The sequence below is a fragment of the Pinus tabuliformis genome, chromosome 5_1, assembly GCF_031772625.1.
Source record: "Pinus tabuliformis cultivar Carrire ecotype Pingquan chromosome 5_1, CPIR1, whole genome shotgun sequence".
Lineage (NCBI taxonomy): Eukaryota > Viridiplantae > Streptophyta > Pinopsida > Pinales > Pinaceae > Pinus > Pinus tabuliformis.
In genome coordinates this window covers 116,889,151-116,961,239 of record NC_142305.1, presented here as the reverse complement: position 1 = coordinate 116,961,239, position 72,089 = coordinate 116,889,151, and the positions used below count along the sequence as shown (strand labels likewise).

Sequence of the window (72,089 nt, the reverse complement as noted above, 5' to 3'; positions counted from 1 at the left end):
TTGGGACTTGCTCTACTACCGAATCTAGTGAAGCTGGTGGGGTGACATCTTGGTTTTGAGGCATGAGGTCAATGTCCTGATCTAACTCTAGCTGAACCACATCCATGTCCATCTGCTCTAGCATCTATTCAATCTCCTGAAAAAAATCTTGCTCCTGTGACTGCTCACCCTGTATGTTATGTGCCAGCTGGTCGGATGAATCAATCACCTATATGGGTGCAGTTTCAGCAATATTTGCATGTTACGCCTCCTGTTGTTCCTGTTCCTGTTGTGCTTCCTTCTCTCTTCTACACAATTCTTGTTATTCCTTGAGTTGCTGCTTCAACTCTTGCAACTCCTTTTTTGCTTCCTCCAGCTTCTACTTCTCCCTTTGCCTTTACGTGATCCTCCTGTCACATCTTTGCCTCAATCTCCAAAGATTCTCTTAACACAAGTGGATCTGCTTTGAACTTGCAGCTTTGCTCTGCCTCTGCGCTATCAACAATCTTCCTCTTGCCTTTGTCAAGTGTAGGTCTACTGCCCTCTCCTACTACTAATGATGCTTCTCTCTGAGATGTCGCTGCCTTCTACACTGCTAACCACTCTACGACCATCCTGAATGGTTCATTGAGCCTTGAGAATTTATAACAGTATCTCCATGGGTCTTCCTCAGGCTAATGACATGCCCCATGGATCCAAGGATGATACACTCTTGCACAATGTTCCTTCACTAAGAAATGCGGGTCATATGGATTGAAACTTCTAGTGCCGAAGGTGAATCTCTTGAATTCCTCTGTCTCAGCCTCAACATGCTTGAGATTCTGGATCTCATACAACCCAATCCGAAAAGGAAGAGTAGGCCATGTTGCCTTCTTGTTCCTATGCAGTCTTGCTGACAACCCTATCAAGATGTGGTATGCAACCTCTTGCATGACAAAATTATCAATGGGAAACTTTGGTAAAACATGCAGAGCCTTCTACATGCCGTACATTCGGATGAAGGTGACAAGTGGTGAGGAATACCAATCTGCTATGTCGATCAATGCCTCCATCACTGCCTGCGACATGCAAGTTGGATCCTACTCAAAGATTATCCTGAGCACTAGGGTAACGAAATGGTCTGATAGATGTATAATAACTCCATGGAAGCTTCATTCGGAGAATAACCTACAATAAGTGTGCATAGAGGTTTATGAAGGTATCCATGCCCAACCCAAGCCTAGGAACTGCTGACGGGAACATATTGCATCAAATATGTAAGCGAAAATGAATAGCTTCGCTTGTTGACCCTTGTGTTGGCATTATGATATAGGTGTTGTCCTTGATGGAAACTCACTCAGATGAAAGATCATAGTACAACATGTCAACAACAAATAATTACAGATCAAACTACAAAGAATGAAGAAAGAGAGGTATACACAGGTTCACCTTGACCAAGCTGCGTATACACCCAGGTTCACTGAACACAAGTGGCTTATACATACACACGCACTTTCACAGAAGGAAAAACGCGTATATCTTGGAAAACTAAGTTTTTGGTCCAAAGTATTTGGTCTGAGGTATTGACCCTAGGTATTTGGTCCAAGGTATTGGTCCTAAGTGGTTTTGGTCCATGGTATTGAGAAAGGCCTAAAACTATATAAGGAGGAGAAGATCATTAGTCCAAGTGTGCAAGTATTGAATATCTGATGAAGTGTGAGATCTAGTATGCAGGTTATTGGCTTATGGTGTTGTGCCTGATCTGAAACAAGGATGAACCTTAGCGGTTTATGAGGGATAATATCTAATGATGGATCGAGATCTTTAAGGCTTGAAATGAATTATCATTATGTGGTTTGATCATGTATAGTCTAGATCTGAATACTAACACATGTGTTATTCTGTAAATATTATGATCTGTGTATAACTGAAGTCCGGAATAGCTGCAGAATTATGAATTAATATTTGTAGATGTGTACGTTGGTTGGATTTGATAAAAGTGCATATACACGCAGGTTCGACACATGGAAGTAGCGTATACCTTATGAAGTATGTTTCAGTTGTTTCTATTTGTTGTTGTAGAGTTCTAGGTTTTGCTTTGGATTCTGGTGACTGTATTCTGGTGACAGTATTCTGAATGATCAGATTGATTGTGATGTGCTTAAGTGACAATGGGTTGTCAAAGTGATTGATTGATTTAGTTGTGGTTGATTCAGAAAGTGATGATTGAGTTTTAGTGGTTGGTTGATGCAAATGTATTTGATGATTGTATTGCAGTAATGATGTTGTTGATGGATCCAGTCTGAAAATTTATAAAACGTGGTCCTTGGAGAAAGAAAAAAGGTTGTAGCCTTCTGTAGGTCGCTGCCTATGTACTAGTAAACATATTGGATAGTACAAGAGCTAAGGGGTTGTAGCTCCCTTACAGTAGAAGTTGGAGAACGAGAGAAGGTTGTAACCTTCTGCAGGTAGAAGCCTGCGTATTAGTATGAGTCTGCACCAGTATAAGATTGTAAATATATTTTCTTATTATTAAAGAAAACAGAGACGACAACAGTAGGTGGTTTTTACCCACATTGGGTTTCCACCTTATATCTTGGTGTTCATGTGTGTTGCTTATGTGTGATGCTTTATTCTTCTTTTACTACATTGTCTAATAAATCTCTGATATACTGGTTAAAGTTCAATGCATGATAAATTGGCTAAATCAAAAGTTCTATGCATATACGCTAGTTGCTTTAAGTACAGTTGCGTGTACACGCTAGTTCACTTAGCTGAAGTAGCGTATACAAATCTGTTTTGGAAATAAAATTATTGATCTGATAATACTGATTCACCCCCCCTCTCAGTATTATTTCCAACAATTGGTATCAGAGCAGGTCCTTCAGAAGAAGCTTGATCGCTTGAAGGGAGATCCATCATCATGAGTAATCAAGAAAGCGTGGGATCCATCAGACCGCCAATCTTTGATGGGAGAAAATTTGTTTATTGGAAAATAAGAACCACGACCTATCTACAATCACTTGGAATGGATGTCTGAGAAATTGTGGAAGGAGGATATACATTTCCAATAGCAATTCCTACAGATACGGCAGGTTGTTAGAAAATTATATATTACAGAGCAATGGAACACATAAAATATTGCAGAAATATAAACACAGAAAATGCATAAAACAAGAGAGACACATATATACGTGGTTCACCTAGTTTGGGCTACGTCCATGGAAAAACAACTAGTCCTTCCTTTTATATTATCCAACGAACTGAAGAGATACAACCTACAGCAGATCCGCTGTAACACCCTCTTCACTATCAATCTCCTCTCTCTTCCTCACTTAGAATACATATCTACATATACGCAATAGAATTCCCTCATATATAGTGAGAAGTTGCCTTCTAGGTCAAAAAACCCTAAATTAAACATAACTTCTACCGTCATATCATCCGCCTAATGAACGGCCCAGATTGACTAGAAATTACTAGACTTTTACATGGCAATTTTACATCTATTTTTAGCTTTGGGGACCTTGCCCCCGAACCCCCACCGAGGGACTGTTGGCCCCCGGATCCCCCAGTTGAGGGGGATTAGCCCCCCCAACCCCCACAGGGGGGACAAGTCCCCCCCCGCATGGAGGGGTGTACAATCTTCCTGGGGTATACATCCGGCTGAAACCTTTGAATACAGAAGATAATCAGGCTTCACACCCAACAGTAGCGTATACAAATCTATTTGGGAAATAAAATTATTGATTTGATACTACTTATTCACCCCCCCTCTCAGTATTATTTCCAACAATTGGTATCAGAGCAGGTTGTTCAGAAGAAGCTTGATCGCTTGAAGGGAGATCGATCATCATGAGTAATCAAGAAAGCGTGGGATCCGTCAGACCGCCAATCTTTGATGGGAGAAAATTTGTTTATTGGAAAATAAGAACCACGGCCTATCTACAATCACTTGGAACAGATGTCTGGGAAATTGTGGAAGGAGGATATACATTTCCAATAGCAATTCCTACAGATATGGCAGGTTGTTATAAAATTATATATTACAGGGCAATGGAACACATAAAATATTGCAGAAATATAAACACAGAAAATGCATAAAACAAGAGAGACACATATATACGTGGTTCACCCAGTTTGGGCTACGTCCACGGAGAAACAACCAGTCCTTCCTTTTATATTATCCAGCAAACTGAAGATATACAACCTACAGCAGATCTGCTGTAACACCCTCTTCACTCTCAATCTCCTCTCTCTTCCTCACTCAGAATACAAATCTACATATATGCAATACAATTCCCTCATATATAGTGAGAGGTTGCCTTCTAGGGAAAAAAACCCTAAATTAAACATAACTTCTACCGTCAGATCATCTGCCTAATGAACGACCTAGATTGACTAGAAATTACTAGACTTTTCCAAGGCAATTTTACATCTATTTTTAGCTTCAGGGGCCTTGCCCCCGAACCCCCACTGGGGGACCGCTGGCCCTCGGACCCCCTAGTCAGGGGGGATTAGCCCCACCGAACCCCTGCAGGGGGGACAAGCCCCCCCCCCTACGTGGAGGAGTGTACAATCTTCCTGGGGTATACATCTGGTTGAAACCTTTGAATACAGAAGATAATCAGGCTCCACACCCAACAGTAGCATATACAAATCTGTTTGGGAAATAAAATTATTGATCTGATAATACTGATTCACCCCCCCTCTCAGTATTATTTCCAACAATTTGTATCAGAGTAGGTCCTTCAAAAGAAGCTTGATCGCTTGAAGGGAGATCCATCATCATGAGTAATCAAGAAAGCGTGGGATCTATCAGACCGCCAATCTTTGATGGGAGAAACTTTGTTTATTGGAAAATAAGAACCACAACCTATCTACAATCACTTGGAACAGATGTCTGGGAAATTGTGGAAGGAGGATATACATTTCCAACAACAATTCCTACAGATACGGCAGGTAAAAAGCAATATGAAACCAATGTTAGGGCTGTCAATATTTTATTGGGAATTCTGTCACAATCAGAGTTTGTCAAAGTCACGTAGCTCAAATCAGCCAAAGAAATATGGGACAAAATTGTTCTGAGATACGAAGGAGACTCTCAGGTAAAATGTGCTAAAATTCAAATTCTCAGAATTCAGTATGAAACTGTTGAAAATAATACTGAGAGGGGGGGTGAATCAGTATTATCTAATTCTTTTAATAAATCTTCCTTACTTGTTCTTTAAATTATTCTTGCATGTCAGTACCATAAAATAATGAGCATGAACAAAGAAAACAGATAGTCACACCAAAGAACACAAGATGTAAGGTGGAAACCCAATGTGGGTGAAAACCACCTGCTGCAATATGTCTCTATCTTCTTTCAACTTAGAAACTTCTTTTACAATGGTTTTGTACTGGTGCAGTCCTTTACCAGTACACAGGCTGCAACCTGCAGAGAGCTACAACTCTCTCTCTCTCGTTTTCCAGTCTCTCCTGGAAGGGAGCTACAACCCCCTACTTCTTTTCATAAAGCATCAATTGAACATCAAGTACATGAAAGTTACAGTCCACTACAGTTATCAGATCAGCAATAACAGAACTAACCCAGAACACCTTATCAACAGAAAAATTCAATCAACAGAACTTTTTAAGACAGGTACGCAGTTTTCCCTTCTGAGGCCTGCGTCGCTATGCAGTTCACCTTCTGCTTTCCTGTGTCTACCCGCAGAGATCCTTCTACCGCACTGCGTGCCCACGCACTGTTCCTTGAACTGCGCTGCGTACTTTTACTGCAGGGACGCACCCAAGGATACTATCGCGCCGCGTACTGTTACTGCAGGGACGCACCCAAAGATACTATCGCGCCCCGTACTGTTACTGCAGGGACGCACCTGAACCTTAGTCGCTCTGTGTACCCACGCAGCTCTTCTTCTTCTGCTTTGCGTACCGACGCAGGTATCCTTCTTCTGCTCTGCGTACCGACGCAGATCTCTTGTTACCGCACTGCGTCCCGACGCAGATCTCCTGTTTCTGCACTGCGTACCCACGCAGCTCTTCTGTTAAACACCTGCGTCCTTCTGATTAGGGCTGAATAGGAAGTCCACCAGAGTGGCACAGTTGCTCAGATCTGATCATGCGCTCGAGAGATCACCCTTCACAGATTCGCCTTCAACTTCCCTTTCATATAGATCAAGCTTTTAAGACCATAACCCAATATTTCAGATCTAAAGATATTCAATTGCAAAAGATGCTTAGCCAAATGATCTCCTTTGCTTTATATAGGCAAGCTCCTCCTAAAATCATGGAACAATACCACGAGCCGACACCATAATAACCCAATACCGTCGGCTAATTACCAAGAGTAAAACATAAGAAACCCCATGTGTGCTTTTTTCTGCCTTGAAATGTGTGCACTGGGGGGACGCACCTCCTGAACGGCTGCCCTGCGTATCTGGACGCAGTCCCTGCATGGTGTACCTGCAGGTACGCACCTTCTGAACTGATTTCCTGCGTACTTCTTTATTTTCAACAAATTGAGGGCCTTGCCACGGGAGTTGCCATCAAGTACAACATTTGTAACATATAGCCATACCAGAAACATAATGCCAACAATCTCCCCCTTTGGACTTGATGGCAACCTCACAAACCTCAGCTTCATTCTCCCCCTTTGACATCAAGGGCAAAGGGGTATGCTCCCCCTACGATCATGCTCCCCCTGAAAATGAACCAGATCTGCAGCAAGGAACCATAATCCACCATGAAAGAGATAGAGACATATTGCAGCTACTTCCAAGATCTCCTTCTGCACATCCTCCATAATGCCAACAATGCATTATATGCTCCCCCTGAACCTGTACCATCAATGAGAAGAGGTTCAGCAATAAGATGATGCATCAACAACCCCCAGCTTTTTCATGAGGTATTCAAAAGTGTCCCTGGGCAATGGTTTGGTGAGAATATCAGCAACTTGTTCCTTAGAAGGAACATACTCCAACTTGACCTTCTGTTCAAGCACTTGTTCCCGGAGAAAATGGTACTTGATTGGTATGTGCTTGGTTTTTGAATGCATAACCGGATTCTTTGAGATGTTGATTGCACTTGTGTTATCACATAAGATGGGGATAGGTGGTGTACAAGTGATTTGAAAATCCTGCAAAGTCTGCATCATCCAAAGAAGTTGAGTGCAACAAGATGCAACAGCAACATATTCCGCTTCAGCTGTAGACAAGGCAATCGAACTCTGTTTCTTGCTGAACCAAGATACCAGTCTGGAACCCATAAAGAACGCACCACCACTTTTGCTTTTCCTGTCATCCACGCTTCCGGCCCAATCTGCATCTGTATAAGCATGAAGTGTAAGATCTGTATCTCTAGGATACCATAAGCCATAATTTTGAGTCCCTTGAAGATATTTGAAAATTCTCTTCACTGCCTGAAGATGAGTCTCCTTCGGATTTGCCTGAAATCTTCCAACTATTCCAACTGCATGCATGATGTCCGGTCGGGTACCTGTCAAATAAAGTAAACTTCCAATCATAGATCTGTAGGTTGGTTGATGTACTGCTGCAGATTCATCATTTGCACTGAGGCTACATCCTGTGACCATGGGTGTACATACTGGTTTTGCATCTTCCATACCATATTTCTTCAAAATCTGTTTGAGATACTTGGTTTGAGATAAAAAGATTCCTCCTTCCTTTTGTTGGATTTGCAAACCAAGGAAATATGTCAGTTCTCCTAACAAAGACATTTCAAATTCTTTCTGCATGACCGAGGCAAAGCTTTGACTCATAGCTTCTTCATTGCTCCCAAAAATAATATCGTCTACATACACAACAAGTATTAGCAATTTGTCATTTTCAACTTTTATATAAAGATTGCTATCTGCTGATCCTTTTGAAAAACCTTGTTGATGAAGATATTTGTCCAAACGGTAGTACCAAGCCCTTGGAGCTTGTTTGAGACCATAGAGAGCCTTTTTCAATCTGCATACAAGTTTTGGATCATTTCCAAGAATGAACCCATCTGGCTGTTCAATGTATACTTCTTCTTCCAGGTCTCCATTCAGAAAGGCTGATTTCACGTCCATTTGAAATACTTTGAAGTTTTGAAAACTTGAGAGAGCAAGGAACATTCGGATGGCCTCAAGTCTTGCAACAGGAGCAAAGGTTTCTTCAAAGTCTATTCCTTCTTGCTGCGCATACCCTTTACAAACAAGTCTGGCTTTGTTTCTAATTACTTCTCCATTTTCATTCAATTTGTTTTTAAAGACCCATTTTGTTCCGATAACATTCTTATCCTTTGGTCTAGGAACCAGCTCCCAAGTGTTGTTCTTTTCGATTTGCTCAAGTTCTTCATCCATTGCTTTCACCCAACATTCATCTTTGCATGCTTCTTTCACATTTTGTGGTTCAGTAGAGGAGAGTAATGCCAAATAGCTTGAAGCTTCTGCGACTGTTCTTCTTGTTTGTACACCTGCTTCTTTCTGCCCCATAATCTGAGATTCTGGATGATTCTTCTGAACATATCTGGATGGAGTCTTTTCTTCTATTCTTGTTTGCTCTTCTGGTTCTTCTTGAGGTTCTTCTTGAGGTTCTTCTTCTTCATTATTCTGTCGTTGGGGGTAGCCTTCATCTTCTTCTTCATGATGTACTTGCCTAGGAATGTATCCCTTCTCATCAACCACTACATCAATGCTGTCAACAATTCTGCCAAGTCTTTTATTGTAGCATTTGTATGCTTTGCTATGTGGAGAGTAACCAAGAAGAATGCTTTCATCTGCTCTAGGTTCAAGTTTGCCAAGTTGCTCATCAGTATTCTTGATATAGCATTTTCTCCCAAAGATTTTGAAGTGCTTTACCGAAGGAGTCTTACCACTCCAGAGCTCATGAGGAGTTTGAGTGTTGTTCACCCGGACATTTGTTTTGTTGAGAATAACAACTGCAGCATGTGCAGCTTCACCCCAGAAAGTTGCGGGAGTTCCTGATTCATCAAGCATAGCACGAGCCATTTGTTGGACTGTTCTGTTCATTCTTTCCACAACTCCATTTTGCTGAGGAGTTCTAGCTGTAGAGAATTCTCTTCTTATCCCATGTTCTTCACAGAAATCGAAAAATTCATTTGAGGTAAACTCCCCACCTCTGTCGGATCTGAGGCACTTAATTTTGTGACCTGATTCATTTTCAACCAAGGCTTTGAAGGATTTGAATTTTTCGAATGCTTCATCTTTGTGCTTCATAAGTCCTAGCCAGACAAACCTGGAGAAATCGTTAATGAATAATATCAAGTATTCTTCTCCTCTAGGTGTTCTTTTCCTGAGAGGACCGCATGTATCTGTATGAACTAGCTCAAGAGGCATGCTAGCTGATCCTTCCTTCTCTGGAAAGTTAGTTCTGGTTTGTTTTCCAAACTGACATGATTTGCATATGGTGTTGTCAGGAATTTTGATATCTGGAAGATCACGAACTGCCTGATATTTGCATGCTTTCCTTATTTGTGAAAAGCTTAGATGCCCCAACCTCCGATGCCATAACCAGTGCTCATCATCCTTGCTCAGATAGCATTGTTGTTGTCCTTCTTCAAATATGTACAAATTATTTGGAGTTCTTTTTCCTTTGATCACTGTTTTACCTGTATCAAGATCCCGAACAAGACATCCATTTGATTTGAATATAACCTCGGTTCTTTGATCACACATCTGACTGACACTTAGAAGATTATGCTTCAATCCATCAACATACAAAACATTTCCAGCCTTGACCTTTTCTTTTAACTGAGCAATGCCTTTTCCTTTTATAGTTGCAGGAGTATCATTTCCAAAAGAGACTTTCTTTCCCTTTTCTAGAGCAGAATAAGACTCGAGTTTTTCTTTATCACCTGTCATATGCTTCGAACATCCACTGTCAATGTACCATAGATTTTCCTGTCCCTCTGCATAAAATGCTATCCCACATCTTTCTGTTTGAGGTTCCTTTATTCTCCATGTTTTGGTGCTTGAGGCTTGTTCCTTTTTCTGCTGAAACCTGCTCCTGCATTCAGAGTCTTCATGACCAAAGTTATTGCAAATAGAACATTCAACTTCATTTTCAAGAACCGAAAAGTTGTTATAGGTCCTTTTTGTAATCCCTGTCATATTTCTTTGCTTTTGAGCTTCTCTAGTCATGATCGTTTTATATGCAAAACATTGAGCTGCTTTGTGACCAAAGTTATGGCAAGAAAAACATTGTCCATTGAAGAAACTTCTGCGGTTATTGAATCTACCAGCCAACCGATTGTAGTTTCTATTTTCATCTATTCTTGAACCAAATTGAGAAGCTTTTACCTGTGGCTGGTTGTAGCTTTTGTTCACCCTTAAGATGGATTGTCCTTGATAGTTTCTGTTTGTAATTCGTTCCTGCTTTACCTGTTGATCTTCATTGTTCTTTTGCTCATTTCTTCTTGCTGCATCAAGATAACGTTTTGAGGTGGATGCTTGAGAAGTTTCTCCATTATAGCCCAGACCTGTCTTGTTTAGAGGAGACCACTGCACATTGATAATCTCATCCAAAGTTTCAGATCCTTTGACAAACTTGAGATTAATAGCTTTTGTTTTCTCAATCTCTTTTCTAAGACCAACAATTTCACCTTCTAATTTTTCAAGATGTTTTTCCTTTTCATCAATTTGAAATTGTAGAGTATCAATGATCATGTTCTTTTATTCTATACATCTCTTGAGTCTAGTAATTTCATCATAAAGGTTATCCACATCTACAGCATCCATATAATCATCATCTTCAAATGCCATTAACAACTTATATTCATTACCTTGTTCATCTTCATCACTGTTTGATAGACCATCACTATCTTCATGAGTGTAGTAGCTTTTCTTATTTGCGTTTTGTTTCTTGTTCCATCTAGCAGGTTCCTTTCCTTTATCCTTATAAGGACATTTTGCAGCATAATGACCTACTCTTCCACAAGCAAAGCATTTAAAAGGTAACTTACCTCTGAACCTTCCAGAACCCCTTTGAAGATTTCTGACAAAATTTGATTCTTCTTCCTCTTCTTCTGGGACGTGGCTTGCTTCATAATAATCTCCTTTGCCTGATGCCTTGAAAGCAGCTTCTCTTCTGTCTGATGGACCTCCCTTTCTCATTTCATAAGCAGTTAGAATTCCATGTAGCTGAGACATAGTAAGAATTCGTAGATTTTCCTTTTCTTCTATTGCAGATACTTTAGATTCAAACTTGGGGGACAATGATCTTAGGACCTTTTCAACCACAATAGCCTCTTTTATTTATTCACCCAAATTTTTCATACAATTAACAACCTCATCTACCCGAAGAAAATAGTTAGCCACACTTTCATCATTATACATTTTGAGAGTCTCATACTGAATTCTGAGAGTTTGAAGTTTAGCACGCTTTACCTGTTCGTCTCCTTCATAGCTTGTGACAATTTTGTCCCATATCTCTTTTGCGGATTTATAGTGCATTACCTTCATGAATTCTGATTGAGATATACATCCTAATAGAGTACTGACTGCTTTCGCATTTGTTTCATACTTCTTTTTCTCAGCTGCATCTGTAGGAGTAGCTAAAGGAAAAGCATAGCCTGTCTCTACAATGTCCCAAACTTCTGTACCAAGAGATTGAAGATAGGCAGTAAATCTTACCTTCCAATAGTTGAAGTTTGTCCCATCAAAAACCGGTGGCCTAATTGATGCTTCTCTCTCGTAGTTGCTCATGATGATCTACCTTCAAGCGATCAAGCTTCTCTGAAGGACCTGCTCTGATACCAATTGTTGAAAATAATACTGAGAGGGGGGGTGAATCAGTATTATCTAATTCTTTTAATAAATCTTCCTTACTTGTTCTTTAAATTATTCTTGCATGTCAGTACCATAAAATAATGAGCATGAACAAAGAAAACAGATAGTCACACCAAAGAACACAAGATGTAAGGTGGAAACCCAATGTGGGTGAAAACCACTTGCTGCAATATGTCTCTATCTTCTTTCAACTTAGAAACTTCTTTTACAATGGTTTTGTACTGGTGCAGTCCTTTACCAGTACACAGGCTGCAACCTGCAGAGAGCTACAACTCTCTCTCTCTCGTTTTCCAGTCTCTCCTGGAAGGGAGCTACAACCCCCTACTTCTTTTCATAAAGCATCAATTGAACATCAAGTACATGAAAGTTACAGTCCACTACAGTTATCAGATCAGCAATAACAGAACTAACCCAGAACACCTTATCAACAGAAAAATTCAATCAACAGAACTTTTTAAGACAGGTACGCAGTTTTCCCTTCTGAGGCCTGCGTCGCTACGCAGTTCACCTTCTGCTTTCCTGCGTCTACCCGCAGAGATCCTTCTGCTGCACTGCGTGCCCACGCACTGTTCCTTGAACTGCGCTGCGTACTTTTACTGCAGGGACGCACCCAAGGATACTATCGCGCCGCGTACTGTTACTGCAGGGACGCACCCAAAGATACTATCGCGCCGCGTACTGTTACTGCAGGGACACACCTGAACCTTAGTCGCTCTGTGCACCCACGCAGCTCTTCTTCTTCTGCTCTGCGTACCGACGCAGGTATCCTTCTTCTGCTCTGCGTACCGACGCAGATCTCTTGTTACCGCACTGCGTCCCGACGCAGATCTCCTGTTTCTGCACTGCGTACCCACGCAGCTCTTATGTTAAACACCTGCGTCCTTCTGATTAGGGCCGAATAGGCAGTCCACCAGAGTGGCACAGTTGCTCAAATCTGATCATGCGCTCGAGAGATCACCCTTCACAGATTCGCCTTCAACTTCCCTTTCATATAGATCAAGCTTTTAAGACCATAACCCAATATTTCAGATCTAAAGATATTCAATTGCAAAAGATGCTTAGCCAAATGATCTCCTTTGCTTTATATAGGCAAGCTCCTCCTAAAATCATGGAACAATACCATGAGCCGACACCATAATAACCCAATACCGTCGGCTAATTACCAAGAGTAAAACATAAGAAACCCCATGTGTGCTTTTTTCTGCCTTGAAATGTGTGCACTGGGGGGACGCACCTCCTGAACGGCTGCCCTGCGTATCTGGACGCAGTCCCTGCATGGTGTACCTGCAGGTACGCACCTTCTGAACTGATTTCCTGCGTACTTCTTTATTTTCAACAAATTGAGGGCCTTGCCACGGGAGTTGCCATCAAGTACAACATTTGTAACATATAGCCATACCAGAAACATAATGCCAACAATTATGAAGATGCACAGTGACGAAAGCATAGCTAATTACTTCTTACGTATAGATGAGGTTGTTAATTGTATGAAGAATTTGGGTGAAGATATAAAGGAATTTATCTTAGTTGAGAAAGCTTTGAGATCCTTGTCTGCTAAATTTGAATCAAAAGTGTTTGCCATAGAAGAAAACTAGGATTTGTAGACTATCACTATGACACAGCTTCACGGAATCTTCACTGCCTTTGAGATTAGAAAAGGAGGTCCATCAGATATGAGAGAAGCCGCATTTAAAGCTTCAACAAAAGGAAAGGAAGAACACAATGAATCAGGACATATTTCAGAAGAAGAATATGAGGTAAACTTTGTCAAGAAGCTTCAACGGGGTTCTAGAAGATTTAAAGGTAAGCTACCCTTCAAATGCTTTCCTTGTGGCAAGGTCGGTCATTATGCTACCAAATGTCCTCATAAAGATAAATATGAAAAAGGGAAGGAATATGCAAAATGGGATAAAAAACAAGTTGTAATAAAAGGAGTTACTATACTCATGAAGATAGCGATGGTTTATCAAATAATGATGAAGATGAAAATAATAATGACTATAGACTTCTAATGGCTTATGCTGATGATAATTTTTGGGATGATTTAGAAGAAGATGACCTTCATGAAGAAATATCTAAACTCAAAATCCATTTATAAGAAAAGAATATGATTATGGATACCTTGACATACCAACTTGCTGAAAAAGAAAAACACAATGAAAAAATAGAATGTGAAATTGTGGGTCTAAGAAAGGATCTTCAGAAAACGAAATCTCTCAATCTTAAATTTGCTAAAGGATCAGAAACCTTAAATGAAATTATCAAAGTGTAGTGTTCTACTCTGATAAAGATAGGTCTTGGATATACTGAAGAAGAATCTCAATCACAGAAGCCGTCAACCTCCACTAAAAGCTATCTTGATGCAACAAAGACCAGTGAACAGTATGACAATCATCAGCAAAGGCATGAAGCATATCACCAGGTAAATAAGACTCAATTATTCCAAGGATGAATAGAAGCCACAACCAACCTCAGGTAAATCATACTCAATTTGCTCCAAAGATGAATATCAATAGAAACTACAATCACTAGGTCAATAGATTCGATAGTCGCAGGAACTTCTTTAATGTGCAATGTTTTTCATGTCATAATTTTGGACACAAAGCTGCTCAATGTGTTGCATATAAAACCATCATGACTAGAGAAGCACGAAATCAAAGGAATGTAACAGGGGTCAAGAAAATTTCCTATAATAACTTTTCTCGTATTGAAAATGAAATAGAATGCTCAATTTGTAACAACTTTGGTCATGAAGAATCTGAATGCAGGAGAAAATTTTAGCAAACATCTCAAAAGGAGAAAACTCCATTAAATCCCAAGACATGGAGAAGGAAAGAGTCTCAAAAGAAAGATGTGGTATAGCCTTGTATGCGAAAGGACAAGAAAATCAGTGGTACATCGACAATGGATGCTCAAAACACATGACAGGTGACAAAGAAAAACTTCACTCATATAATTCCTTAGAAAAGGAAAAGAATGTCTCATTTGGAAATGACACTCTTGCTGTCATAAAAGGTAAAGGATCTATTTTCTTGAAAGAAAAGGTTAAAGATGGAAATGTTATGTATGTAGACAGTTTAAAGCATAACCTGTTGAGTGTCAGTCAAATGTGTGATCAAAGAAATGAAGTGGTGTTTCGATCAAATGGATGTGTTATTCGTGAGCTTGATACAGGGGAGACTGTGATCAAAGGTACAAGAACTCCAAACAGCTTATACATACTCAAGGGAGGACAAAAACAGTGTTATCTAAGCAAAAATGATGAAAATTGGTTGTGGCATAGAAGATTGGGACATCTAAGCTTTTCTCAAATAAGAAAAGCGTGCAAATTCAAGGTTGTTCATGATCTTCCAGATATCAGCATCCCTGAAAATACAATAGGCAAACCATGTCAATTCAGTAAGCAAGCTAGAGCTCACATCATTGAAAAATAAGGGTAAGCTTGTAAGCCTCTTGAACTTGTCCATACTGATTTATGTGGACCATCAAGGAAAAAGTCACCTCATGGAGAAGAATACTTTATTTTGTTCATTGATGATTTTTCCAGAATGTGTTGGATAGGTCTTCTAAAGCATAAAGATAAAGCATTTGAAAAGTTCCAAGCCTTCAAAGCTTTGGTTGAAAATGAATCAGATCGCAAAATCAAATGCCTCAGATCTGATCGAGGAGGGGAATTTACCTCGGATGAATTCTTTGACTTTTGTGAACAACATGGAATAAAAAGGAAGTTCTCCACTGCAAGGACTCGTTAGCAAAATGGAGTGGTAGAAAGAATGAACATAACTATTCAACAAATGGCTCGAGCTATGCTAGATGAATCTGGAACTCCTACAACCTTCTGGGGTGAAGCTGCATTCGCCGCCGTAACTATTCTCAACCAAGCAAATGTTCGAGTAAACAACACTCAAACTCCACATGAACTTTGGTATGGTAAGACTCCTACTGTAAAATACCTTAAAGTTTTTGGAAGCAAATGTTATATAAAAAATAATGATGAGAAACTTGGTAAGTTTGAGCCCAGAGAAAATGAAGGTATTCTTCTTGGTTACTCTTCCCAAAGTAAAGGATATAAATGTTATAATAAAAGACTTGGGAAAATTGTTGGAAGTATTGATGTTGTAGTTGATGAAGCATGCAAAAATCCAAAACAAATAAAAACTGAAGATTATGACAATGAAGAAGATGGGGATTATTTTCCCACATCAAATCACAATGATTCTGAAGAAAAAACCAATGAAGCACCAGAAGAAGAAATAACGGTAGAAGAAAAGACTCCGTCTAGGTATGTTCAGAAAAATCATCCAGAAACTCAATTTTTAGGGGAAAAAGAGGCAGGTGTACAGACAAGAAGAACTATTACAGAAACCTCAAGCTATCTAGCATTACTATCCTCCACCGAACCATAAAATGTAAATGAAGCATGCAAAGATGAATTTTGGGTCAAGGCCATGAATTAAGAACTTGATCACATTGAAAGAATAATACTTGGGAATTAGTTCCTAGACCTCATGATAAAAATATTATAAGAACTAAATGGATATTAAAAAACAAGCTGAATGAAAATGGAGAAGTCATTAGAAACAAGGCCAGACTTGTTTGTAAAGGGTATGCTCAACAAGAAGGTATAGATTTTGAAGAAAATTTTGCACCTGTTGCTAGACTTGAAGCCATAAGGATGTTTCTTGCTCTTTCTAGCTTTCATAAATTCAAATTATACCAAATGGATGTAAAATCTGCTTTCCTTAATGGAGATTTAGAAGAAGAAGTTTATATTGAACAACCAGAAGGATTCATTCTTGTAAATGATGCAAAACTTGTATGCAGACTCAAAAAGGCTCTCTATGGTTTGAAATAGGCTCTAAGGGCCTGGTATTACCACCTTGACAAATATCTACACCAACAGGGTTTTTCAAAAGGGTTAGCAGATAGCAATTTATATACAAAGATTGACACTGATAAATTGCTAATTATTGTTGTTTATGTTGATGATATCATTTTTGGTAGCAATGAAGAATCCATGAGTCAGAATTTTGCTTCAGTAATGCAGCAAGAATTTGAAATGTCATTTCTTGGTGAACTTACCTATTTTCTTGGTCTACAAGTTCAACAAAATAAAGATGGTATTTTTCTCTCACAAACCAAATATCTCAAACAGAACTTGAAGAGGTACGGCATGGAAGATTCTAAACCTGTATGTACCCCAATGCTAACATGATGCATTCTCAGCTCAAATGATGAATCAACAACAATACATCAACCAACTTACAGATCCATGATTGGAAGTCTTCTTTATCTAACAGGTACCCGACCTGACATCATGCATGCAATAGGAATAGTTGGAAGATTCCAAGCAAATCCAAAGGAATAACACCTTCAGGCAGTCAAAATAATTTTCAAATATCTTCAAGGAACACAGAACTTTGGTTTATGGTATCCTAGAGATACAGATCTCACTCTTCATGCATATATAGATGCAGATTGGGCAGGAAGTGTTGATGACAGAAAAAGCACTAGTGGTGGTGCATTATACATGGGTTCCAGGATAGTATCGTGGTTCAGCAAGAAACAAAGTTCAATTGCGTTATCTACAACTGAAGCAGAATATGTCGCTGCTGCATCTTTCTTCACACAACTACTTTGCATGATACAAACCTTGTAAGACATTCAGATCACATGTACTCCACCCATCTCCATTCTATGTGATAATACAAGTGCCATCAGTAATTCAAAGAATCCAGTCATGCACTCCAAGACCAAGCACATACCCATCAAATACCATTTTCTACATGAACAAGTGCTTGAACAAAAGGTCAAATTGGAGTATGTTCCCTCCAAAGAACAGGTTGCTGATATATTCACTAAACCACTTCCCAGAGAGACATTTGAATATCTCAGACAAAATCTGGGAGTAGTTACTGCATCGTCATGCTGTTAAATCCAATTTTTCATATAAATGTTATTATACGCGGGTTTCATGAAGTATAGTCATGTACCCACTCAGGTGTTGTCCTTGATGGCAACTCACTCAGATGAAATATCACAGTACAACATGTCAACGACAAAGAATTACAGATCAGACTACAAAGAATGAACAAAGAGAGGTATATGCAGGTTCACCTTGACCAAGTTGCGTATACATGTAGGTTCACTAAAAACAAGTGGTGTATACATACACGCACTTTCACAGAAGGAAAAGCGGGTATATCTTGGAAAACCAAGTTTTTGGTCCAAGGTATTGACCCTAGGTATTTGGTCTAAGGTATTGGTCCTAAGTGGTTTTGGTCCATGGTATTGAGAAATGCCTAAAACTATATAAGGAGGAGAAGATCATTATGCCAAGTGTGCAAGTATCAAATATCTGATGAAGTGTGAGATCTAGTATGCAGGTTATTGGCTTATGGTGTTGTGCTTGATCTGAACTAAGGATGAATCTTAGCAGTTGATGAGGGATAAGATATAATGATGGATCGGGATCTTTAAGGCTTGAAATGAATTATCATTATGTGGTTTGATCATGTATAGTCTAGATCTAAATACTGACGCATGTGTTATTATGTAAATATTATAATCTGGGTATAACTGAAGTGCGGAATAGTTGCAAAATTATGAATTAATATTTGTAGATGTGTATGCTGGTTGGCTTTGATAAAAGAACGTACACATGCTGGTTTGACACATGGAAGTAGCGTATACCTTATGAAGTATGTTTCAGTTGTTTCTATTTGCTGTTGTAGAGTTCTGGATTCTGCTTTGGATTCTGGTGACTGTATTCTGAATGATCAGATTGATTGTGATGTGCTTCAGTGATGATGGGTTGTCAAAGTGATTGATTAATTCATTTGTGGTTGATTCAGAAAGTGATGATTGAGTTTCAGCGATTGGCTGATGCAGATGTATTTGATGATTGTATTGCAGTTATGATGTTGTTGATGGATCTAGTCTGAAAATTTATGAAACATGGTCCTTGGAGGAAGAAAGAAGGTTGTAGCCTTCTGTAGGTTGCTTCCTACATACTAGTAAACATATCGGCTAGTACAAGAGCTAGGGGGTTGTAGCTCCCTTCCAGTAGAAGCTGGAGAATGAGAGAAGTTTGTAACCTTATGCAGGTAGAAGTCGATGTACTGGTATGAGTTTGCACCAGTACAAGATTGTAAATAGATTTTCTTATTATTAAAGAAGACAAAGATGACAACAACAGGTGGTTTTTACCCACATTGGGTTTCCACCTTATATCTTGGTGTTCATGTGTGTTGCTTATGTGTGATGCTTTATTCTGCTTTTACTACACTGTTTAATAAATCTCTGATATACTGGTTAAAGTTCAATGCATGATAAATTGGCTAAGTCAAAACTTCTCTGCATATACGCTGGTTGCTTTAAGTATAGTCACGTGTACATGCTAGTTCACTTAGCTGAAGTAGCGTATACAAATTTGTTTGGAAAATAAAATTATTGATCTAATAATACTGATTCACCCCCCCTTCAGTCGAAGAGCCAACATCTCGGACCAATTGAAAGGTCTTCCTTTGTTCGCCAGCTGATCCAACACAATCACCCAACTCTGTGGGAATGTTTGTGTAATATCTTGGAAGTATAAGTGGCATGTGAAGATGACCAAGAGTTGTTAATCCTTCCACAATATCCTTGTATTGTACACATGGTTGGTTGTTGTCCTGAACTTGGATGAATCTTTCACCCAGCTCTTCAAGATGTCTCTTGAGTTTGCACTATTACTGGGTCTGGTGAAGGGTGTATCCATTGTAACCACCAGCTGCATCAAATGATATAATGCCTGAAAGTCCTTTTCCCTAAAGGTAGCAAGTTTTGTTCCACTGACACTGCTCAACACCATTGTCTTTGGGTCAGTATGCGGGATAATCCAGTGGATCATGTCCGCGCATGGGAATGCGGGATACCTGCATGCAATCTGGTACAAGCCAGAGTTGTGTATGTTGACATAGACTCTGTGATCCTCTAGATTCTCCTGAAATGTTCCTGAAAAGATGTCATTGATGTTCTACCATTTTATCTTGATGTCCTTGTCTATGAACAACTTAATGTCTTTGTAGGTGGGCAAGCTCATAGACACTTGCTCAATTGCATCTCCAGTTGCACTCTCAATGGTGTCCTTTGACCCTGTTCTCTTGGAAGCCATTGTACCTGTATTGCTGAAAGATAGAAGAACACTTGTGATACCTAGAGATAGAGAAACACTCATGGCAAGCATAATCTCATTTGAAAACCAAAACAACTTGAGGACTAATATGCAACACACTTGGGTGACTCACTGGAAGATTTGCACAATTTTCATTGGGAGGTTGGGAGGCTGATTTCCAGAACTGTGAATAAAATAGTGTAGATTGTCAGTGGGCTGACTGAATGCTAAAACTACATATATCGCAGTCTAGCTTGGCCTACTGAGGACTGAAACTATGCAATGTGCAGTTTCATTCAGCATGACTGCAACCCGGTCAAACTACATCTGCTTAATTACAGGGGCAACGAGACACTACCTCTCAAAATTACATAGAGCAAGCCTGGGAGGCCAATGTGATGCAAGCTCTACACAATTTTTGGGAGGAAGGCAAAGCCTTCACTCTCAAAATATGTAGTGCAAACCGGGCAAGGCAAGGTCTAGGCCAAGGCAGCCCATACCCGCCAACGGGCGACTGAAAACATGTAAAGGTTGAATGCATGCTCAAAGTTGAGTTCGGACAAATGTGAATGAAAATGCATGCAAATAGTGAGTGCAGGATTCAGTAAATGGGAAAACAAGTAAGTGTGTGGAGTGAGTCGTTGCAAAGGTGACCATTAGTGCATAAACAGTGTCATGCATGTGACAACCATGGGATGCAATGGAAAACTTCAAACATTTCTTCTATAAGCTAACATGAATTAAAACAACAACAAGCATTCAAAAAAACCAAGAAAACAACACTCACACAAACCAAAATACAAAAAGTGACAAAAAAGCAGCAAAAGACATGAAAAGCGGACTTACCCAGAAAAAGTTGAGTTGAGTGTGCTGAATTCTCCTAGATGTGGTGGGGAATGCCAGAGCTCCAAGATCGAAGTGATGAATTAGATTTGAAGCATATAATAAATAGTTTTGATAAGATCGAGGCTTATGACACACATGCCACAAATCTAGGAAAAAATGACACTTGGCAGGAGGTTTCTAAAATGACTTTTGCTTGTAGCCACCAACTGCTAAAAATAGCTCCCTAAAATCTAGTGATTATTTTTTCTTTTTTGCTTTTTTCTTTTCTGGAAAAATAAGCCCATGCATGCAAAGCAAGATTGCTCGGTCTTGGAGGGAACTGGTCAACTTGGGAGGACATGTAACACACTGCAAGCCTTGGAGTGACTTCTATGCAGTTTTTGGGCTGAGTGGCTCTGGCTGCCCCTCAAGCTCTACACAATTTCTGGACTGAAGGAAAGGCTGTCAGCCAATTCTGCCCAAATTTTGAGAGCAAGCCCAATGTTGGGCTGCTTTGCGCAATTTTCAGAGGGAAGGCTGCCTGCTTGCTCTGCGCATTTCTGGAGAGAAACAAGTTGCCTTGATGCTCTGTGCAATTTTGGAGAGAAAGGTTGGTTTCCCTCCATTTCTACGCAATTATGCAAGTGAGCATAACAGCTAGATAATGACCAAGTCCCAGGATGTCATCTTGCGGGTGAAAGGAAAACAAGCTAGCAAACACAAGCTGATGAGCCACATAAACTCAACTGAAGCATAAGTATTTGTCAGTGCAAGACATGCTAATAAGGATGGTTAGTAGGGAGGCTACAAATGAAGCTAAGGAAAAAAATTTGGAGGGTGGTTGTAGCCGCTACAACACTTGGCAACACACTGGTAGAAGTCCAGCTCTCTGAATGGACCTTGTTTCATGGAAAACAAGTCTAACTCCTCCAGAAGTATTGTTTGGTTCTCTAATCATTATGGTTTCCACACTAGCTTGAGTGAAACATGTAGCACTTGCCATGCTCTTGATCAGTCAACACACATTCCAAGCCAAGTCAACTTAATTGTTTCGATGGGGGATGAGGGGTATATTGGTGCACAACTAATATGACTGTCAGAGTTTAAGTTTCATCTCTATTGTTGCTCCGCTTCCAACAAGCCTGGACAGTACCCCATGGACTCACGCATGAACACAAGCATTGCTCCACTGCCAGCAAACCTGGTCAGTACCCCGACGGAGTTACTTGCATCACCTCTCTGTGCAGGAAACTTTTCTGCTCTTTCGCCTAATTCATTTTTTCAAAAATTTTCACATTTTAATTTTTTTCATTTTTCATTTTTTCAAGCACTGTGCATAAGCACTTATTTATTTCAGAGGCAGAAGAGAGATCCCAACTTATTAAGAGCAGAATATGTTGTTCCTTCAGAGAATTATGTTATATATACCTCTGACATACTTGTTAAGGTTTTCCCCCTCACCTTACTCTACTTGACTGAGCTGACAAGGGTTAACCCAAAAAAACTTACTAGAGTAGGTGGTACTAGTTAGAGCGCAAGTGTTGTGATTTCACCAAGATTAACTTCAAAATTAAAGTATTTTCCATTGGTGTATCATTGAATGAAGGAAACAAGTTTTGCATAAATAGAGAAGACAACAGATAACCAAGTGTTGGTAGGTGTACAATTCCTCTTGTATTCTACCTTGCTTGTCTTAAGAGTCACACACGGTTTCGTGTGAAACTAACCTACGAACACAAACAAGCAATCAAAACAAAAGAGAAAGGAGTAGAAATAAATGCAAAAGCAAAGAAAGTAAGCAAAGCAAGTAGTCAAGTAGACAAGCAAACAAAGCAAGAAAGCAAACATGCATGCAAGTAAACAAGACAAAATAAAACACTACTCCTACTCATATGCCAATGTTGCATCAGTCCGATCACATGAAGTGATATTTCCAATGCAGCCATAGGCGCATTGCTTGACCCATGTTGGTGAAGGCATGGTTCACGAAAATCACAGTTAAGTGAACCAACAAACATGAAAGATATAACAATGAAGACAAACACACTTCGAGTTTAAATGCGTCCACAAAAAAGAAAAGAGTGAAAGCACACGACAAGCACTCTGTGGACTTACCATGGTGTTGTGATACACTGCATGCAGATGATAATCATATGCACTCTCTTGACTATGACAGACAAGAAAACATGAGAAAAAGAGATAACTTACATCTTGCAAGTGTGCTTGTTGTGTATGATTCCTCCAATGCATGAGCAATAGGATCATGTGATTCAAGTGGAGGAAGCGAAATCTGTGTGGTGGATTGGTCTTCAATGCATACATATGAGTGATGAGGAGCCTTGGGTAGTTCAAAGATTTCCTTATCAGAAGGGAAACTAACCTCAGGAAAATGATGGCCTAACATAACCATCATCTCAGGCTAAAGTGCCTCGACAGCCTGCAAGGTTTCGACTTCATCAATAGATAGATCATCATAAACAAGTAGCTTTGAAAGATCAACAACGATTGAATCAACATCGTGATTGAATATAGGAGTAAAGAGATCACGACAACTATGATCAGAAAAATCAATGAGTTCATCGACATCCTCATGATCTAATGAATCAAATAGAGGGGTAGATGAGAAGTGAGAATTTTCACCCTCTACATTTCCGGAAAAAGTAGATGAAAAATCAAGTGGATTTTCAATGAAATATTTGTCCTCTCCGCTATCAAATGATCAATTGACATTTGGTGTGTTCTCCAAATGATTGGAAATAGATGCATCTGTGGATGGATTTACACAAGGAAAATCAGAGATAACAGAATCACCAAATATGTTAGGAAAAAGCGGAGGAGGCATGGACAGAAGGAGGTCATCCTTCACCATGGGTTCATGCTCGTATTCCCAGTCATACTCATTGTAAATGATGACATAGGTTGGTTGTGAAACATCAACTCCATCAATAGCTTGATCCTCATTCACAACAGGTGTAGAGTCTGGAATAGAAGAACACAAGACAATATAATCCGGAGGATCAACAGAACGGGGAGACAGAGGTCAAGGTAACAAATGCATATGAAAACCCATGGGCTTCCCAACCAAATTTTCTCAAAAATTGAGAGTAGTAAGGGTGGGAGAATGTAAAAGTTGAATAGTCTTGTATGCATGCTCTCCCACATCACTCTTTGGGGGTGGAGCTGTTTGATGAGGGGAAGGTAGACAGTCACTTATGAAAGCAACTGTATCTGCTTGATATTTTACAGCTCCATCACCGAAGTATGATGAGCGAGGTTTAAACTTTTTCTTCACTTTGGGATAGATTGATTTATGATAACAATATTCAAATCTATCCATACGATATTGGAATTTCATCTGACTTTTCAGAGCTTCAAACATGAGTAGACGGAAGTGCTTCCAAAAATACATGGGCGATTCATGCAGGGCCTTCTGTTGTTTTAACATTTTTTGGTCAAGAGCTTCAAGATCAAAATGATGGAAAATATATTTGATTAGATCACTGAACTGCTTAAATGAGTGCACACAATTGGGAGGCAGGTTGTGGCACCATCATTCTGGGGATTCGCGAAGTGTGTATGCAAGTAGCATGCTAACCTTTACTTCATCAAAATCTTCCTCATTCTCTAAGAATGCAAGGAAGTCATGTAAGTGCTTAGGCCATGCCACTTCGCCTTCACCATCATACGTGAGTTCTGAAAAGTAATAAAAAACTCTGTGACTTCAAAGGAATAAGAGTTGGACAAACATTGTGGAGGGTTAAACACAACAATATCCATTATAGATGTGAAAAGATTCAAAATAGGATGTGAGGACTTAGCTTGTCATCTGCCCCTCCTTCTAGTGCCAGAAATGTTGACGGTGCTGGACCCACCAACATGTCAGGGGATATCCCCAGTAAGAAGTCCCAACTATACCTCAAACTGTTTGGAGTAGGAGTCTCAATAGTGGGTAGTACAGTATCGTCTTGACTGCGGTTACGCACAAAGGTAAGTAAGATGTCCTTGTTGGAAGTAAGGGTGTGACCTTGTAGCGAGTCAAGGAAGGTGCATGAACGTCTCTAACACACGAAAGGGGGAGTGTGTGCACCCCTTAGAAGCTTGTGATAGCATGCAGCTTGAAAGGGAACACACGAGCATAAAGACATCAAGATATGGAAAGTAGGATAGTCGACGATCCAAAGTGATGGGTTATACCAACAACACACTTCGATAAGATTCATACAAACACATACGAAATAGTCCATACATACATTCATTAATTACAGCTACATACATCATTAGAGTAACCAGGATAGCCAAACTAAAAATAACAATATATGCATGAAACATGTTGGCCCTATTATATTTAAAGAGTGAAAGATCCAATCATACATACAACCATCACAACCAATAGCCCCAATAGTGGAACATTACAGTCACTTCTGCCTACTCCTCCAAAGAGATGTACTAGCTTTGCATTGTGGAGTAGCCAAGGCTCGTTACAATATACTCCAAGCTTTCTCTAAGTTATACCTATATGAAGCTTGGCTCTCAAAAGCTTGTTCAAGAGTTGTGAGGTTCTCTAAATAGAAAAGGGTGGGTGACCCTTGAAATTCCCCTTTGTGACTCTTCACCTATCCTCATGACTCTTCAACTTACACATCACTGTTACATTCTACTATTGACACTTGGTTTTTCACTTTTACAACATGTTACAATACAATCTGCACATGTACCCATGTGAGACAAAAATGGGCTTGAGTAAGCCACGCAAGACATAACTAGGACTCGGATAGTTGTGGGAAGATTAACTCATTGACATACTCAGAATGATCGACGGTGGCGAACTGATGCCAATCTTGGTACTCTGTTATGGTGTCCGTGTACTCTGTGGTGACATCCTTCTGAAAGCAAACCCTTTCATTTGTTGCATCCGGATACACTGATTTGGCACCTCTGTCCAACTCATCGGATAGGATGCATATCATGGTCTTAAGTGCAACCGGACCAATGACATTCTGATGCATAGTGTCTGTGCTCATCTGCAAGTCTACGCTGGTGCTATGCACATCAAATGATCAAAGTAAATGTCCAACTCTAGTCGGACTTGGTTCTTTTCTTCACCTTAGTGAGTGTTCCAATGGATGGGATTGCATGAGTGTGCACAATGACATCCATGCTCCTGAACACTCGTGCATGTGAAGCATGTAAGCTGGTGATGAGCTGCAGGAATTCCTCATAGTTCTAGATCTTACTCCGGATGTGTGCCTTCAACTCTACTGCCTTTGGCTTCATCATATTTGGCAAGTGAAATGGGGATCCCTTGTACCTCATTGTACATATTTGCATGTGACCTACAATAGTGTATATGTCTATCAATATGCGTGCTCTCATAGCACAACACTACTGCCAATTGTTTAGATGGACAACTGACTTATACACAGTGACGAACCTGAAGTACATATTATGCATGACTGTCTTGAGGGACGATACTTAATCAAGTATCACTTTCCTTAACTATGCTCTGGCGGATGCTATAACTTGCTCTTCTCCCTGCTTGGCCGCTTCTATCTCCTTATCCATGCGCTCATTCTCAGTTGTCAAGAATCTAACACTTGAGTTAGTGGCTTCTGCATATGCCTTGCTAGCATCAGCCAATGCAGTTGGATGTCTACACACATCGGACACAATCACTCATTCTTCAAATAGCATAGGAGATACATGGACATTCGGAGTGGGCACTCTGCACGACTGCACAACTCTGTGTTGTGATTCGTCGAAAGATATGTTGTGCACATCCACTTCTGGATTGTCCTCAAGGATTACAGTGTCTCCTTGATCGCCTGGGACATTCTCTGCTCTCGGATCTGGTGAATTCAGTGGGGTGACCTCTTGGTTTTGAGGCATGAAGGCAATGTCTTGATCTAACTCTGGTTAAACAACATCCGTGTCCATATGCTCTAGCATCTGTTCAATCTCCTGAGCAAAGTTCTATTCCTACAACTGCTCACCCTGTCAACTACGTGTCAACTACTCAGATGGATCAATCACTTGTATGGGTGCAATTTCATCAATATGTGCATGATGTTCCTCCTGTTGTTCCTGTTCTTGCTATGGTTCCTTCTCTCTTATGCGTAGCTCTTGTTCTTCCCTGAGTTGCTGCGTCAACTCATGCAACGCCTTTTCTAATTCCTCTAGCTTTTGCTTCTCCCTTTTCCTTTGCGCGATCCTCCTGTTTCACTTTCACCTCTTTGCCTCAATCTCCAAAGATTCTATTAACACAACTGGATCTTCTTTGAACTTGCAGCTTTGCCTTGCCTTTGCACTATTAGCAACCTTCCTCTTACCTTTGTCAAGCGTAGCTCTACTGCCCTCTGCTCCTGATAATGATGCTACTCTATGAGATGCCATTTCCTTCGGCATTGCTAACCACTCTACAGCCATCCTGACAAGTTCATTGAGCCTTGAGAAGTTATAGAAGTATCTCCATGGGTCTTACTTAGGCCAATGACACGCACCGTGGATCTAAGGATGATACACTCTCACACATTATTCCTTCACTAAGAAATGCAGGTCATATGGATTGAAACTTTTGGTGTTGAAGGTGAATCTCTTGAATTCCTCCGTCTCGGCGTCAACATGCTTAATATTATGGATCTCATACAACCCGATCCGCAAAACAAGAGCGGGCCATGGTTCCTTCTTGTTCTTATGCAGTCTTTCTAAAAACCCTATAGATATGTGTTAGGAAACCTCTTGCATTACCAACTTATCCATGGAAAACTACAGTAAAACATGCGGAGCCTTCTCTGTGTTGTACATCCGTATGAAGGTGCCAAGAGGTGAGGTATACCAATTTGATATGTCGATCAATGCCTCAATTGCTGCCCACGACATGTAAGAAGGATCCTACTCAAAGATCATCTTGAATGTTGAGGTGATGAAATGGTCTGATATTTGTATAATAACTCCATGGAAGCTGTATTCGGATAACAACTTGCAATAAGTGTGCACAGAGGTTTCTGAAGGTGTCCATGCCCAACCCAAGCCTGGGAACTACTGATGGGCACAAATTGCATCAAGTATGTAAGCGGACATGAATAGCTTCACTTGCTAACCCTTGGGTGGATGTCAGGCTTCTGTTACTTGTTCCTTCAGCCGGAGAGCCAACATCTCGGACCAGTTGAAAGGTCTTCCTTCATTTGCCAGCTGATCAAACAGAATCACCCAACTCCAAGGGAATGTTTCTGTACTCTCTTGGCCATATAAGTGGCATGCGAAAATGACCATGAGATGATAATCCTTCTGCAATATCCTTGTCTTGTACACTTGGTTGGGTGTTGTCCTGAACTTGGACTGCTCTTTCACTCAGCTCTTCAAGATGTCTCTTGAGTTTGCACTACTACTACATCTGGTGAAGGGTGTATCCATTGTAACCATCGACTGCGGAAAATGATACATTGCCTAAAATTCCTTTGCCCTGAATATAGAAAGTCATGTTCCACTAAAACTTCTCAACACCATTGTCTCTGGGCTAGTATGTGAGACAATCCAGTGGATCATGTCCATGCATGGGAACACGGGATACCTGCATGCAATCCGATACAAGCCAGACTTGTGTATGTTGACACAAACTCTGCGATCCTCCAGATTCTCCTTAAATGTGCCTGAAAGGATGTCATTGATGTCCTACCATTTCATCTTTATATCCTTGTCTATGAACAACTTCATGTCTTCGTAGATGGGAAAGCTCATAGACACTTGCTCAACTGCATCTCCAGTTGCACTCTCAACAGTGTCCTTTTACCCTACTCTCTTAGAAGCCATTGTACCTGTACTGTCGAGAGACGGACGAACACCTATGATACCTAAAGATAGAGAAAAAATAATGGCAAGCACAATGTCAATTGAAAACCAAAACAACTTGAGGACTGACATGCAACACACTTGGGTGACTCACTAGAATATTTGCGCAATTTTCATTGGGAGGTTGGGAGATTGACTGCCAAAACATTGCAGAACATAGTCTAGATTGTCAATGGGTTGACTTACTACTGAAACTACGCAAAGCACAATCCAACTTGGCCTATTGAGGACTGAAACTGTGCAATGCGTAGTTTTAGTCAACATGATTGCAACCCAGTCAAACTTCATTTGTGTAATTTTGGGGGCCAACAGGACACTGCCTCTCAGAATTGTGCAGAGAAAGCTTGTGAGGCCAATGTGATCCAAGCTGTACGCAATTTCTAGGAGGAAGGAAAATCCTTCACTCTAAAAAATGTGCAATGAAAGTTGGGCAAGGCAAGTGTTGAAAATAGCAACAAGAAATGATTAGAATCCATAAATTCCAATTTTAATTTGTCCTTGAATTAAAATTGAATTTAGTCTCACCAGCTGCTTGGAAATAATTAATTCATTCATTATGGATTAATTAGTTGGATAAATTCAAGTTAGAAGTCTTTATGAAGTCATGCAAGAGTTATCCCTTAAATTAAGGAGATTATCCCTTAATTAAGGAGATAAGATTGAGTTATATTTGAGTTGTAATTAGTTAGTAGTTTACTGAGTTAAGTCCAGTTAAATTAGTTCCAAACTATTTGAGGAAATAATTGTGAGTTATTAGTCAGTTGATGCATGCATGCACTCAACCAGTGTACTCCAGATAACTAAAGATTCCCTCATTAGAAACTTATGCATGTTTGTTCTGAGAAAGACCCAGTTGAGCTAAATTTCAAGGACAATGTAGTATCAATTGCATGTGTTTTCCTATAAAGGAAAATCATGCATGCAGTCAAGGAAAGGTTCCTCGAGTATTGCGCAGTTCTGACAGTGTGTTAGAGCAGTGTGTGAGAGCAGTGTTCCACTGGGTGAAGGAGATCATCCCAGAGGAACTGTGCAAGGAAATAAGAGCTTTGAGGGTAGAGGAGAAAGCTTGTGAGAAGCTTTGATTGCCTATGAGAATCCAGGAGGATTGTACTGAGAGCTGGCTAGTTGTGAGAGCCAAGGCTTTGTATAATTCTGATGTATTTCCACCTTGTATGATAATACAAATAGTGGGGTTTTTAGTTGAGGCTTTCCCTTGCGTATTTTCTATGTTTCATGTGCATTGATTCTTCTTCTTATGGTTATATGTGTTCAGCTCTGATTCAGCTCGATCTTCAAGCTTCCGCAAGAATTGATAGTAGAAGTAGATTATAGTATTTTGCTTTGGTATATTGCATTATCGGGTTAATCTACAGTCAGATTTTCTACATAGATCTCAGAGGTAGATTTGTAGAGAATTTATAGTATTTCTACATGGTATTAGAGGTAGCTGATCTATAGAGAAATTCTACATGGTATTAGAGCCAGGTTTATTATAGTTGTGAACAGTATACGAAGAAGAGAATTTGAAGTTTGAAGTTCGGGGTTGTTGGTGAAAAATCGAATTCTTATCATACTTCAAGGTTGGTCAATGGTGTTCTATGGCTTGAGACTCGAGTATGCCTTGGAAGGTAGCTCGAATTACATATCATGGAAAGATCGCATGGAGGCTGTATTAGAAGACAACGGCTTGAAGGATTTCATTGATCAAGAAATCCAAAAGCTAGATTCAACTAATGCACAAGAGTTGGTTGAGTGGAAGAAGTGTGTGGTGAGGGCGAGATAGATCATCCTTGAGGGAGTTCAAGACCATATTGTCTTAAGTCTCCATGGGAAGGATACTCCATATTCAATGTGGAAGACATTGAAGGACCTCTATGAGAACAGTAGCGACCAAAGGAAATTGGTGCTCAAGGATAAGCTTCGAAGAATCAAGATGGAGAAGGACGATACTATTTCCACATATTTGAACAAGTTCACCATTTGCAGAGATGAGCTTGGTAGTGTGGGAATAACTAATGCCGATGATGATATGGTGAGCCTCACTCTCCTTGGCCTTCGAAAGAGCTGGAATAGCTGCCAGGACTCTGTGAATGGAAGGGAGAAACTATCGGATTGGGAACGACTGTGGTCAGATCTCATGCAGGAGGAGATCAGGAGGAGCACACGAGATGGTTCTTCATCCAAGGATGATGATGAAGAAAATCTTGCCTTAGTGAGTAAGGAAAGGAAAGGGAAGGGGAAGGCGTCCCATTCCGAATCGAATTCTTCTCATGGAAGGAAGAAGGGTGACAAGTCTAAAATGAGATGCTTTAATTGTCACGAGATGGGACATTATGCGACTAATTGCCCATCGAAGAAGTCCAAGAAGGGATCCTAGGATGGATTGGAAGGCGAGGCATTAGCCTCTTAGTTCGAAATGGACTTAATCCTCATCGCATACATGGTGTCATCGATGATGGGTTGTGGTTGGTATCTTGACGGTGGAGCCTCATTCCACATGACCGACGATAAAAGTTCATTCAGTACCTTGGAGGAGAAAGACCTCAAGGTGCGCATAGAGATGGGTGACGACAAAAGGTATAGTGTTTCAGGAGTGGGCACGGTTGCTTTTCAGAGGGAGCATGGACCTCCTATCACCTTGACATATGTGAAGTATGTGCCTGGACTGAAGAAGAACTTGGTATCGGTCGCGACGTTGGAGGACAAAGGCTACAATGTTGTCTTTAGTAAGGGAAAGGTTTTCCTTAGACACATCACCACGAGCAAGGTGAAACAGATCGGTTCACAAGTCAAGAACCTGTATGCTCTTGAGGTTCAAGATGCATGCAAAGCCTTGAGGAGCAAGGCAAATGTTAGAGACTTGGTGGTTGAGAGGGAGAGTAAATTACCTCTCAACATGAAGTCCTAGAATAAGTCTTAGACAATTGTGGAGGAGCCACAATTGGACAAGTGGGCAGAGGGATCACATGCAGCCATACCTCCAGGTGTGTAGTGGGGTGATGTGAAGTGATAGTCCCAAGAAGGCTGAAATTGGGTAGGGTCCATTGAGAGGTTTTATCTCATGGATCATACCTTGCTACAGGAGCCCAAAGTACATAGTAGCGAGAGGAATCAGTGGGATTGATGCAGTCAGAGATTAAAGTGATAGAGGCTAGAGCAGTTAGATACTAAAGAGCGCAAATAAGGATTGACAATAGTGCAGAAAGGCTGCGTCAGCAGAAGTGCAAAGTTTTTAGTTGATAAAGGCAATAGCAGTCAAAGACTTTAATGATAGATGCATCATATTGATTCAGGTTGGATTTTTTTTTTTGTTGTTTCTAGAGTTGGTTGAGCTACAACACTAGAGAGAAGTGTTGCATGTAGAACATTCCAAAGGTTCAGGATCAGGATCGAGTTGAATTCCTTTCTTGTTGAGAGGGAGTGTTGAAAATAACAACAAGAAATGATAGAAATAGAATCCAAAAATTCCAATTTTAATTTGTCCTTGAATTAAAATTGTGAATTAAAATCGAATTTAGTCTCACCAGCTACTTGGAAATAATTAATTCATTCATTATGGATTAATTAGTTGGAGAAATTCAAGTTAGAAGTCTTTCTGAAGTCATGCAAGAGTTATCCCTTAAATTAAGGAGATTATCCCTTAATTAAGGAGATAAGATTGAGTTATATTTGAGTTGTAATTAGTTATCTCAGTTTACTGAGTTAAGTCTAGTTAAATTAGTTCCAAAATGTTTGAGGAACTAATTGTGAGTTATCAATCAGTTGATGCATGCATACACTCAACCACTGTACTCAAAATAACTGAAGATTCCCTCATCATAAACTTATGCATGTCTGTTCTAAGAAAGACCCAGTTAAGCTAAATTTCAAGGACAGTGTACTATTAGTTACATGTGTTTTCCTATAAAGGAAAATCATACATGTAGTCAAGGAAAGGTTCCTTGAGGATTGCACAGTCTTGACAGTGTTTTAGAGCAGTGTGTGAGAGCAGTGTTCCACTGGGTGAAGGAGATCATCCCAGAGGAACTACAGGGGAGAAGGCTTGTGAGAAGCTTTGATTTCCTGTGAGCATCCAGGAGGATTGTACTAAGAGCTAGCTAGCTGTGAGAGCTAAGGGTTTGTATAATTCTGATGTATTTCCACCTTGTATGATAATACAGATAGTGGGGTTTTTAGCTAAGGCTTTCCCCTGAGTATTTTCTGTGTTTCATGTGCATTGATTCTTCTTCTTATGGTTATATGTGTTCAACTCTCATTCGACTCGATCTTTAAGCTTCCACAAGAATTGATAGTAGAAGTAGATTATAGTATTTTTCTTTGGTATATTGCATTATCAGGTTAATCTACAATTATATTTTCTACATAGATCTCAGAGGTAGATTTGTAGAGAATTTGTAGGAAATTCTATAGCAAGGTCTGGGCCAAGACAAACCAAACCCATCGACGGGCGACTGAAAACATGTAAAGGTCGAATGCATGTGCGAAGATGAGTGCATACAAGAGTGAATGAACATGCATGCAAACAATGAGTTCATGATTCAGTAAACGAGAAAACAAGTAAGTGTGTGGAGTGAGTCGCCGCGACGACGACCGTTATTGCAGAAACAATGTCATGCATGCAACATGAGTGAGATGCAATTGAAATATTGAAACAATGCTTCTACAATATAACATGCATTACAATGACAACAAGCATTCAACAAAACGAAGCAAAAAACACTCACACAAACTGAAATACAAAAAGCGACAAAAAAATAGCAAAAGACATGAAAAGCGGACTTACCTGGAAAAAGCCGAGATGAGTATGTCAAATGCTCCTAGATGCAATGGGGAATGCGAAAGCTCTAAGATCAAAGTGAGGAATGAGCTCTGAAGCATCGAATAAATATTTTTGATAAGATCAAAGCTTATGACGTGCATGCTACAAATCTAGGAAAAAGTGACACTTGGCAAGAGGTTTCTAAAATGAATTTTGAATGTAACCCACAGCTACTAAAAATAGCTCCCTAAAATCTAGCGATGCTTTTTTTCTTTTATTTTTATTTTTTCTTTTTCGGGAAAAATCAACCCATGCACGCAAAGCAATATTGATCAGTCTTGGAGGGAACCTGTCAACTTGGGAGCACATGTAACAGACTACAAGCCCTTGAGTGACTTCTGTGCAGTTTCTGGGCTGAGTGGCTCTTGCTTTTCCTCAGGCTCTGCACAATTTTTGTACTAAAGCCAAGGCTTTCAGCCAGTTCTGCGCAAATTTTTAGATCAAGCCCAGTGATGGGGTGCTCGATGCAATTTTTAGAGGGAAGGTTACCTGCTTGCTCTGGCATTTCTGGAGAGAAACGAGCTGCCTTGATTCTCTGCGTAATTCTGGAGAGCAAGGCTGGTTGCCCTCCAATTCTACACAATTCTGCAAGTAAGCACAACAACCAGATAATGACCAAGTCCCGGGATGTTAGCTTGTAGGTGAAAGGAAAACAAGCTAGCAAACACAAGCTGATGAGCCACAAAAACTCAATTGAAGCATAAGTATTTGTCAGTTCAAGACATGCTGCTAAGGATGGTTGGTAGGAAGGCTCCAAATGAAGCTAAGGAAAATATTTTGGAGGGTGGTTGTAGCCGCTACAACACCACCATTTAGCTTGGAATACATGTCCCATGAACTTGGTCTTATTTTGTTTACATGGAAACTTAGCATGGGGTTGTTACACAAGGGTATGTGTATTGGCCCAAGATGCAAGAGTAGGTAGCTAAGTTCATAATAAGATGCATGATTTGTTGTAATAGCAAGCCTAGAAATTAGAAACATGGTCTATATCATCCCTTACCTGTACCCACTTGTCCTTGGGAAAGAATTTCGATGGACTTTGTGGGAGTTTTACTAACAACTAGAAAGGGAGATCACTACCTGTTCGTGGTAGTTGATAGGTTTAGCAAGATGTGTGTGCGTTTTTTTTACCTATAAAAAGACCATTAGTGGGAAAGAAGCATCAAACTTGTTCTTTGGATAACTATGAGTGTACTTTGGGATACCAAGGAGCATCATTTCAGACAGGGACACAATATTTCTTAGTGCGTTCTGGACTACATTGTGGGAGAAGATGGACATGAAATTGAAGAGATCTACATCACTTCATCCACAAACAAATAGATAGAAAAAAGTAGTCAATAGGAATTTGGTGTAGCTTATGAGGGGATACAACCAAAATAATCCATAGACGTGGGATGAAAATATGGTATATCTACAACATTCTTAGAACATAGCAGTCCACACTTCTACAAGAAAGTCGCCATTTGAAACCTGTTATGGATATTTACCGTCTTCACCTTTAGCCATTGCATATGGGCAACAAGGAGGATTGAGGGAGGATGTTACAGGATATGCCTTGAGGGATGAAAAGTTTGTAGAAAAGATCAAGCAGATCCATCTACAAGTATAATAAACACCACAAAAGTCATAGGAGGAATATAACACTAGGAATGATCAAGATAAAACAAAGAAATCATTCAAGATGGGAGACATAGTATGGCTATACTTGAACAAGGAGAGGCTACAGGGGCCTAGTAAGAAAATCAAGGCTTTGAGATATGATCCCTTTGAGATATTTAAAAAGGTGGGTGATAATACCTATTGACTCAGTTTACCACCATATATGCGTATTTACTTAGTTTTGAATCTAGATAATTTGAAAATCTATGAGCCTTCCATGCTAGATCATGAAGAGGAGCATGTCCTACTTTCTGTGGAGGATTTGGCACTAGATGCTTAGGCAAAGTTAAAAGAAGATATATTGTTGCAGAAGAGGTCCAAAACTACAAGACAGGGGCAAAATGACCTTTCATAGATTGGGTTGAAAGGACAACTTCCAAGTAAATCTAAATGGTACACCAGAGAGAAGGTGGAGGAAAACTTTCCTCACCTCATTCAGTAGAAGATTTTTTTCTCGGGACCAAAAGCCTCCAAAAATAGGGAGGTGTGATCTAGATTGAATCATTATATTTTTTTCATCCATCTCAATGCTTTTAGACAGGAAAAATTGGAGGAATAAGCTCATGGGACTGTTTTTATCGGCGAGACCCAGCTTGGAAAAAGAGGGCTTGAAAAATTTTGAGAGTGTTTTGAGGGTAAATTTTTTTTGCTTTAGCACCAAACATTTTTATTCTATTCTAAACATAGAAGCCTTTCCAACAACACAAGAATCATGTCAATCAGAGTTCGTATACAAAAGTTATGTCACTCAGAAGTTGGCATGCCTATTTTCACCACCATAATTTGAGAGGATGCCATGTCAGCCCCAAATATTCATGGAAAAGGGGCTAGCCACATTATTATAATGTAGAAAACTTTAGAAGAGTCTATATTATATCTTTTGTTAAGAGTTGAGGTAGTCAAACCTAACCACTGGTAGGTTATTCGACTGTGTTATAACCATGCCACTAGGAGGAAAAGTGATTCTATTCTTTCGAGTGCATTTGTTCCATGGATGAGTAAAATTAGCCAAGAGGGATAGGAGGTAGAGCACATAGAGAGGATTTGTTCATTGTAGCAGCCCCATGGGAAACATACCATACTTCTTTGTACTTGCAACCATATTTCCATCCAGAGAAAGAGTGTGGAGCGACCTCACCTTCGAGGCAGGTTTTTCTCCCAAAAGGGTTTCCCATAACATATCTTGTCAAATGTGTGTGTGAGTTTTTATTTTACAGTTCTCTTTTTTTTGTATAATTTTTGTTCGCATGCAGGCATTATTAACAGTAAATCTACAGATCCAGAAATCTAATAAAACTATGATATTGTAGAATTTTAGATTTTAAATATAATTTTATCAATTCTGTTGTGACGAATTATGCAGTGGAATATCCACGACATTTTACAGATCAAAAGTAGAGAAGTTAGTTGAAAAATTATGCATATTCAATTGCAAATAGAAGAGACACTAAAGAAGTCACAAGAAAGGTATAAGGCTCGACATGAATAGCACTAAATGGAGAAATAATTCAAAGTAGGAGATAAAATTTACCTACAACTGAACAAAGAAATATTATAGGGTCTTGGTAAAATGATCAGGGATTTGTAGTATGTACCTTTTGAGGTATTGGAGAAGGTGGGAGATAATTCCTACAAACTTAATGTCTACTCCCATATATGCACATTTACTTAGTAGTGACTCTAGAGAATTTGAAACTCTGTGAGCCTTTCATGTTGGATTAGGAGGAGAAAGCCTTACCTACCAAAGAGAGCTTTGCACTAGATGCTCAGGATGAGTTGGTAGAAGACATGATCTTGTAGAGGAATTCCAAATCTATAATACAGGGATTATATATCCTTTGGAAAATTGGGTTGAAAGGACAACTTCCATACAAAGAAAAATGGTACTCTACAGAGAAGGAAGAGAATACATTTCCTCGCCTACTTTAGTAAAGCTTTTAGGCACCAAAATTATCCTTAAATGGGAAGGTATGATCAATATTTGATCATCATAAAAAAAATCATTTGTACTGGTACTTTTTGGTTGGAAAAAGTTGGAGGAATTAGATTTTAGGGTACTTTTAGTGGCATGTCCCAATTTGGGAAATTGGGGTTAGGAATTATTTGAAATCTTCTAGAGCCATTTTGAGGCACCAAACATCATTTTATTTTGGTCCAAAAATTTATTTGCATGAAGATGCAATATTCTACACTTTGATACATTTCCAACAATGCAAGAATCACCTCAATTAGAGATTATAGGTGAAAGTTATGTGTCTTGTAATATGACCTACCTTGTTGACCACCATGGTACAAGTGGATGCCACATCATCCCCCATTACTCACACGCATGAGGCTATCCATATGTGGACTTTCAATAATATTCAATATGGTCCAAAACCCTAATCCTAAATGAATATTTAGCTATGTTAAATATCGAGCAACTAGGAGGAACAAGTGTTCCATTCTTTAACATTGCAAGTCTTGTTCCATAGTTAAGCCAAAAAAACATCTAGGAGTGGTGTTTTGATATCATAACATAGAAGGAGGATGATTTTGTAGTAGTGGTTCATGCCATAATGCCAAAAGGTAACTCCATAATGAGTTCCCATTCCTTTGTATGACAAGAACATTGGCCTCAACTTCTACCTAGGTTTTCTCTTCTATTGGGTTTCCCAGGGTAAATCTTGTGTTGATTTGTGTGGATGGTGTGTACATATTCTTGTTCTTTCATTTTTGTATTTCAATTATTTTATAAATTCAAAAAATCTAGGAAACAACTAATCTAAGATCTAACAAAGGTTAGTTCGCATAATCTAAGATTTCAAATGTTATACAATTTATTGTGACAAATTGTTTTAGCATAATATCCACGATAGTTTATAGATCACCTTTGCTTAGATAAATTATGTGATGGAATTTTATCTAGCTGTGTATGCCCAACTATAATTATTGTCATCTAAAATAATTTATTTGAGAAGACCTTTACATAAGTTTGAGAATTTTTTGGCTATGATACAAGTAGTGTGTGACATCTTATTTGTTTATATACCCAGAATTATAATAAACTTACTAAAAAAACTTACTTGAAACATTTCTCGTAGTTGATGTATGAGAAGAGAGTTAAAAATTTTACTCACAAGTAAAATTATAATAAAGCAACTTGAAAAATCAAATGGAGCTAGATAAAAACAAGTAAAGCCCTAATTGAATATCTTTTAAAAAGAAATGAATGGTTTGAAAGAAAAAGAACTACTTAATAATTCTATGTTTAGGTTGTAAAATCCTAAAAGAATACTCAATTTCACCTCAAAGAAATAAAAATGATCAAAATAGGAACAAATCCCACCTAAGAGATCTTAAAACCAAACATATCTAATACAAAGTCTTTCCATTCCCCTATTATACAAAGTCTTTCCATTCCCAATCTCCAATGATAATCAATAAAATTTATAGAATTGTGTCCAATGAAAATCAAAATATATAGAACTATGGACACAATGCATAAGAGGAGCTCTAATAAAAAAAAATACCTGGAATAATAAGTTTGAAAGCTGAATTTTCTCTATGGTATACGTAATGAAGAATGGAATAAAAGCGTTATCCACCGAGAGGAACAATTCAACACTAAACCAACCATACACTCTGATTTTCTTGAATGAAGAAAGGTTTCACCATGTAAATAAAGTTACATAAAGTTGGACGGTGCTCTTGGCACGGTCAATGTGGGGGAGTCTTGCTGTCTTGACGTATCCGCTACGTGTCGTTGATAATAGCCAAGGTGGCAATCCATCGCTCTCCAACCTGAACCGTCTAGAACCCTTCAGAATTGCAATCCTTTCCCTTATATACAACCCACCTTACTCTACTCTGTAATCGCTTCACTTGGTTGCTTATTCTATCTTATTATTCTGTCCAACTATTGTTTTGTTAAGTAATTTTCCATCACATCTATATTCTGTTGTGAATTTATTGCGAGCTAATGCGATGAATTTTTGTGCTTAGCAGCGTTGAGGGTTGAGGTTTTTAACCTCGTCGCTTTCAGGAACCAAAATAAACATCATGTCGCTTACGTCGTGGCGCGGAGGAAACCGGAGGGGCGCATTCGACCCCTACTCTTTCGATGTCTGGGATCCTTTCGATTTCACGGGCAGCTTGTGGGAGCAATTCACGCCCAGGGACCGTCAGGGCGGTGCCCAGGACGCCGCTGCAATTGCTAACACTCAGATCGACTGGAAAGAAACCCCTGACGCTCATATTTTTAAAGCAGATTTACCCGGTATCCGTTCCAATCTTTAAATTATTTTGATGGATTAATGGTAGTTAGAAGCCTCTTTTTGAATCTATACCGTATTTTAAAGATTATTTTGATGGAATTAATGGTAGTTAGAAGCCTCTTTTTGAATCTTTACCGTATTTACAAGGATTTAATGGTTTATAGCAGATTTTTTTTTGAATCTTTAAATATTTTGCGGCTTTAAGCAAACCTTGGAGGACTTATGATTGTTATATGGCTTTGGGAATGATTTGATGATTGCTATAAGGATTTTTCTGTTTGATGATTGTTATAAGGATTTTTCTGTTTAGAGAAAAGCTTTGAGTGACGTAAAACGTTTTGAGATTAAATCTTTGAAATATTTTGAAGGATTCAGCGGTTGGAAGAATTTTTTCGATCTTTAAAATATTTTGAAGTTTAAAGAAACATTAAATGATGTGGAAACCTTTTTTTTTCCAATTTTTTCGATCTTTAAAATATTTTAAAGGTTAAAGAAACATTAAATGATGTGGAATCCTCTTTTTCTTACCATTTTGATGCTTTTCAAAATATTTTGCTGAATTGAACGGCTGTTCGAAACGAAATAATTTGCTTTTTTCGATCTTTAAAATATTTTGCAAGTTTAAAGAATCTTCTTTAAGTGATGTGGAATAATCCTTTTGTTTTTTTTTACGTGGAATCCTTTTTTTCTTACTATTTTGATAGTTTTCAAAATATTTTGCAGTATTGAACGGTTCTTCGAAAGGAAATAATTTGCTTTTTTTTTCGATCTTTAAAATATTTTGCACGTTTAAAGAATCTTTAGGTGATGTTGAATAATCTTTTTCGGGGTAGTATTTCGATAGCTTCTAAGATATTTTGAAGAATTCAACGGTTGTTCGAAGGAAATAATTTACATCTTTGAAATATTTGTATTTAACCGTTTGAAGAGTGTTTTTTCGCAGGGATTTAACGATTCTTAGAGAACTCCGTTTTTCGCCTTTTCCGATTTTGTTGTCCTCTTTCAGGAATGAGGAAGGACGAGGTGAAGGTTCAGATTGAAGAAGGGCGCGTGTTACAGATCCACGGCGAGCGTACCAAAGAGGACGTACAGAACAATGACAAGTGGCACCGCGTGGAAAGACAACATGGTAGCTTCATGCGCCGCTTCCGACTGCCAGATAATGCCAAGCTGGACGAGGTGAAGGCAACCATGGAGGACGGGGTGCTGACTGTGACGGTGCCCAAGGCGCCTCACCCCAAGCCGGAGGTCAAGGCAATCGACATCAAGAGCAGCGGGTGAGAGCAACGAAGAATAAACACCAAGAGGATGGCAATGCTTTTCAGACATGAGGTACCCGTATATACGTATTGAAGTTAGTTAAATATTGTTTTCATGGACCTTTCTAAAGCTTTGAATTAAAGTTTATGTAAATGTTTGACGTTAATTTTTAAATATTGTTTTCATGAACCTTTCTATAAAGCTTAAATTTTATTTAATACCATTAGCTTTCTTTTTGAAAACTCAAGCAATTAATTAAACAAAATGAATTTCATTAAAATAAATACCAGACGAAAAAATAGAGTTGTTTAATATGAATAAAAAAATAGAGTTGTTTAATATGGATAAACATCCATATTAATATAAATAATAAAGATGAAGTTCATGGATAAAGATGATTTAGAAAAATAATAAAGATGAAGTTCATGGATAAAAATGATTTAGAAAAGATCTCATCGTTGGGAAATATTAACAATGTATGATTTTAATATGAATAAACATCCATATTAAATAAAGTGAACTTTTATAAAACTTATTTTATTTTATCCATATCCAATAAATTAGTTTATGAAACTTTTAAACATGGATAAAATATTTTATGAATCTTTTAAACAAAGTTTTGCCAAAGAATGCTCTTATAAATATGGATAAAGATAAATTATTTTATGAAACTTTTAAACAAAGTTTTGCTACTGAATGCTCTTATAAGTATGGAATATGGAATATCGATAAAGATGATTTACTATTGGATAAAGTATATTTCAATCATCCAACCCATATCCAATAAATTATTTTATTAAACTTTTAAACAAAATTTAACCACTGAATGCTCTTATAAATATGGAAAAAGTTTTTTTTAATATATACCATATTTTTTTTTAAGGCCCTAAACAATAAATTATTGTATGATTTTTTTACGATTTTAGGATTTTTTATGATTTTTTTACGATTTTAGAAATTATTGTATGATTTTTTTACGATTTTAGGATTTTTTATGATTTTTTTACGATTTTAGAAATTTTTTGAAAGAGTTTCACTGCTCGAATACTGTTATAGGTTCAATTTACTACGATACTACTTTATCTTATTAATCAAAAATCACAATTGATAGGCGTCTTTATTAAATCTTATTTTTTAGGCGTCTTTATTTTTTTTAATTTTTTTTAGGCGTCTTTATTTTTTTCTTCTATTAATATTAAATACCAGTACATACAAACTGAGTAAATATGTCTTTATTTTTTTTCTTTCTATTAATATTAAATACCAGTACATACAAACTGAGTAAATAATAGAGTAAATAATACCAGTACATACAAACTGAGTAAATGTCTTTATTTTTTTCCTTCTATTAATATTAAATATCAGTACATACAAACTGAGTAAATATCTCTTCTTTTTTTTTGAGTAAATATAGCAGTACATACAAACTGAGTAAATATCTCTTTTTTTCAGAATAAAAAGCATTTCAAACTGAGTAAATGTCTTTATTTTTTTCCTTCTATTAATATTAAATATCAGTACATACAAACTGAGTAAATATCTCTTCTTTTTTTTTGAGTAAATATAGCAGTACATACAAACTGAGTAAATATCTCTTTTTTTCAGAATAAAAAGCATTTCTTTTTTTTGAGTAAATATCTCTTTTTTCAGAATAAAACCATCTCTTTTTTTCAGAATAAAAAACAGTATGGTATTTATATTATATTCAAAATATAAAGCAGTATGGTATTTATATTATATTCAAAATATGGTGGCTTTATGGCGGCTTTTTTTTTCGGGACGGCGGCATCCTATTCTAAGAATATTTTTATCTTTTCATTTTTCATTGATACATGTACAAAAATTTTGGACTGCAATTCATCATAGACATAGACAAATTAGAAGACTTTCAAGACATAGACAAATTAGAAGACTTTCAAAACTATCTAGATATCTGTAGATCTGAGATATTATCCAGGAAAAAGGAGCTTGAAGCATATCTGTAGATCTGAGATATTATCCAGAAAAAAGGAGCTTGAAGCATATCAGAGAATTGTGACCTTATATGCGGGGCATAGAGAAGGGCTGAATGACATATCTATAGGACTCTATAGAGATGCTCAGGTTGCCACTTACCGAATGGATATTGCCTTATTTTCTCATTTTCATTCCCTATCTCGAGAAATATCTCCTTATATATTATTAATCAAAATTCAAAATTGATAGGTTAATTATAGATTCAAAATTCAAAATTGATAGGTTAATTATAGATTCAATTTACTACGATACTATTTTATACTATTAATCAAAAATAAAAAATTGATAGCCTAATTATAGATTTAATTTATTACGATACTCTTTTATCTCTTTTATATTATTAATCAAAAATAAAATCTCTTTTATATTATTAATCAAAAATAAAAAATTGATAGGCGTCTTTATTTTTATTTTTTATTTTTCTTTTATCTCTTTTATATTATTAATCAAAAATAAATAATTGATAAGCATCTTTATTTTTATTTTGATAAACCAAAAATAAATAATTGATAAGCATCTTTATTTTTATTTGATAAACCAAAAATTGATAGGCATTTTTATTTTTTTATTTTTTCCTCTGACACTGACTTCTATTAAAGATCAATATTAATTTAATACGATACTATTTTATATTATTAATCAAAAATACTACTTTATATTATTAATAAAAAATAAAAAATGACCTTTTTATTTTTTTTTTCCTCTAACGCTGGCTACTATTAATATTAAAGACCAATACATATTGAGTGAATATCTCCATGCTATGAAGTGAGTAAATATCTCCATGAACTGAGTGAATATCTCCATGCTATGAACTGATTCATATCTCCATGCTATGAAGTGAGTAAATTGAGTAAATATCTTGACTGAGTAAATATCTCCATGCCTCATAGCAATTGTATAAAAAAAAAACGGCAAATTGAGTAAGTAAATATTTCCATGCATCATAGCAATTGTATTAAAAAAATTGCAAATTGAGTAAGTAAATATCTCCCTGCATCATAGCAATTGCATCGAAAAATTGCAACGAACGAACTAAATATCTCCATGCCTCGTAGCAATTGTATTAAAAAAAAACTGCAAATTGAGTAAGTAAATATCTCCATACATCATGTTAGCCTCCTATTGCAATAGGTTTCATATTTCATGATTGACTGTTTTACATGCCAAATATGTCATCTTTTCATGCTGCAAAGTTCCATATTTCCAAGAAGTTCCATTTTGAAGAATCATACCATTTTTGAAGAGTTTTTGAGATAAGGGAAAGCCAAACAGCTTAATCTTGGCTTCCCTAGGTTTAAATTGCTTGTTTTAGAAGATAGAGAATGAATATTTGTCCAAACAGCTTAAGCTTGGCAGATCAGTGGCTAGGTAGAGAAACAAGGGCGCTCAATTGTTTAATCTGAGCCCCGGAAGTGATAAGGGTACATTTAGATAGGAGGGAAGTCAAAAGAAAAGAAGATAATCAGGGTCTGCAAGTCTAAGTGCACCCAAACCAAAAAGAAGAAAAAATGCTAGGTAAGTAGGCCAGGTAAGTAGTTTTGTGGTTGCAAAATCAAACTATGTGATCCATTTCATGTTTTCAAGTGTTATATCTATTCAGATCACAAGTGCAAGGCAATTTTTCCTTGGAGCAGCTCAAGCGAGGCATGATTAACTTCCCTTTATTCCTTTCCCCCGAATCATTCACTAACTTCCCCTAAAGATGTTAAGATCTGCTTAATATCTTTAAAAATTCATCATATTCCATAGCATTTGCCTAAGTAAAAATCTCCTTTGCTTAAAGGATGCTTATATTTCTCATACACCTGTTTCCCCTTTAAAGCCTAAGATTTCTATCCTTAGCGCTTTCTTCACAAAATTCATATTAACTCCTAACTCTATTATGTAAATCTTTCCTTATTTTCCCTTCCCATACTAAAAAATATAGTAAAAATCCTCATTATTTACATATCCCCTCCTCTGGTTGAAATATAACCAAAAATATTGCTTGGGAATTACTAAGTTTACTTGAAACTTAGTAAGAACCCTCATTTTGCTCCAAAAACCATCTTCCTAAGGTGTTTGGACTCCCTCCAAAACACAAAAACCCCCCTTCAAATGCTATCGGACCCCTTCTGATGCATTAAGGACCCTTCCTAAAGCTTAAAAATCTTCATCTGATGCACTAAAACCCATCTCCATTGCATTAAGCCTTCTTCCGATCACATTAGGCCTTCGCCGATTAACAAAACATTTCTCTGATCCGTATTCCCCTCCCTCCGACGCGATATCGCTATCGGAGATGGCAATGACTTTGTTGGCCCATACATATTCACGCTCCGATGGCAAACCGCCGATCGCGACATCGCAATCGGCAGCCGCAAGGTTTCTGTACCTATATATATATATATATATATATATATATATATATATATGCTCCCCTCTCATCCGCCGACGCGATATTGCTATCGCACCCGAAAGCATATCGCATCGCGATCCACTCATTATCACAATCGCATCATTTATCCATATATACCTCCACTTCCCCGTAAAACTTGGTTATATTGCAAAACTTAAGTTTTACCGCTAACCTCATTTTACCTCAATATATGGCATTTCCGCAATATTTCCCATTTTCGCGCAGCCGCATGCCTTATCGCTTTTTCGATATCGGCGATCGCTCCCATCGCATCGCATATATAAAAGCCATTGCCCCCTGTCCCCGCCGATTGTCGATCGCCGATTTAATCACTGCCGTCCGATCAAGCCCCCAAGTCGCAACGAGCCCGCCACTGCTACGTGTCACCCTGCCACGTCACCCTGCCGTACCCGGGTCCCCCCGCTGATGTCATCACAGAAAAGGTGCAAAGGGCGAGAATCACGTCAAAGGAAGCCTGAAACAAAAACAGAGGCAGTTTTCGATGCGCGATTAATGCTTAGCGCTAATCGCGCACCGCTAAGAAAAATTGACCAAAATGGAAGGCTTCATATTGCTCGGCTACCAGCAGGCCCGAAAATTCGCAGTTTGATAGGATTTCTTCATTTATGTTCATATTCAAATCGGCCAGCGCTGATAGCATTCCAGAGGCCACAAAAAGCATTTGCAGCAGTTATTTTTGCCTTGAAAGAGCAGAAAAGGAGCGATTTAACAGTTTCAAGCATATCAAGGGAGAGAAAATGGTCTGATTCAACTATAAAAGAGTATCAGAGGAAAGATAAAGCCCAGATTAAATTAAAGAGTATCAGTGAAGCGGCAAAGAGTATCAGATCGGCAATATCAAAGCAGGTGAACATTAAAGGCCCCCAAGCAAAGTCAAAGAAAGCGGTGAAGCCATTTAAGGCTTTCAGATCACAGTTAATGCACATCAAAGCCACTCAAGAGCAGGGATCAAAGCCCAAAGCACAGTTATGGCTAAATGAACAGCACAGAGCCATAAGGACAGATATTAACTCATTTTGATACAGCTGCCTCCAGTGCAGCTCAAAAAGATATTTTCTTGCATTCATTTCAGGACAAGATTAGATTAAAGAACTCATTCCCCTCAGATCTGTTTAAGATCTTCTGTAATAGATATTTTTGGATATTTTCTCTATATAAACCACCCTAATTCATTGTTTAAAGGGTTGGTTGGTTGATAATCCTCATTCTAGACTTGCGCTATATACTTTGAGAGCTCTGTAATCAAAGACTGCTGGAATGCTTTAGATGAAAGACTATCTGTTGTGTTATTTAATGGCCAAAGAGTGACTGTGGAATTCCTGTGCTACTACAAGGCTCAATAAGTGTTTTCCTAGCTCTGTAATCAAAGACTGCTGGAATGCTTTAGATGAAAGACTATCTGTTGTGTTATTTAATGGCCAAAGAGTGACTGTGGAATTCCTGTGCTACTACAAGGCTCAATAAGTGTTTTCCTAACTCTGTTTATAGTTTATATATGTTTATGCCACCATTGTGTTACCATCTAAATAGCAAGAAAGAAGAATAGCTTAGGTTTTTCTTGACTGCACCCTATGCTCAGTTCTTGTTATTTCTATATGTTTTCCTCAGAAATGGTTATGAATATGCATACTTAAATGATCATGTTTACCCTGTTTCTTTCACATATGACTGCTATTTAGGAATTCTTGACTGCTCCTAGACAAACATTCATTCACCTTCCCTCTTTGTTAGCTAATGAAAGATTCTTAGTTGCCTTTCATTTCTGACCTTCATTCCATCTTTATTCCAGCCTGATATTGTTCTATGTGTAGCTATCCTGCTCTGTATTCCTCTTGTGACCAAGAAAATGCAGCAGCAAGCCCTAATCCAAGACTCCATGCCCAATGATTTGAACTTCTCACACTATGCATCCCAACTCTACTTGAAAACATCATCCTTCCCACCAAAATCAAACAAAACCCATGTACACCATAACTAGCCTAAAATCAACCCAAAACAAAGATAAATTTTAAAGAGAGAGTCCTCTCTGACTGCAGGTAGGCTAGGACCTGCAGCCCAAAGATTGGTTTGTGGTTACCTCGGCCGTATCCCTTAAGGAGCCAAGGGACAACCTGAGTGATAACACATCATAACAATATTGCAAATTGAGTAAGTAAATATCTCCATGCATCCTAGCAATTGTATTTGCACTGTTAATGGAGGAACCTTGTTCTCAGGGCTTGCCTGTGCTTGGTGACTGTATTTTGGACTGTTGATATTCGATACTGTTGATATTTGATACTGATATATATATATATATATATATATATATATATATATATATTTAGACTGTTGATATTCGATACTGTTGATATTTGATACTGATATATATATATATATATTGGTTTCGTTTTATAATTAAATAGCAATGAAAAGGATTTGAATTCTATTGGTACTTGTGAATGTTCGTTTATTCCTTCGATAGTGATCTTCTAGTTTCTTCTGCAAACCCGCTTAGTTATCTTGTTGAACCTGTATGGATGTTCTTCTTGCTTCTATGCTTACTGTTCACTATCTGTCATCATTATGCTATGGAAAAGAAAAATGAATTTAACTGAATTATGCACAAAGATACTTAAGTTGCAATATATATGGTTTCAAAAGTATTTGTCCTTCAAAATGTTTCTGTGCTTCTCTCTATTCAATACTATGATGGTTAAAAGATTACAGCGGCTGTTTCCTTTTCTGTTTTGTAAAAATCACTGGCCGGTTATCAAACTGCTAGTAGTTACATTTGGTTATTTCTGGATAACTGTATTTTCTTTACTGTAATCTAAAAGTAAAGTTTAAATAAAACTAACTGAAACATATCTGTTTGCAAAGACAAACACTCCAACCATGACCTTCCTGAGCTGGATACTCTTGCATCAGGCTCTCGGGGTAAATGAAAATTCATGGCTCCGGTCCATGAGCTCCTCAATAGAATACCCTACATGTTGTATCTGTCCTGCGTCAAGCCACGAACTGTCCTCAATAGGGCGGTTCTTCCACTTGATGAAGCACTGTAGGTATTCCTTTCTTTGAGTCCGCCTGGCCACCTGTGTATCGAGGATTCCTTCGATTTCAAGTGGCTGAGCTGAAGGCATTTGTCTCATCCATGAACTACTCTCTTCTTGGGTATCCCGATTTGACTGTGTCGAACTATCCTCTTCTGGACTTGCAATGTATGGGAATAAATCCGCCACATTAAAGATGGGCGATATTCCTATACCTGGAGGCAATTGCAGCTCATAGGCATTTGGAGAAAACTTACGCAGAATTTTGCAATGTCCAATTTTTTTGAATTTCAGCTTATTGTATTTGCCCTTAGGGAATCTTTCCTTGTGCAGATGTGCTAGAACTTGATCCCCTACATTAAATTGTACCTCACGTCGTTTCACATTTACTTTCTGTTTGTACCTTTGACTGTTGTCCTGTACTTTTGACTTCACCTGCTCATGTAGGTTTTTAATTGCTCTTGCAAAGTCTTCCCTATTAGCACTTTTTCTTTCTAACTGTCCCAAATCTCGTAGGTCATGCATTCCTCAGGGATGCTTTCCATAAAAGATCTGGAAAGGACTAGTTCCTGTGCTTTGATTTGGTGAATCGTTGTAAGAAAATTTCGCTTGGGCAAGTACACGATCCCACATTCGTGAATTTTCCCCAACTAGACTCCACAACAGGTTTCCTAAGCTTCTGTTCACTACCTCCATCCGCGCATCAATCTGTGGGTGATAAGTGTAGTTGAAATTTAACTTCGTATCCAACTTTTTCCACAAGGTGCGCCATAAATGTCCTATGAATTTCACATCCTTTTCGGAAATAATGGACTTGGGTAAGCCGTGCAGTCTGACGACTTCAGTGAAAAACAAGTGTGCTACATGGGTAGCATCACTGGTTTTCTTGCAAGGGATGAAATGTGCCATCTTCAAGAATCGGTCCACCACCACCATGATGGAATCAGTCCAGATTGACTGAATCCCACGGTCTGTTTGGAATAGGCAAGGGTGTATGCAACCCCGTGTTCTGACTATGCCCTTTCACCAATTGACATATCTTACACCTGGTCACATATCGCTACATGTCTCTTCGCATCTTCAGCCAGTAATAAAAATGACTGAGCTAATCCAAGGTTATCAATGCCGAAATTTCTAGCTAGACCTCCACTATTTTTTTCCTGGATTATGTACTCCCTCATCGAACATTCTCAAACACACAGCTGTCCTCCCTTGAATAACAGATCCTATAAGTTATAGTCTAGCCATGGGCTATTGTTCCTCAATAAAGGATTATGGCAGGCTTCATAAGCCTCCTTGAAATATGCTTCTGTTTGATACAAGTCCTTCAATCCCAACACTTTTATCGTGCTTTCTTGCAAGAGTAAAACTCTTCTGCTTAGTGCATCTGCTACCTTATTCACTTGACCACTGATATGCTTCAATACGAATGTAAAACTCTGCAAGTACTCCACCCATTTTGCGTGTTTGTGATTCAACTTATGTTGTTGCATAACATACTGTAATACAAAATTATCAGAAAACAATACAAACTCATTACCAAACAAATAATGTTTCCAATGCTTCAAGGTTTGGATGACGACATAAAACTCCTTGTCATAAGACGTATACTTTTTCCTGCTTTCATTTAATTTTTCGCTGAAATAGGCTACTAGTTTGTCTTCCTGGCTGAGTACGGCTCCAATGGCTGTACCACTGGCATTACAACGAATTTTGAAAAGTCTGTTGAAATCAGGCAACCTCAAAATTGGCCTCTCAGTGATCTTCTTCTTCAATATCTTGAAGCTCCTCTCTACAGCTTCAGTCTAATGAAAAGGCTGACTTGCCTTTTTGAAGGTATCCAATAGGTGCATAGATTCCACTAAAATTCTTTATAAACTTATGATAGAAACTTTCCAACCCATGAAAACTTCAAACTTCGAACATAGTTTTAGGGGATGGCCAGCTAAGTATAGCTGCAACTTTTTTTGAGTCCATTTTCAGCTCATTTTCTGCAATCACAAAACCCAAATAGACTAACTCCTTCAGAAAGAAAGAACTTTTTTTCAAATTTATTAACAACTTGTTTTGCTGCAACTTCTCTAGAACATATCGAACATGTCGAAAATGTTCCTCCTTGGTCTTGCTGAAAATCAATATATCGTCAAGATACACAATTACGAATTTCCCAATGAACTCCTTCAACATCTCGTTCTTTAGGTGCATGAAAGTACTAGGGGCGTTACGCAACCCAAATGGCATCACCAGCCATTCATACAGTCCTTCATTAGTTTTGAAAGTTGTTTTCCATCCATCCTCTTCTCTTATTCTAATCTAGTGGTATCCGCTCTTCGGATCTATCTTCGAAAAATATGCTTCTCCACTCAAGCAGTCCATCATGTCATCCATTCATGGCAATGGAAACCTGTACCTGATAGTAATTTTATTTATTTCTCATGAATCTGTACACATCCACCAATCGCATCCTTTCTTGGGAGCTAAAACTGTCGAAACTGCACAGGGACTTAAACTTTCCCGTAGCAAGCCTTTGTCCAACAATTCCTGTACTTGCTTCCTGATCCCTTTGTTTTCCTTAGGACTCATCCGGTAAGCAACTTTGTTCGGTAAAATAGATCCAGGGATGAAATCTATGTGATGACTGATACCTTGCTTTAGTGGTAATCTATCCGGTAAATCATCCACCACAATGTCACTGAATTCCTGCAACAAATCCTGGATTTCTTTAGGTAAGTCGGAAATTTCAGTGTGCAACAACACTGCTTTCGGTCTCCTTAAAATAGCATACTTTACCTCGTCATCTTCAATCTATTTTAGAAATTATTTTCCACCCACCAGCAACACTTTTGTCCCACTAGTTTCTATTGTTGCTTCTTCTTTGATGGGTACTAGCATATGCTTAATCCCATCCTTGACAAACTTGTAACAATTTGTTTTCTTGTCATGAACAACTTTTTGGTCATACTGCGATGGTCTACCTAGCAGAATATGACACACGTCCATGGGCATGATGTCACAAATCACTTTGTCCCTATACTTGCCAATATGGAATTCCACCTCACACTGCTCATTAACTAGCAGTTGGTGACCCTTCTGTAACCAAGACACCTTATAGGGAGTTGGGTGTTTCAACCTTTTCAAACCCAATTTCTCCACCATCTCTGTTGCAACCAGATTATCAGTTCTTCCACTGTCTATAATCAGTTTGCAGCATTTCCCATGTCACTTGCACACATTCCGGAATAATGCCTTTCTTTGGGCTTGTTCAGTTGTCCCCTTTGTCGGTTTCAGTAGTACCTTATTCAAGACTAAGGCCTCTCTTGTCTCCGGTACATTCTCTACCTCTTGAGGTGGTGCCTCTGCTTCCTTTGTTTGAGCAACATATGCTCCTCTTTGACCAGCCTGTTCTCCTTCAGGACATTCAAAGGACCTGTGCCCCCACTTGTGGCACTTGTAACACTGGTAGGCAGCTCCGCTGCCCTTGCCATTACCTCTTCTTCTTTGGTATGGCCTTCCTTCCCTAGTGCTACGTTCCTTTTATGATGTCCCTGAGGTCTTTGAACTACTGCCCTCTTCACTGTTTTTGGCAGTCCTTCCTCTGCCAAAGGATTGTCCTTTCCCTCTGCCAGTTCCACGTCCTCTCTTGGCATTTTGCTTCCTTGCGATCTTTTATTCTACCTTTAAGGCACTCTAGTATGCTTCCTCTATGGTTGTTGGAGAAAGAATACTTATCTCGTCCAATATCTCCAGCCTTAGGCCATTCAAAAACCTTGTTGTCTTTTCTGGGGTGTCTTCAGTATAACCAGCTGTTGAGCCTCAAACCTGCACTTCTTTACACATCCTCTCAGCCTCCTTTTCCTATTCATTTCCTTCTTTTGCCACTCATTCCCTCCATCAAATTGCTCAAATCATTGTATTTTAGGACTTTTTACATGGTTTGTTAATTATGCTAATGACTGTGTTGTTGGATTAGAATTTTGGTTCAAGTGTTGCGCTTTCCGCAGCTCACACAAGGTTTCCGCAGCTGATCCCGGTTTCTGCAGCCAACCCCGGATTCCGCAGCTGTTTTATTAAACGGCATGTTCCAGGTGTCCTCCGGGCAGAAGAGCCACATGGGCAAGTTCCTGGAACCAAGGACATGGTGTGTGTCCTTCCAGCTCAGCCAAACCAGTAATAAAAACCCATGGTCAACGAGGGGGCAACTACGGTCAACAGAGGTCATTAGCGGTGGCACGGCTCTGCGTGTTCGGTTTTAGAGCACGTGAAGAACAGTTGGCCTCTTCCTCAGCCACAAAGATGATGGGAAACACAAATCCAACAGAAGATTTAATGCCCACCACGACCGTTGCCTAAATCCGAGGACGCTGCCAGATTACGTGTTTTTACACAGCTGATAGAATAGTGTAGTTTGTGTTAAGTTAGTTTTGTTTTCTCTGCTATAAATAAAGCGTCTCTGAACGCTGGATAGTTAGCTGCTGATATGTAATTTTGAACCCCACTGTACTTTCTATTTTGATACATAATATATGAGAAGACTGTTCTCCATTTGAGCGTGTAATTGATCTTTGAGCTGGCTGGAGTAGGCAGAGGGCCCCTGTTTACTTAAGGCCTGTACAGTGTTTTTAATTTCCTGCATTTCTTTTTATCATTTTATGTATAATAGTTGTACAGAATGCCTTTGATTGCTGTGTTTCGATCATGTACAATAGCTGTATATAAACGTTGAATTCTGCTCATTTATATTTCTGCACTTTTCCATGACTGATCAGTGTGTTTTGCAGATTGCTTAGGTGTGCCCGGGACAGTTTCTTTTCTTCTCTTTTTACAACTAGTGGCATTTGTGATCGTCTTATCTAGACTGCTGATCTTTATTTTTGATTTTCATTAGTATCATTGCTTTAGTTTGCACTTTACTTTCTGCTCATAGCTTATCAAGTTGTTCACCTTTTGATGGCTCTTTTTATCATAATCAACTAACTTTAGTGGAGCCAGAATATCACTTAGTGCAGCTTGGTTTATTTTGTTTTAAGACTCACATTGCTAACTTGCTCATAACTCTTTCTTATATGATCAATCCAGCTGAAGGCAGAAAGGTTAAGGGAAAATTAAGTGGTGTGATTTGTCACTTAGATTTTACATTGCTTAAGATTTAATTGAAGAGTTAAAGTAGTTGTTCTTGTTTTTAATTGAGTTAATGTAGATGTCATTTTCATCAGCAGTAGAGGTACTGGGCCGATGCCATTGGTCTTTTATTTGATGCCTTCATTTTTCCTTTAAGAGTTGATTTCATTTCAGTTGTTGTTCAAAGCTTTCTTGTAGATTACTTTTAAAGTTTTAAGAAATCATTTAGAACTCATCACAATCACACACACTTCACTCACTTCATTTCATTTCCATCACATCATTGTAGGAGAAATATATTTGGAAACAAACTTAAAAAGTTAAAAACGACAAAAACTTAAGAAACAGTTGCCTAAGTACATACAGTACACATCACTTCATCAGCTTACGAGCCCCGGGTTGACATTTAAAAGTTGCAATTTAGACATCACTAAATTGACCAAACATTTTGGCGCCGTTGCTGGGGAAGTGAAAATTAGGTAGCCAATTCTTAAAAAAAAAAAACGAGAAAATTTCAAGGAAGGAAAATTAATAACCTCTCAAAGTATGCTCTCCTCTTGCACCTAGAGTGATCTGGAGGATCAGAAAAGAGAAAGTTATTGGTTTAATAGTTTCTTGAGTATGCTCTCTTCTTGCACCTAGAGTGACTTGGAAGATCAAAAAGAGAATTATTACTCTGACTTGAAGGAAAATAAAAAATGACATGCATAGAGCAAGAGATTCTAGGGGAAGGTTTTTAGCTAGAGCTAAGAGTTCGATTTTTACAAGTCCATCTACTCCAAGGAATAGACAAGAGACACCTCCATCATCTCCAACTCACACTCCTAGCCCTAGGATTCCTGGAATTCAAGAGGCAATAGTTGACTCTCCCACACCATCCATTGAATCTGAATCTGAAAGAGACCCTTTTCTTCCTTCCATAGGAGGACAAATTGTAATTGAAGAAGTAGAATCATCTGAAGAAGAGGGAGAAATTCCTTCTCGTTCACCCTTAGTAGAGGAACCGGAAAACTCTGAAGTCTCCGGGGAAACTACCATGACAGAAGAAGGATCAACTGGATTTGGTAGGGGTAGAGGTAGAGGAGGAGGAGGAGGAAACAATGGAGGAGGTCGAGGTAACATTGGGGGAAATAGGGATGGAGATAACTCATTCGGGTTTCCTATAGGCGATGAGGACTCTCGAGCCACCATGAAAAACATCTCACCATCTGTCCTCCCAAACTTCCATGGGTTAAGGAATGAGGACCTTGAAACATTTCTATTTGAGTTTGAAGTCGTATGTCGAACTTATGATTATCTGGATGACTCTCAAAAACTCAAATTGTTTCCTTCAACATTGAAAGGACAAGCTTTGAAATGGTTCATGGGATTACTCACTCAATCCATTAGGTCTTGGAATGATATGAAACAAACATTTTTGGATAGGTACCTGGACTATTGTATGCCCACCAATCACAAGGATGAGGTATTCAAAATGGTACAAAAGGAAGATGAAAATTTGGAGGATTTGCTTGAAAGATTTCAATACAATTTGAAAAGAGCAAAAATGAACAACTTAGATGAGGAGACCTTGAAAGCCCTTTTGTTAAAAGCCATTAGAGATGAATGGATAGACATTTTGAACATGATGGGGAAGGGAGATATATCTCAACTTTCACTCAATGATATAGCAGAACTATGTGTCCATCTCTCAAGGGGGAAATCTAAAACTCAACAAAGGGCCTAGAGATCCTTCTCTCCTCAGAGCAAACAAATCTGCAACTGGATCAGTAAGTAGGGCTGAGATTGGCAGTATGCTTGATGAATTTAAAACTGACATCTTAGGGAGTCTTAGTGAACAACTAGACACTCTTAAGATTCACAATAAGCAGAAAACAGAAGCTGAGGCTTTGGCCATCTTTTGCCCAAAGTGTAGAAAGAAACATGCTCTAAGGGAATGTCCCTTGGAAGCAAAAGTTGTAGAGACATGTGTAATTTGCTCAGAGAATCATGAGACCAAGGATTATCCTTCAATCCCTGGGCTCAAAGCTGTTTTTCAAGAAGATCCAAGTACACTTGAATCTCTCTGTTTTGTTGCAAGGAGACCTTGGCAGGGGCAACAAAATCAAACAACTCTATGAATTTTCAACCTCCACCAAATTGGAATCCTTGGCAACAACCTTGGCCCCAACCTCAAAATCCTTTTCAAGCATGGGTACAAGGTATGCAGAATCCTTATGGGAGATTTGCTCAATTCTACCAATATCCTCCATCTTTTCAAAACCAACAAGCTCCACAACTTCCAAATCAAAATCCACAACTATCATTACCATTTCCACAACAAAAAAAACCTTCTCAACAGAATCCCAATTCTCAACTCTTGCTTCCATTCCAACAGAAGTCAAATCAACTTCCTTCTCAGCCATTGCCAAACCCCAATAATAAAAATCCTCAAAATGCTTACATGATGGAAGGACAACCTTTTCCTACCTATATGATTGTTCCTCTCAATGAAGTACAACTCAGATCAGGTAGAGTTTTAGACAAACCTTCTATAAAAGCTCAAGAGCAAAGCATTTTTGAGGAAGAATCTCTTGAAGCCAATAAGGGTTCTGAAGCATCTCTTCAAAACCCAAACACTCAAAAAGAAAAAGAAAAAGAATTAACCCCCACAACTCCCATAGTTGAGCAACCTACATCTCTATCCACACCTCCTTTTCCTGAAAGATTACAAATTGACAAAGGAGTGGAAAAACAAATTTGGTTGCCTGACTATAATTTCCTAGATGAATTGAAAAATGTCTGTATCAAGATTCCCTTGTTACAAGCCATTAAGTAAATTCCTATTCTAGCAAAAAACAATAAAGGAGTTGAGCCTTAAAAGACCAAGAAGGAAACCAAGAGATACCAGAAGGATCCACCTGGTAGGAAAAATTGCAGACATCATGATGGGAAAGATTACTATGCAGAAATATGTAGATCCCGGTAGTCCAATTGTCAAAACACATATCAATGGGGTAGAAATACCAAATACTTTGATTGATTTAGGGGCTGCTATTAACATTATGAGTAGACAGACTATGGAACAGCTAAAACTTCCTAATCTTCTTTTTACACCTACTTTATTGCAACTTGCAGATCGATCAATTATTAAACCAGATGGTGTATTAGAAGACATTCCTGTCTCCTTAGATTCTTGGGAATATCCAGTGGATTTCATGATTTTAACTCCCAAAAGTAATCTAGGAGGACATCCTCTTATTTTAGGAAGACCTTGGCTAGCCACAGCTGATGCTTTCATAAGTTGTAGGTCTGGGGATATGTACATTTCTGATGGTAATTCAACAAAGAAGTTCAATCTGTATCCTCCAGCAAAAGCAATCACAGAAATAGGAGATAATGAGTGGGTTGATGATGAAGATACTATACAACCTGTCTTTACCATTTCTGAGATTAGTGAAGATAGTCAAATTCTGAACACATTAGAAAATTTTGAACCATCTTCAGAATATGACTCCACACAATTTCAGTTGGATTTTGACATAGAGTGTCTATCATCTAGACAAATGTCTCTTTTCTCTATGGAAGAGTTTGGTAGTTCTGCCATTGAGATCTTTCCAGGAAAAACACTAAACATCAACAGAAACTTGGAAAAATCACAACAGGAGGGACTAACCAAAATCTTGCAAAAACATTCTACTGCATTTGCATGGGAGTATACCGATATGAAAGGTATTGATCCTAAGACTTGCATTCATCACATCTACATTGAGGAAAACAGTAGACCAAACAGACAACCTCAAAGAAGGATGAATCCAAACCTTAGGGAGATAGTGAAAGAAGAGCTCCAAAAGTTACTTAATGTAAACTTCATTTACCCTATTTCAGATAGCCGGTGGGTTTCCCCTTTGGTTATAGTACCTAAAAAGAATGGTAAATGGAGGGTTTGCATTGATTACAGAGAATTGAACAAAGCAACCTTGAAGGATCACTTTCCTTTACCCTTTATTGATCAAGTATTAGATACTCTAGCAGGTAAAAAGTATTTCTCATTTTTGGATGGTTTTAGTGGTTACAATCAAATTCAGGTAGCACCTGAAGACCAGGACAAGACCACATTTACCTGTCCATGGGGAACTTTTGCTTACCGAGTACTTCCTTTTGGATTATGTAATGCACCCGCAACATTTCAAAGGGCAGTATTAGGAATCTTTTCTGATCTAATTCATGATTGTGTAGAGGTCTATATGGATGACTTTACAGTTTATGGTAATTCATTTGAAGAGGCATTAGAAAATTTGGAAAAAGTCCTTATAAGATGTAAAGAAACAAATCTTTCATTAAGTCATGAAAAATGTTTTATGATGTTTACTGAAGGGATTGTTTTAGGACATCATATTTCGGGAGATGGGATTAAGGTTGATAGATCAAAAGTTGAAGTCATCTCCAAGTTACCTATTCCAAATTGTCAAAGGGATGTTAGAAGTTTTCTTGGGTTTACTGGGTATTATAGAAGATTTATTGAAAACTTCACCAAGATAGCATCTCCACTCTTCAAATTACTTACCAAAGACTGTGAATTCAAGTGGGATCCTGACTGTCAATCTGCATTTGAAACTTTAAAAACTAGAATATCTGAAGCACCCATTTTGAGAGGGCCAAATTGGAAACTCCCTTTCCACATTTCTACAGATGCTTCAGATACAGCTCTGGGAGCTGTGTTGGGTCAAAAGGATTTAGTTCCTTATGCCATTTATTACACCAGTAAAAATTTGACTCCCACTGAGTTAAATTATACTGTGACTGAAAAAGAGTTCTTAGCCGTTGTTCATGCAATCAACAAGTTTAGACACTATATAACTGGCTATGAAACTTTTGTCCATACTGATCATTCTGCAATTAGATATCTCATGAACAAACCTGTTACTAATGGCAGAGTTACAAGATGGATTTTACTTCTACAAGAATTCAATATTACTGTGTTAGATAGACCAGGAAAACAAAACACAGTAGCTGATTTCTTGTCTAGAATCCAAAATACTAACGAAGATTCTCCCGTAGAGGATAAGTTTCCAGATGAATATCTGTTTGCAGTAACTACTAAAACTCCTTGGTATGCAGATATTGCTAACTATTTGGTTACAGGAAAGCTACCTCCACACTTATTTCCTAATGAGAAAAGGAAAATCATTCAGGAGAGCTCAAAGTATTCTTGGATTTCTAATGAATTGTTCAAAATAGGGCTAGATTGTGTGATCAGAAGATGTGTTCGGGAAGATGAAATGTCTGACATCCTTAAGGCATGTCATGATGAACCGTGTGGTGGACACTTTGCTGACAAGAGGACAGCCTATAAAATCCTTTCTTTAGGATATTATTGGCCTTCTCTCTTCAAAGATGCAAAGCAATATGTTAGAAGATGTGACAGCTGTCAAAGGGTTGGGAGACCAATTCTTTCAAATGAAATGCCATTACAGCCACAGGTACTCATCGAACCCTTTGAAAAATGTGCTTTAGATTTCGTTGGACCTATTAATCCACCATCTAAACAAAAGAAGTATATATTGGTTTGCACTGATTATGTTACTAAATGGGTAGAAGCCAAGGCATTGCCTTCTGCCACTGAAAATTCAGTTGTTCAATTTCTTTTTGAGGATATTTTTACTCGTTTTGGTGTCCCAAGAGAAATTGTGACAGATCAGGGAAGTCAATTTACATCTAAATTGATGGAGAAGCTGATGGAGGAATACAAAATCAAGCATAGAAAATCTACTCCATACCATCCGCAAGCAAATGGTCAAGTGGAATCTACAAACAAAGTTCTTGAGAGCATCATCACCAAGACTGTTCATCTCCACAGAAGAGATTGGGCAGAAAGGCTTCCTGAAGCCTTATGGGCCTATAGAACTACATGGAGGAACACAACAGGACATTCTCCCTATGAACTTGTTTATGGGAAAGAAGTCTTGCTCCCCATTGAGTTTCAAATCAAGACCTTCAAGATGGCAGTTCAGTTGGGGATGAGTCTATCAGAAGCCCAAAAGCACAGAATGGAGCAGCTGAATGAACTAGATGAAATAAGACAAGATGCAATTTTAAGGACCGATCTAGTTCAGCACCAAAGAACTAAGTGGCATGACCGATATATCAAAGAGAAGAAGTTTGAAAAGGGAGATTGGGCGTTACTGAAGTTTCAAAAGGGAGATTGGGCGTTACTGTTTGATTCAAAGTTTAAAGACTTCAAAGGGAAATTTCAAACTCATTGGCTTGGACCATATGAGATTGATGAAGTCTTTAGCAATGGAGCAGTTCGAATCAAGACTATTGATGAGTTTCAAACTCCTCTCATTGTGAATGGCCACCGATTGAAAATTTATCATAAGCCACTCTCAAAAGAGGACTTTGTCAAAATATTTCAAGAAAATTCTGCAATGAGGCTAGTGGAGAAGAATTCTTCTCCTCCATCAGCCTAATCTTTGTTTCTTTCTAAATTGAAAAAAAAAAAAAAAAAAGAGAAAAAAAGAAAAAGAAAAAATGTGTATAAGCCTGAAAACCAATCTCAGATTGGCGGTCTTATACAGAAAATATGAAGTGAAAATCAGGGAAACCTGACACTATATTTTCCAAAAAAAAATCTCTCTCTCTTTCCATCCTCACTTCATCTTCATTCCATTTCACTTCACCTTCATCATTTTCCATCTCCATTTCACTTCATTTCATTTCATTTTTCCACTTCACTCCATTCACTCCATCTCATTCCATTAATAAAAGTCCCTTTCAGGACTATTTCCATTCAGTTAGTCTTTTTCTAACTAACTTTGTGCAGTTAAAAGGGAGATGTTTAGTTTCCGCAGCTCGCACCAGTTTCCGCAGCCAGAAACGATTTCCGCAGCCAGCACCACTCTGTCTCTACAGCTAGCAGCACTCTGTTTCAAAAAGATTAACATCATTATCATCACCAAAGGCAACAAGGATATGAGGCACCTGCAGGATCAAAAAGCAATCATGGATCAGCAACCTTAATCAACAAATGGCAAACCCATGAAGGTATGATCAAAATCTTTTCCAAACAACCATTTAAATGTCATTTTATGCATAATTATTAAATCGTGGACAGAGCCACTAAATGCAATGATTTGGCAAGATCATCCCACTTCTCCTCCACGATAATCCTTCATCCACCTCATACCCTCCTAACGGTCTCATAATCACTCTTAGTTCAAACTCAAATCGAGACTGCGCTTTCATTAATTAGCCGTACAAGGAAGAAGAGACCTATCGTACTACGTCTCTTCTCCACCACGATCTCCGCAGCCAATGCTGAAACGTGTGCGTAAGCCGCCCGACTCCAAGGGATTTGGCCGTTATTCCATTCTCTTATCACCCCATTTCCGCACGCATTTGAACTCATTCTCGTGTTTGTCTTCTACTCCCTCGCACTCACACCATTTCCACTCTCATTTTCGCTGCAAACTCCACGGCTCTGTTTCAAACCCCGCAGCTCTGTTTCAAACTCCACAGTTCCGTTTCAAACCCGTATTGCCTTGCATTACATTGCGGCTATTCCACTTACAGCCGTAGTCCATCTGTTTTTCCCGTGAGCATCCTCCTTGAGCATCCATACACAGTCAAAGCTTCAGCCGAAGTTGAGAGCCAAAGATGGGGAAACTGCTTAGAGCTGAACCTGAAGGTTCAAAGTATCTAGAAGGATACCCACAGACAAAGGAAGCATTAAAGAAGGAAAAATGGTTGAAGTTCATTCAAAAATTCAGAGGATATGATAAGGAGGTAACGAAAGCATTTGCTCGATCATTCAATGGACACACTGTGGAAGTAGGGGACCTGAAATTCACAATCACAGAGAACTCCATAGCAACAGCAACCAGTCTACCTCAGGTGGGAGACCGATGGTTCAAGAACAGAGTAGTGGAAGATCAGGGATGGAAAGACATGCTTAAGAACCCAGGTATGGACACTTCAATATTCACCAAAGGGATTCCTGTACATGTAATTAAGGAAGAATGGACTGCATTGTTATTACTTGTTCAAAAGTTTGTTACATGTGAGGGCCGCTTTGGCACTATGTATATGTACCATGCAAGAATTATGATGAACTTCATGGAAGGCCATGCCATCAATTTACCCTACTTTCTGTTAAGAAGCCTAACGAAAATGAGTTCCACTGTCCAAAAGAATATAGGCCATATTGAACCTCACTTGTATCATCACAGGTTCATTAAAATTCTCATAGAGGACCAATTGAAAAATAACAATGATACATGGGAAAAGTTTTTAGTCAGGAATCATTTTCAAGAGGTAACTGAAGCTTCCGCTAGTAGTTCTCCTAGAGTCCCAAAAAGAAGTAGGAGAAGGAAAAGAGATGTTGCAGCCCAAGATCCTCCTATTGTAGAAACTCAGGAAACTACTCAAGAAGAAGAGGAAGAGAGAGATAAAACTAAGAAACAGAAAAAGGATAAAGGGAAAACAATTGTTCAAGAATCATATCCATCACCTGAACCTTCAGTAGAATAAGACTCTCAAACCTTGGCTGATAGACTCTCACAACTTCAAGCTGCTGCCCTCTCAAAGAAGAAACAGAAAGAAAAACAGAGTGCCCAGCAAAAGAGCACTAGTACACAAGTGAGAAGAAGCAGTAGACTTAAAGAAAGAATGAGTGTGACTAAAGAAAAACAATCACATTTCATTGATTTGGTAGAAAGAACACCTGAAAAGGTTCCAACTCAGCTTGACCTTGAGTCCACTCCTCCACGGGAAGAGAGTCCCTTCCAGCCAGAACTTCAAACAGAATTTCATTTTGAACATAGCCCAAGGAGAACACCTGAAATTGACCCTGACCAGCAGGAGGTATACAATTATTTGGAGACCTTGGAGCAATCAGTTGCAGGTCCAAGCACTATATTGCCTCTTAATGAACAGGTCCAATCTTTAAAACAAGAGGTGTTTGAGCTAGAAGTCTTGAACCGGCATATTAAACAAGAAAACGAAGCATTGAAAGAACAAAGCAAGGTGGACAAAATTGTCCATGACAACACCATGCTTCACTTAGGACTCTGGCAGAAGAAGAACAGAAAATTGAAGAGAAAATGCAAGAAACTGAGCAGGGCCTTGATCAATTTGAAATTCAAGTGTTTAGTTAAGAAACCAAGAACAATTTTGGCAACAAGAAGAAAGAAAAGAAGGCTAGATGTTTTGGCAAAAGCATCATAGCACATGGACTGAAAAGCAATGACAAAGTTTTGGTTGCATGAGGACATGCAACACCTTCACAGTGGGGGTATGTTGAGCCTCAAACCTGCACTTCTTTACACATCCTCTCAGCCTCCTTTTCCTATTCATTTCCTTCTTTTGCCACTCATTCCCTCCATCAAATTGCTCAAATCATTGTATTTTAGGACTTTTTACATGGTTTGTTAATTATGCTAATGACTGTGTTGTTGGATTATAATTTTGGTTCAAGTGCTGCGCTTTCCGCAGCTCACACAGGGTTTCCGCAGCTGATCCCGGTTTTCGCAGCCAACCCCGGATTCCGCAGCTGTTTTATTAAACGGCATGTTCCAGGTGTCCTCCGGGCAGAAGAGCCACATGGGCAAGTTCGTGGAACCAAGGACATGGTGTGTGTCCTTCCAGCTCAGCCAAACCAGTCATAAAAACCCATGGTCAACGAGGGGGAAACTACGGTCAACAGAGGTCATTGGCGGTGGCACGGCTCTGCGTGTTCGGTTTTAGAGCACGTGAAGAACAGTTGGTCTCTTCCTCAGCCACGAAGATGATGGGAAACACAAATCCAACAGAAGATTTAATGCCCACCACGACCATTGCCTAAATCCGAGGACGCTGCCAGATTACGTGTTTTTACACAGCTGATAGAATAGCGTAGTTTGTGTTAAGTTAGTTTTGTTTTCTCTGCTATAAATAAAGCGTCTCTGAACGCTGGATAGTTAGCTGCTGATATGTAATTTTGAACCCCACTGTACTTTCTATTTTGATACATAATATATGAGAAGACTGTTCTCCATTTGAGCGTGTAATTGATCTTTGAGCTGGCTGGAGTAGGAAGAGGGCCCCTGTTTACTTAAGGCCTGTACAGTGCTTTTAATTTCCTGCATTTCTTTTTATCATTTTATGTATAATAGTTGTACAGAATGCCTTTGATTGCTGTGTTTCGATCATGTACAATATCTGTATATAAACGTTGAATTCTGCTCATTTATATTTATGCACTTTTCCATGACTGATCAGTGTGTTTTGCAGATTGCTTAGGTGTGCCCGGGACAGTTTCTTTTCTTCTCTTTTTACAACTAGTGGCATTTGTGATCGTTTTATCTAGACTGCTGATCTTTATTTTTGATTTTCATTAGTATCATTGCTTTAGTTTGCACTTTACTTTCTACTCATAGCTTATCAAGTTGTTCACCTTTTGATGGCTCTTTTTATCATAATCAACTAACTTTAGTGGAGCCAGAATATCACTTAGTGCAGCTTGGTTTATTTTGTTTTGAGACTCACATTGCTAACTTGCTCATAACTCTTTCTTATATGAGCAATCCAGCTGAAGGCAGAAAGGTTAAGGGAAAATTAAGTGGTGTGACTTGTCACTTAGATTTTACATTGCTTAAGATTTAATTGAAGAGTTAAAGTAGTTGTTCTTGTTTTTAATTGAGTTAATGTAGATGTCATTTTCATCAGCAGTAGAGGTACTGTGCCGATGCCATTGGTCTTTTATTTGATGCCTTCATTTTTCCTTTAAGAGTTGATTTCATTTCAGTTGTTGTTCAAAGCTTTCTTGTAGATTACTTTTAAAGTTTTAAGAAATCATTTAGAACTCATCACAATCACACACACTTCACTCACTTCATTTCATTTCCATCACATCATTGTAGGAGAAATATATTTGGAAACAAACTTAAAAATTTAAAAACGACAAAAACTTAAGAAACAGTTGCCTAAGTACATACAGTACACATCACTTCATCAGCTTACGAGCCTCGGGTTGACATTTAAAAGTTGCAATTTAGACATCACTAAATTGACCAAACACCAGCTCTCAGATTCACCCGATAAAATTCTTCAGTATATTCTTTCACCGTCATTCCTCTCTACTTCAAATTCTGCACCTGCCGATACAAAGCAATCTGGTAATCTTTGGGCAAAAAATTACCCTTCTTCTTGGCGACCATTATGGTCCACTTTTTAATGGATACCTCATTTAATATTCTCCTCTCTGCTTGGACACTGTCCCACCATAAGGTTGCATGTCTTTTCAACTTGGTGGCAGTGAATTTAACTTTCCTATCTTCGTTGATCTCCTCACATTCAAAGTATTTGTCTAACTCACTAATCCATTCCAACAGCACTTCTGTGGACAAACTACCATCATAGTTTGGAATCTCAGGCTTTGGCTTACTGCTAGCCAACAAAACTGACCTTAACAATTTGATTTTAGGTCCTTCCTCATCTGATCCATCTGTTGTAACTACAACTTCTTCATCATTGTCATCCCCTACTTCCGGATCCCTTCTCCTTCCTACTTCTACTGCCACCAAACGGGAATTCAGGATCCTAATCTCTTCTCTCAATCCTTCATCTACTACTCTTCGAATAGCTCTTCCATGACCTCTTCTTCCAGCTTCCATTTTGTAAAGAAAAACAATTAACTGTAACTTGCTCTGATACCAAAATTGATGGGACCAGCCCTTTACACCTGCAGATTAACAATTAACTACTGATTGATTTATTATTAACTGTGTGGTTGGTTGACTTTATGGCGTTGTACTATGGTTTAATTGTTTTGAGGACAAGTGTCTTGGCCTTGGGGCTCATTCCTTCCCGCCTCTTACCATACCCACGAAACCCTAAGCTGGGTCATTTCACTGTTGTTTCACTATGCTGCTTGCGAGGTGAGGTCTCTGGTTCTTTCACTCTGCTGCTCCATGAAAATGAGGGTGCTGGCTCTAGTTGCTTTACAGGGGTTTCGTTTCACTAACCCTGGGCATGAATTCCTGTGAGGGCTTCCACCTGCGTGTGCTGACAATGCTTCCTGTTCTGAGCTCGTTTTCGAGGCTCTGAGTCTGGAACCCTTGGTCTCGGTCTCTGGTTTCAGTTTTGCTCGGCTCTAGTTACGTTCTCGGTTGTAGGCTTTTGTTATACGCTGTTGTTCTCAATGCACTTGCTCCACTATTTGATTATTCACTTGGTTTTTGTCACAGGTTATGGTTGCGGAGTGGCTCGGCTCTCGGCTCTCATTCGGCGGTTATCCAGAGGTAAGTCCTCTCTCCGTGCTAGTCTTTTCTGCCTCGTTTTCTTCCGTCGCTGACTGTTCTTGCTCCTTGTGGGCAGTGAGCACTCTGCAGCCGTAACCTTAGTCTGTGGCTTCTCCTCTGGTTTGCACGGGCTCAACTCTCTCGGTGAGTTCCTTGGTAACCTCTTCCTCTATTTTCAAACCTGTATCTGTGGTTTCATTTTGCTGGTTCTAATGGCTTTCTTGTTGGCCATGCAGGTGTGTGACTAGGCTCCGTTTGTTGACCTCATGCCCTGACTCCTATGCTTGAACTGGGTAGGGTCGCTCCTTGATAGTTCTTTGTTTGTCTGTCCGAAGTATTTTGTTGTCCGTAGGGTTTTATGGGTCTATAGTCGAGGTTTGGCTTCAGCCTTACTCTGGCTGCAGCCTTGCTGTGTGTATGCTTCCGTTGTTCAACTTATGTTTTGTAATATTATCGGTCCTATGGTGACCTGATGTTTGTATTTGCACTGTTAATGGAGGAACCCTGTTCTCAGGGCTTGCCTGTGCTTGGTGACTATATTTTGGATTGTTGATATTCGATACTGATATATATCTATATATATATATCTATATATATATATATATATATATATATATATATATATATATATATATATATATATATATATATATATATATATATATACAATGGTTTCATTTTATAATTAAATAGCAATGAAAAGGATTTGAAATCTCTTGGTACCTATGAATGTTCCCTTATTCCTTCAATAGTGATCTTCTAGTTTCTTCTGCAAACCCACTCCATTATCTTGTTGAACCTGTCTAAATGCTCTGCTTGCTTCTGTGCTTACTGTTCACTGTCTGTCATCATTATGCTATGGAAAAGAAAAAGGAATTTAACTGAATTATGCAGAAAGATACTTAAGTTGCAATATATGTGGGTTCAGATGTATTTGTCCTTCAGAATGCTTCTGTGCTTCTCTCTATTCAATACTATGATGGTTAAAAGATTACAGTAACCGTTTCCTTTTTTTGTTTTGTAAAGATCACTGGACAGTTATCAAATTGCCAGTAGTTACATTTGGTTATTTCTGGATAACTGTCCTTTCTTGACTGTAATCTAAAAGTAAAGTTAAAATAAATTATAAAAATAGAAAGAACGTAAGCAAAAACTAACAGTGGGCTGAGACAACCATTCTTATAAATTTAAATGCAAATAAAAACTAACTGAAACATATCTATTTGCAAAGACAAACACTCCAGCCATGACCTCCCTGAGCTGGATGCTCCTGCATCAGTAAATATCTCCATGCATCATAGCAATTGTATCAAAAAATTGCAATGAACTAAGTAAATATCTGCATGCCTCATAGCAATTGTATAAAAAAAAACTGCAAATTGAGTAAGTAAATATCTCCATGCATCATAGCAACTGTATCAAAAAAACTGAAACTGCAAATTGAGTAAGTAAATATCTCCATGCATCATAGCAATTGTATAAAAAAAACCACAAATTGAGTAAGTAAATATCTCCTTGCATCATAGCATTTGTATCAAAAAAATTGCAAATTGAATAAATATCTCCATACTATGAAATTGACTAAATAGTGAAACTGACTAAATAATGAACTGACTAAATATCTCCATGAATCATAGCAATTGTATTCTATTTTATATTATTAATAAAAAATACTACTTTATATTATTAATAAAAAAATAAAAAATTGGTAGACCTCTTTATTTTTATTTTTTGTTTTTTCCTCTAACATTGGCTTCTTTTAGTACTAAAGACCAATACATACTGAGTTAATATCTCCATGTTATGAACTGATATCTGCATGCTATGAACTGAGTAAATATCTCTATGCTATGAACTCAATAAACTGAGTAAAAATATCCATGCTATGAAGTGAGTAAATATCTCCATGCTATGAACTCAGTAAACTGAGTAAATATCTTTATGCTATGAATTGAGTAAATATTTCCATGCATCATAGCAATTGTATCCAAAAAGTGCAATGAACTAAGTAAATATCTCCATGCATCATAGCAATTGTATCAAAAAAACTGCAAATTGAGTAAATATCTCCATTCTATGAAATGACTAAATATCTCCATGCATCATGTGTCATAGCAATTGTATAAAAAAAACCTGCAAATTGAGTAAGTAAATATCTCCATGCATCATAGGAATTGTATAAAAAAACTGCAAATTGAGTAAATATCTCCATTCTATGAACTGACGAAATATCTCCATACATGACTAAATATCTCCATGCATCATAGCAATTGTATAAAAAAAACTGCAAATTGAATAAATATCTCCATGCATCATAGCAATTGTATCAAAAAATTGCAAATTGAGTAAATATCTTCATTCTATGAACTGGCTAAATATCTCCATGCATGACTAAACATCTCCATGCATCATAGCAATTGTATAAAAAAAAAACTGTAAATGAATAAAAAAACTGCAAATTGAATATATATCTCCATGCATCATAGCAATTGTATAAAAAAAACATATAAAAAAACTGCAAATAAAAAAAAATTCAAATTGAGTAAATATCTCCATGCTATGAACTGAGTAAATATCTCCATGCATCATAGCAATTGTATCAAAAAATTGTAAATTGAGCAAGTATCTCCATGCTATGAACTGAGTAAATATCTCCATGCATCATAGCAATTGTATCAAAAAAACTGCAAATTGAGTAAATATCTCCATGCTATGAAATGAATAAATATCTCCATGCTATCTCCATGCTATGAAATGAGTAAATATCTCCATGCATCATAGCAATTGTATAAAAAAAACTGCAAATTGAGTAAATATTTCCAAATGCATCATAGCAATTGTATAAAAAAAGCTGCAAACTGAGTAAATATCTCCATGCATCATAGCAATTGTATCAAAAAAAATTGCAAAGTGAGTGAATATCTCTATGCATCATAGCAATTGTATCAAAAAAACTTTGAGGCGATAATGCAAGTACACCTTATACTTATACAAGCAAGAATCCAGATAAAAGATTGTAAAGTGCCGAGAGGCGATAATGTAACTACACCTTATACTTATAAAGAATCCAGATAAAGGACTATAAAGTGCCGAGAGGCGATAATGCAAGTACACCTTATACTTATACAAGCAGGAATCTAGATAGGGGTGATAATGCAAGTACACCTTATACTTATTCAAGCAGGAATCTAGATAAAGGATTGTAATACTCATTGTCTCTATAGAAAAGATAGTCAGAAATAGGAAATAGGAAAAACCTAGTTCCAAAAAGTTTCAATATGGCACACTGTCTCTACAAAAAAGATATTAAAAAATAAGAAAAATAGAGTTCAAAAAGTATCAAAAAATAAGAAAAATAGAGTTCAGAAAGTATCAATATGGAAGGTTGATCACTCCAACTTCTTGGATGTGCAAAATGCATGTGTGAAATGCATGATCCCATATTTCCCCATAAAGCCTGCTTAAAAACGATATTAAAAAATATAAAAAATAAGAAAAATAGAGTTCAGAAACTATAATTATGGTAGACTAATCACTCAAACTTCTTGAATGTGCTGATCTACTATGAGTTTGAAATGTGTGATCCCATATTTCCCTAGAATCCTATTTATCCATCGATCAAGTAAAGGTGGATCGAATGTATTATGACCTAGAATACTTCCTATGAGGGATTGTGAGTATCCATAGATATTGATGTTGTTCAATTGCTTTTCTTTGGAAAACTAGAGCAACCCCCAAAGAGTTATGGTTTTTGTTCTAGTGTTGGTTCCAGGACTTCCATTCCAGTGTAGGATGTAACTGATATTGTTGTTAGACTTTAGAACTGTTTCATAGCCACACATGCCTCTTTGAGAAGATCCATTGAACCATCCTGCATATTGATTGTAGGAGAAGATGAAATCTTTACCATATTCCTATTTGAATGTATAGATGAAGGAGAGGCACCCACCCAATTGTAGCAAATTCTATTTATGTCAATTGGAATGCCTTCAAATATGTGTTTATTCTTATTGACACCTAATCATTGGGATTGGGTGAACACTTGTAAATAATGTAAATAGTAAATAATGGAAAATAAAGAGCCATTTGGAGGTGAAGCCTAAAAGTCACTCCTTCATGTATATAATCATGAGTAATCTTAATGAATAAACATAATTCATTTAAGGAGTTATCTCCTAGCCTGACATGGTATCAGAGCACAAGTCCCAGCCACTATTTTTGGCTTCCTTCCTGCTCTTGTATCTCCTTCCTTTTTTTGTTATGCATTTCTGCAGACTCACATATACTTCCAAATTTGTGCATTCCATTCTAACTTTTGAAGAGTCAATTTGTTGCATCGATTTGTTGCATTATATTCTAACTATTAAATGATGTGTTGTGGCTAGTGCATTGAAGAGGTGTTGTGGTGACTTGGATTACCTCCTGCGTGAATGGTATTATGTAAGAACATGGCTAAATGGAATTGTATGTAATGTATTTTTTCAAGCACCAAATAGAGTTAAACATCAAGCTCTATGTGTGGGGTCCTCCTATCCTCCCTCCAACTGTGTGTGTTGTGTGTATGCCGTGATTGTATTACGCAGTGGTATATACCCACCTCGGCCTTATTTTGGGTGCCAACAACCATACCATAAATCCGCTTTCCCCTAAACGGCCATACCATAAATCTACACAAATAATAACTGGTGGGGTAAGAGAGGCTCGAACTCTTGACCTCCATATTCCTCAGCCTCTAGTATCACAATTAATATCTCCATATGCTTGGTATCATTCCATACACTACCATACTGACCTCCATATGCCTCCATACATTTCCATAATCAACATTGCCATATACACCTTCACCCCACTGTGCTACCATACGTTGTCGACTACCATAAGTTTTTGACTCTCGCATAACATAACATATAAATGCAGTTTTTATGTGACTTCTCTACATAGTTAATACCACCTCCTCCCTCTGTTACCACTGGTTAATACCTCCACCATATACACCCTCCCTCTGTTATTGCTCGTTAATACCTCCACTATATACACCCTCCCCTAAATACTCCCTCCTCCATATATATTATCCCCATATACCACTTCCCCCAAATAATATTTCTGTTTTAATATATCAAAGTTCATTTTTCTACACATATTACCACCAAAAGTGCAATTTCTTATAGTCTATTAGCACCAAAAGTATTTTTTTTACAATACAAAGTTTTTAAAATGCATCCATTGATATCTATTGTGGGAGTGGTTCTCACCGGGAGGGAAAACTATACTGAGTGGTCTCAGAAGATCAAACACACTCTCATTTTCAATGAGCTGTGGAAAGGAGTTTGTGTAGGAGAAGGAGATAATGAACATGCAAAGCCTACTTCATACAAGGAATTCACCATTTGGGAAAACAAGAACATCAAGGCCTGTGCCTTGGTTGTAGCCTCTGTAAATGAAGACGTGAGTTGCCATATTTCACCATTTTCAAATGCTTTTGAAGCCTTACAAAAGTTGAAGGAACTCTATGATTCACACTCTATGCTTGAACTTATCTAATTGATGATTAAATTGTTCAGTCTTGAATTACAAAATGATGATACTCTTGCTCTAGCATCAGAAGTAAAATCTATTGTGCATGATATCAAGATCACTAATGTTGAACTAGACATTCCTCTTATAGCTTTTGTCAAGGCACTTTATCTCATTTATTCAAATTATCTTGAGTCATTGCAAGAAATTGGAAACCTCAAAGAGATTACCTTTGACCCCCTTGTGAATAAATTTGCTAAGAGAGAGAAAGATTTTGGGAAGAAGACAGCTCCTCAGTCTTCTGAATACCTATGTGTCTTGCACATAGAGAGAAGAATCATGCTCAAGATTCTTCCAGAGGAAGAGGAAGAAGAAATTTCAGAGGAAGGGGGAATTTTGACACCTAATCATTGGGATTGGGTGAACACTTGTAAATAATGTAAATAGTAAATAATGGAAAATAAAGAGCCATTGGGAGGTGAAGCCCAAGATTCACTCCCTTGTGTATATAACCATGATTAATCTTAATGAATAAACACAATTTGTTTTGGAGGAATTACCTCCTGACCTGAAATTTTAGAGGAGGGGGGGCAGACACTCTCAAGGAGAAAAGTCTAATCTTCATTGCATATGTTTCAAAAGAGATGGATCACATGATGCATCCACATGTAAGTTTCCTTGGGAAAGAATTGAGCAGGAAATAAATCAACCCAAAGGTAAAACCAATGACAAAGAGAAAGGTATAGCACCTTGTTACACATCATTTTATCACTGTCCCTGTACTCCCCGTCCACGATCTTGGAGGACGTCTATAGTGAACCCGACATGCTTTCCCATCATGAAGAAACTCCTAGTATGTCCCTCGTCATGAGAAGAATAATTCCCCTTTGCATCATTTCCCAAGAATCTTCCTTTTATCCCAGTTTACAAGACCGATGCTACTAACCAGTTTCCTCCTCACGTCGATTTGAAAAGTTTAAAACTAGCCCTTGCGCTATACAGAGCGAATGAGCCTTTTTTTAGTCACGTCGATCCTCTTTTGGAAGGTTTTTTAAATATGGAGCTGAAGCTTCCATGTCTAGAATCTTCATAGCAAAAGTTTGGTAGATGGTTGGGCCAGATGGAGCCGAAGAAGTTAGTTTGG

The 72,089-nt window shown here is 38.3% G+C and overlaps 1 protein-coding gene across 1 annotated transcript; it reads left to right on the top strand.

Annotated features, from left to right (window-relative positions):
* Positions 1–38,871: 38,871 nt before the first annotated feature.
* On the top strand, positions 38,872–40,769 carry LOC149163698 (16.9 kDa class I heat shock protein 2-like). Its single transcript, XM_089431824.1, has 2 exons — positions 38,872–39,322; positions 40,327–40,769. Exons 1-2 carry the CDS (start codon positions 39,106–39,108, stop codon positions 40,599–40,601), a joined length of 492 nt encoding a protein of 163 aa, XP_089287950.1. The 5' UTR covers positions 38,872–39,105; the 3' UTR covers positions 40,602–40,769.
* The last annotated feature ends 31,320 nt before the right edge of the window (positions 40,770–72,089 follow it).

Bases quoted from the DNA above. Each gene is read 5' to 3' on its own strand.
- LOC149163698 (XM_089431824.1), top strand. From the start codon at position 39,106: ATGTCGCTTACGTCGTGGCGCGGAGGAAACCGGAGGGGCGCATTCGAC. The intron at 39,323-40,326 runs GTATCCGTTCCA...GTCCTCTTTCAG, and splicing joins TTTTAAAGCAGATTTACCCG to GAATGAGGAAGGACGAGGTG.